General features: G+C 41.7%; 2 protein-coding genes across 2 annotated transcripts; one reads left to right on the top strand and one right to left on the bottom strand.

Moving 5' to 3' along the window:
- The first annotated feature begins 5,989 nt into the window (after positions 1–5,989).
- On the top strand, positions 5,990–11,524 carry LOC115181922 (uncharacterized). Its single transcript, XM_029743614.1, has 10 exons — positions 5,990–5,999; positions 6,121–6,293; positions 7,160–7,611; positions 7,697–8,018; positions 8,121–8,925; positions 9,004–9,216; positions 9,320–9,657; positions 10,249–10,508; positions 10,635–10,883; positions 10,975–11,524. Exons 1-10 carry the CDS (start codon positions 5,990–5,992, stop codon positions 11,522–11,524), a joined length of 3,372 nt encoding a protein of 1,123 aa, XP_029599474.1.
- A 4,759-nt stretch (positions 11,525–16,283) lies between these two features.
- Positions 16,284–24,294, bottom strand: LOC115181903 (zinc finger protein 239-like; the record flags this gene model as incomplete). Its single annotated transcript, XM_029743592.1, has 2 exons — positions 24,036–24,294; positions 16,284–17,194 (listed from the first exon to the last, which is right to left on the bottom strand). Coding segments are annotated over exons 1-2 (1,170 nt in total), but the record flags the coding sequence as incomplete, so codon positions are not given.
- Between the last annotated feature and the right edge of the window lie 36,654 nt (positions 24,295–60,948).

Genomic DNA, 60,948 nt, shown 5'->3' with positions numbered 1-60,948 from the left:
AGATTATGTCAGCAGAGTACCCAGCCAGAAATAATCAGACACCCATTTTTCAAGCTAGCATATAATGTCACAAAAACCAAAACCACAGCTAAATGCAGCACTAACCTTTGATGATCTTCATCAGATGACACTCCTAGGACATTATGTTATACAATACATGCATGTTTTGTTCAATCAAGTACATATTTATATCAAAAAACAGCTTTTTACATTAGCATGTGACGTTCAGAACTAGCATTCCCACCGAACACTTCCGGTGAATTTACTAAATTACTCACGATAAACGTTCACAAAAAACATAATTATTTTAAGAATTATAGATACAGAACTCCTTTATGCAATCGCGGTGTCCGATTTTAAAATAGCTTTTCGGTGAAAGCACATTTTGCAATATTCTGAGTAGATAGCTCGCCATCACGGGCTAGCTAACTTGACACCCACCAAGTTTGGTACTCACCAAACTCAGATTTACTATAAGAAAAATTGGATTACCTTTGCTGTTCTTCGTCAGAATGCACTCCCAGGACTTCTACTTCAACAACAGATGTTGGTTTGGATCCAAATAATCCATAGTTATATCCAAATAGCGGCGTTTTGTTCGTGCGTTCAAGACACTATCCGAAGGGTGACGCGCGGACGCGTATCGTGACAAAAAAATTAAAAATATTCCATTACCGTACTTCGAAACATGTCAAACGCTGTTTAAAATCAATTTTTATGCGATTTTTCTCGTAAAACAGCGATAATATTCCGACCGGGAGTCGTTGTTTTCGTTCAAAGACTGAAAAAGTAAAATGGACTCTTCACGTGCGCACCCGTCTCATTGTTCTCAGATCGACCACTTACCAAATGCACTACTGTTTTTCAGCCAGTAACTGCAGAGTCATCATTCAATGTTCTGGCGCCTTCTGAGAGCCTAATAGTTGCCTTAGAAAGTGTCACGTTACATCAGAGATCCTTTGTTTTGGATAGAGATGACAAAGAAGGCCAAGAAATGGTCAGACAGGGTACTTCCTGTACAGAATCTTCTCAGGTTTTGGCCTGCCATTTGAGTTATGTTATACTCACAGACACCATTCAAACAGTTTTAGAAACATTGGAGTGTTTTCTATCCAAAGCTACTAATATTCTAGTTTCTGGGCAGGAGTAATAACCAGATTAAATCGGGTACGTTTTTTATCTGGCCGTGAAAATACTGCCCCCTATCCATACCAAGTTAAAACAGGTCAACGTTCACAAGGCCGCTGGGCCAGACAGATTACCAGGATGTGTGCTCCGGGCATGTGCTGACCAACTGGCAGGTGTCTTCACTGACATCTTCAACATGCCCCTGATTGAGTCTGTAATACCAACATGCTTCAAGCAGACCACCATAGTCCCTGAGCCCAAGAGCACTAAGGTAACCTGCCTAAATGACTACAGACCCGTAGCACTCACGTCCGTAGCCATGAAGTGATTTGAAAGGCTGGTAATGGCTCACATCAACACCATTATCCCAGAAACCCTGGACCCACTCCAATTTGCATACCACTCAAACAGATCCACAAATGATGCACTCTATTGCACTCCACACTGCCTTTTCCCACCTGGACAAAAGGAACACCTACGTGAGAATTCTATTCACTGACTACAGCTCAGCGTTAAACACCATAGCGCCCTCAAAGCTCATCACTAAGCTAAGGATCCTGGGACTAAACACCTCCCTCTGCAACTTGATCCTGGACTTCCTGACGGGCGCCCCCAGGTGGTGAGGGTAGGTAGCAACACATCTGCCACGTTGATCCTCAACACTGGAGCCCCTCAGGGATGCGTGCTCAGTCCCCTCCTGTACTCCCTATTCACCAACGACTGCATGGCCAGGCACGACTCCAACACAATCATTAAGTTGGTGCCAGAATAACAACCTATCCCTCAAAGTAATCAAGACAAAGGAGATGATTGTGGACTACAGGAAAAGGAGTACCGAGGACGCCCCCATTCTCATCGATGGGGCTGTAGTGGAGCAGGTTGAGAGCTTCAAGTGTCCACATCACCAACAAACTAGAATGGTCCAAGCACAACAAGACAGTCGTGAAGAGGGCACGACAAAACCTATTCCCCCTCAGGAGACTGAAAAGATTTGGCATGGGTCCTCAGATCCTCAAAAGGTTCTACAGGGGCAACATCAAGAGCATCCTGACTGGTTGCATCACTGCCTGGTATGGCAACTGCTCGGCCTCTGACCGCAAGGCACTACAGAGGGTAGTGCGTACGGCCCAGTACATCACTGGGGCTAAGCTGCCTGCCATCCAGGACCTATACACCAGGCGGTGTCAGAGGAAGGCCCTAAAAATGGTCAAAGACCTCAACCACCCCAGTCATAGACTGTTCTCACTGCTACCGCATGGCAAGCGGTACCAGAGCGCCAAGTCTAGGCATCTCAACAGATTTTACCCCCCAAGCCATAAGACTCCTCAACAGGTAACCAAATGGCTAACCGGACTATTTGCATTGGGTCCCGCCACTCCCCCTCTTTTACCCTGCTGCTACTCTCTGTTTATCGTCTATGCATAGTCACTTTAACTATACATTCATGTACATACTACCTCAATTAGCCCGACTAACCAGTGCCCCCGCACATTGACTCTGTACCGGTACCCCCTGTATATAACCTCCACATTGACTCTGTACCGTAATACCCTGTATATAGCCTCCACATTGACTCTGTACCGTAATACCCTGTATATAGCCTCCACATTGACTCTGTACCGTAATACCCTGTATATAACCTTGCTACTGTTATTTTCACTGTCATTTTAGTGTTTTTTTAATTGTCTATTTTTTACTTAAAAATTGCACTGTTGGTTAGGGCCTGTAAGTAAGCATTTCACTGTAAGGTCTATCTATACCTGTTGTATTCGGCGCACGTGACAAATAAAATTTGATTTACCACCATGTTCTCTCTAAAACAATGACGTGATGATGTGATTAGATTGTTAAGGTCTTACTCACATCAGCTACGGAGAGCGTGATCACACAGTCATCCGGAACAGCTGATGCTCTCATGTATATCTCAGCGTTGCTTGCCTCGAAGCGAGCATAGAAGTGATTTAGCTCGTCTGGTAGGTTCATGTCACTGGGCAGCTCGCGGCTGTGCTTCCCTTTGTAGTCTGTAATAGTTTGCAGGATCTGCCACATCCGACGAGCGTCGGAGACGGTGTAGTACGATTCAATCCACAGTCACTGTGGGAACGACGTCCTCGATGAACTTATTGATAAAGCCAGTAACTGATGTGGTGTACTCCTCAATGCCATAGGAAGAATCCCGGAACATATTCCAGTCTGTGCTAGCAAACAATCTTGTAGTTTAGCATATGCTTCATTTATTTTTTGTTATTTCTCCCCAATTTCGTGGTATCCAATTGGTAGTAGTTACAGTCTTGTCTCATCGCTGCAACTCCCGTACAGACTCGGGAGAGGTGAAGGTCGAGAGCCATGCGTCCTCCGAAACACAACCCAACCAAGCCGCACTGCTTCTTGACACAATGCACATCCAACCCGGAAGCCAGCCGCACCAATGTGTCAAAGGAAACACCGTACACCTGGCGACCTGGTCAGCGTGCACTGTGCCCGGCCCGCCACAGGAGTCGCTAGTGCGCGATGAGACAAGGATATCCCTGCCAGCCAAACCCTCCCTAACCCGGACGACGCTGGGCCAATTGTGCGTCGCCCCATGGACCTCCCGGTAGCGGCCGGCTGCGACAGCCTGGGCTCGAACCCAGAATCTCTAGTGGCGCAGTGGTCTAAGGCACTTTATCGCAGTGCTAGCTGGGCCACCAGAGATTCTGGGTTCAAGCCCAGGCTGTCGCAGCCGGCTGCGACCGGGAGGTCCATGGGGCGATGCACAATTGGCCCAGCGTCGTCCGGGTTAGGGAGCTACACTCTAGCTACTTGTGAGACACAGCTAGCACTGCGATGCAGTGTCTTAGACCACTGCGCCACCTGGGAGGCCAGCATATGCTTCATTTCACCTCTTTTTTTTTTTTTGACCAAGTCACTGGTGCTTCCTGCTTTCATTTTTGCTTGTAAGCAGGATAGAATTATGGTCAGATTTGCCAAATGGAGGGCGAGGGAGAGCTTTGTATGCGTCTCTGTGTGGAGTAAAGGTGATCTAGAATTTATTTCCCCTCTGGTTGCACATTTAACAAGCTGATAGAAATGAGGTAAAACTGATTTCAGTTTCCCTGCATTAAAGTCCCCGAACACTAGGAGCGCCGCCTCTCGGTGAGCGGTTTCCTGTTTGCTTATTTCCTTATACAGCTGACTCAGTGCGGTCTTACTGCCAGCGTCTGTCTGTGGTGGTAAATGAAGAGCCACGAACAATGTTTATGAAAACTCTCTTGGCAAATCGTGTGGTCTGCAGCTTATCATGAGATACTCTACTTCAGGCGAGCAAAATCTTGAGACTTCTTTAGATTTCGTGCACCGGCAGTTGTTTACAAATATTCACAGACCGCTCCCCCCTCATTTTACTGGAGTGTGCTGTTCTGTGTAGCCGGTGCAGCGTATATATCCCGCTAGCTGAATGTTTTCCAAGATATTACAGTTTTTGATGTCCCGTTGGTCGGATATTCGTGATCGTAGTCTAATTTATTCTCCAATGTTGGCAAGTAATGTTGATGGTAAGGGCAGATTGGGGGTAAAAGCAGATCTCAAAGTTGTAATTCTATACTATTTAATTGACTATTTACTTTCGTTTTTTGATGGCATGCGTTATGCGTTTGAAGTGTATCTAGTTGAATGCATTCTATGATATGTGACAACCTGATGGTCATTGGGGCAAACGTGTCTTTCTTTGTAAACTGAATTAAACTGCATATGAAGTAAGGATCAATTCGGACGCAGAGCTGGTCAAAGCAGCTGCTGACATGTATGTTTTTACTTCACTATTAATTGACAAAGGACATTTGGTAAGTTTTGATAAGTATTCAGTTAAAGTATTAAAGTGTTTTCAATTTTTTCCTATCATCAGCCCAAGGAAATGTATTGGTAAGAGTCATCTGGGTTTAAAGGAGAATCACTGCATGTATGCACTATTAAATATCTTACCTTGTTGCTGTCATCCTCCATGTAGCTGTCATCCAATATGTTGCTGTCATCCTCCATGTGTCATCCTCCATGTAGCGGTCATCCTCCATGTAGCGGTCATCCTCCATGTAGCTGTCAACCTCCATGTAGCTGTCATCCTCCATGTAGCTGTCATCCAATATGTTGCTGTCATCCTCCATGTGTCTGTCATCCTCCATGTGTCTGTCATCCTCCATGTGTCTGTCATCCTCCATGTGTCTGTCATCCTCCATGTGTCTGTCATCCTCCATGTGTCTGTCATCCTCCATGTGTCTGTCATCCTCCATGTAGCGGTCATCCTGCATGTAGCGGTCATCCTGCATGTAGCGGTCATCCTCCATGTAGCGGTCATCCTCCATGTAGCGGTCATCCTCCATGTAGCGGTCATCCTGTATGTAGCGGTCATCCTCCATGTAGCGGTCATCCTCCATGTAGCGGTCATCCTCCATGTAGCGGTCATCCTCCATGTAGCGGTCATCCTGTATGTAGCGGTCATCCTCCATGTAGCGGTCATCCTGTATGTAGCGGTCATCCTGTATGTAGCGGTCATCCTCCATGTAGCGGTCATCCTCCATGTAGCGGTCATCCTCCATGTAGCGGTCATCCTCCATGTAGCTGTCATCCTCCATGTAGCGGTCATCCTCCATGTAGCGGTCATCCTCCATGTAGCGGTCATCCTCCATGTAGCGGTCATCCTCCATGTAGCGGTCATCCTGTATGTAGCGGTCATCCTGTATGTAGCGGTCATCCTGTATGTCACGTAATCATGAGTTTCTCTTTTCCATTTTAATCACTAATTTCATTTCAGTTTTACTCTCAAACTTGACCAACACTCATTTCATTCTTTTGTTACATCCTGTCAGTGATTGATATTCATGTGGGCATGTTTGAATGTGCTATTAATTTAATCAATGTAATCTAAATTTGTGATATGTCTTCATTCATTCATGCATGCATTTATTTTATTTATTTATTCATTCATTCAACTTATTTATTTCTGTGTCACTTCAAAAGCCGTAGCCCTACAGGTCCCCCAATCGCTCCCTCGGCCTCTGCCTCCAACTGACCAAGTCCCGGCCCCGGTTCCTGCCCCGGCCCCTGCTCCTGCCCTACTGGGGCAGAGCGAAGAGGAGGATTTGCCCCGGCAGTCCTTCCTGCCTCCAAGGCCTGCCTCAGAAAGTGCTGAGGTAAATTCATCAACTGTAATGACACCACACAGTTAAGATATTAAACAGTATGCCATAGTATGCCATTCTACACAGTTGTCTTGTCTCCTGCATACTCTCTCCATACTATCTCCATACTCTCTCCATACTCTCTCCCTGTCTGTTACCATTACCAGCCCTTCCTTTCCCCCTCACTCTCCCCTCACTCTCCCCTCACTCTCCCCTCACTCTCCCCCCACTCTCCCCCCACTCTCTCCTCTCACTCTCCCCCCCACTCTCCCCCCCACTCTCCCCCCTCACTCTCCCCCCTCACTCTCTCCTCTCACTCTCCCCCCTCACTCTCTCCTCTCACTCTCTCCTCTCACTCTCCCCCCTCACTCTCTCCTCTCACTCTCCCCCCTCACTCTGACCTCTCACTCTCCCCCCTCACTCTGACCTCTCACTCTCTCCTCTCACTCTCCTCTCACTCTCGCCCCCCACTCTCTCCTCTCACTCTCTCCTCTCACTCTCTCCCCATCACTCTCTCCTCTCACTCTCTCCTGTCACTCTCTCCCCATCACTCTCCCCCCTCACTCTGACCTCTCACTCTCTCCTCTCACTCTCCTCTCACTCTCGCCCCCCACTCTCTCCTCTCACTCTCTCCTCTCACTCTCTCCCCATCACTCTCTCCTCTCACTCTCTCCTGTCACTCTCTCCCCATCACTCTCTCCTGTCACTCTCCCCCTCACTCTGACCTCTCACTCTCTCCTCTCACTCTCCCCCCTCACTCTCTCCTGTCACTCTCCCCCCTCACTCTCTCCTGTCACTCTCCCCCCTCACTCTCCCCCATCACTCTCCCCCATCACTCTCCCCCATCACTCTCCCTCTCACTCTCTCCCCTCACTCAGCTGCTGCTTCCAGAGAGTTGGCGTTCATCTCTTACCAAGGAGCAGCAGCGGTGGATCGGCCGCACGCTGTTCACCAGGAACAGCTTTGGGAGGTCGACACTCACCACTGACCTGGTCACGTGGTGGACGCCTCCCCAACCGCGGCCGATCTACAATCAGCCACCCGCATCCCCCGACCCCTTCTTCGCATGTCAGCTGTTCCTTTGGATGCCTGTACGTATATGGGCATACAAGCTGGCATGCCCCCAGTCTGGGTGCAGAGGCACACTCTGCAAGGCTGGGCTCTACAAGACCATCCGGAGGGTCTTGGACATCGACCGCTGGTATCTCATGGCCACTGAGTACCTGGAATGCGGTCGGTGTAAGAAGAAGGTCGCGGGGTGGTCACGGGACCTTGTCAGTCAGCTGGACGCTCGGCACCGCTGCCAGTTCCCAGCAATATTGACATACAAGTAAGTTCACAAGATTTTAAGTAATTAAGTAATTAAGTAAAATGAATGCATGTCATTCATATGCTTTATCTCTCTCTCTCTCTAGGCTGTCCTGTGACCTGCGGGTTGTGAGGATGCTGAGGTCGCGCACTTTGGGGAACAGTGCGTCACAGACCTATAGCAAGCTGTGTGAAAGTCACAGCGAGTCCTGGATGCGGAGTTGTATACGGTACCTCGGGGAGTGCGAGCAGTTTCTGGCCTTGGGCTCTGGGCGGCAGTTCACTGATCCACCGGAGATGCCCCCGGTGCCCTCACCCGTCTGGCTGCTGACAGTCTACAGCCATGACGTGCTGTCGCAACTGGACGAGCTGAAGGCCAGGGTCACCTCCATCTTTGGGTCCATCTTAAAGATGGACTCTACCAAGAAGGTGAGTTTTCACTTAAAAATGTAAAGATAAGTCATGTCTGATTTTGTATATCTATATTTAAAAAATGTCTTTACCTTTCTGTCTTTGCGTGTCTGTCTCAAGGTGACTAAAAAGCTTGCGGGTACCGCTGCAGACACGGCCGCCTGGGTTACCAACGTCGGTAACGAGCATGGCCAGGTCCTCGTCAGTGTCCTCACTGCCGGTGAGAGCGAGGGCCTGCTCCCCATGGCGGCTGGTCTCATGGAGCGGTACCGGCTCGCCGGGGTGGCGCCCCCCCAGCTCATGTACGTGGACCGAGACTGCTGCTCCAGCTTCGGCAGATCAAAGACAGCTGCCATGTACAATGAGTGGGACCAGCTGGTGGTTCGGCTAGACATCTGGCACCTGATGCGGCGGTTCGCGTCAGGTGTCACCACTGAGAGCCACCAGCTCTACGGTCCCTTCATGCGGCAGCTGTCAGCTTGCATCTTTGAGTGGGATGCAGGCGATGTCCGCCGACTGCTGGAGGCCAAGAGGTCTGAGCTGGAGGGGAAGCACGGGATGGTCGGCCTCACCGAGGCGGAGGTTTCGAGGCAGATCGGCAGGAAGGAGATGGCACTTCACTGTCGGCGTCGTACGCGTGGAGCTGCGGTGACCGAAGTCCTTCTCCTTGACCTCCTCGAGACCTTCAACAGCGAGAAGCGGGTCGACACCCTGGGCATCCCGTTGCTGGACTCCATCCGCATCCAGGCAATCTGGAAAGAGCAGAGGCGCCACCTCCACTGCATACAGGACCCATCCGGTGTACAGCTGTACACCGAGACCGGCAAAATCACCAAGGGCGGCGTGATTTTGCCGGTTTATCGCTGCGCACGGGGCTCTACATCCTTGGAGTCATTCCACCTCCACCTCAACCGGTTCATCCCAGGTAATTGACATTGTGGAGCTTAAAGTTTAATGTTAACAGCAACAGCTCTCCCACCCTAATCATGCATTGTTCTCTCAGGTACCAGGGCAAATGCCATGCATTTCCAGGCATTCCTGTTGGATGGACTGGTGAGGTGGGACGAGGACCGTGCGCAAGCGGCAGTGGAGGGAAAGAACAGGCAGCCCCTGCTCTCCTACAGTGGCCATCTGCAGCACATCCTTAACCTTAGCAGCCAAAGGGTGCTTGGCAAGGAACAGGTTAAGGACTACACCAAGCCTAGCGAGTACACGGGTAAGTCGAGTAAGAGAATGACCATTTACATCAATTGCATTAATTACATCCCATTAACACTTCCCTACTCTGCTTTTGGCTGATTTTTTTTGTGCTTTAATAGGGGAACTCCTCGGAGTGGAGTACCTGTACTCGCAGACTGGCAGAGTGCTGCAGGATGTCAGCGCGGACCCTGACCTTCCGGAAGAGGCAGCCGCCGTCGAGCAGCTCGACGAGGAGGATGAGGGCTTTCAGGAGGAGGATGTGGACCCAACAGTCCACATCCCTCATGTTACTCCTATGAGCGCCCCGTCCTCCAGCTCAGCGGCACCTCTATCAGGGGAACCCGCTGACGCACCCAGGTCTGGGCCATCCAGTCCCACCACCCCTGAAGACGGAAGCTCTCCTGAGGCCCCTGATCGACACGGTTCTCCTCACCCTGACCACTCCTCTGATCCAGAGGTAATTATAATTTACCTTTTGTGTTGTTGAAAAGAAAAATGCTATTGCAACCTCTTTGACGTAAGGAATTGAGACAAAAAACTCTAGACAATTTTCAGGTCTTTAATAATACCAAGGATGCCATCAGCTGAGTGCATACATTTAGAAAGCTCACAACACATCTTATTCTCTACCCTTGCAGGCGTCAACTCCCCAGCTATACATTTTATGACCCCAATGACTTTCCCCTCCTTTCCCCTGTGGAATGTCCATGGTCCTCTCTTTGTTTAGCTATCCATCTTCTGGGCCTGACCCTGAGCTCTGATCCTAGGCAATTTCCTCTTATCTGATTAGGTCATGGTTTCTAAATTAGCAAACACAAAGTTTCATGACCTGAACTCCATTAATACTCACAGTAATCATTCACTAAACAGGATACAAACTAACTACAGTTTAACTTGAAACATGTTACATTTTAACAGAATCCATCAGTGTGACTTTCAGTTACATAATATAAAACATCTCCTATTTCCTTTGTAGAAGAATCTTATGTGTTACCCCTAAATGTGTGACATTGTCCTCATCGATTTTTCCATGTCTCTTTATCTTCAGGGGGAGACGCAAGGCCCTGATGCAATGCCGGGCTACCAGCATGTCTGCAGGCTTGCCAGGGCCTTGGTGAGGGTGAGGAACCATCAGGGGCTCTCGGACCGCAGGGTAGACGGTCTGGTGGCGCTGTGGCTGGCGTTGCCAGACTTCGAAAAGCAACGTTTGATCAACCCTGCCCGACACCAGGAGAGGATCGTTCAGGGGCGGTTCAAGGCAACGAAGGGGAAGTCGTCCATTATCCTAGGAAAAGACTCTCTCCAACGGTATGTTAGTGTTCATGTCCTCCACCTTACTATTATATTGCCTGCCTCTACATTAAATGCATATGGTCAGGCGATGGCTATCATTATTTTTCAATGTTCTCTAATTATTTATCTCCTCTGTTTCAGTTGCCTTCTCGGACTCAACTTGGGCCCTGCAAGTTGGCCGGGCACCAGCTGTTTGGTGGAGGCAATTTGCAGACAGCTCTGTCAAATCCATCCCAGCGCCACGCAGTCTGCCGGCGTCAAGAAGAGCAGGTGGGCGCTCATTCTGGCAGACTACGTGGCCATCCGGGAGGCAGTGCTGAACAGCCCGAGGTTGATGGCCCAGACCAACCTTCAGCTCTTTGAGCTGAATCAAAAGACCATCAGTCAGTGGTAAGACATTAACTTATGGAAGACTTGTTACATATGTGACTAATGACAATCTGAGTGACAGCTTTGTGTTTGTTTTCTCTCCCTGTTTCAGGTACTCCCGGTGTCAGAGGGAGAGGATGGTGCTGCAGCAGGGATTGGGGCTCGCTCCTGCCCCCAGCGTCACCGCCCAGCCCCTCCCTGCAGCCAAGCCCCTCCACTACCAGCGGGAGGGAATCCAGGCACTCTTCCCTTTCCCTACGCCGCCCCCCCCGGTCCCACGCCAGACCACCCAGCAAGGAGGGCCCGCCCACACGCCCATTCTGCCAGCCCACCTGGAGCAACAACCCCCCGCACTTCCCGGCCCCTCCCAAGCCCTGCAAGCCCAAGGACCACAGACGGGCTCCTCTTTACCTCCTCCGGTGCCAAGGACAACGGCTTGGAGGAGGAAGAGGATGGCGGAGGACAAAGAGGAGGGGACAGCTGGGAAGAGAAAGCAACGCGAGCAGCACGTCTGCTCCAAATGTGGGTTGCCGAAGCGGCGGGAGACGGGGCACAGCCGCTTCGGCGGAGTGGGATTCTGTTCTGTTGCTGCGGGAGGTAAGACCGTGGCCCAGTGGCTGGCGGAAATGAAGGACGCTAAGGGGCGAGGTGAAGGACACTGAGCCGCTGGCTGGGTGGTCGGACGTTTTTATTGTAAATAGTTCCCTGTTCCCCTCTACCTGGACCGAGACCTTGAACGCGGTGTAGAGGCTTGTGTGTGTTGAGGACCCTCAGAGCTATATTGTCTGTAGTCTATAAGACTACTGGTAGGTTAACCCATGGTAAGCAGTCCTGAGGCGAGACACCAGACTAACGTCGGTCCGTTCCCAAGCAAAATGCACGTTATATGAGCACATTAACATTTTATTTACATAGTTCAATAAAAGGACTGTGTAGCAAAGACAGACAGGATCGTGATGAACCTGTAAAAAAAACGGATAGACATTAAAATATACATGTATAAATCAAACATGATTTATCAATGCATCTTCAAGTGAAAACTCAACTTCTTGGTAGATCTAATGTTTTTTTTCTACAGCAGTAGCTATAACACATAGGTAAAACAATATAAGGCATGAATAACTTAGCTTTTGCAAGTATAGAAATTTCTGTCCACAGGTCAGTGGCCCAGATGCACTTCAAACTGCTCTTGATGGTGTAACGCCAATCAATCAATGCTCCAGGCGCCCCATCACTGCGAATGATATACATACACCTGACGGTTAAAATAAATAGCCTGTATGCATGCAAATGTCCCATGTACTAAGGCATACACACATACACAATACATTAGAGCAATTATGGTGTGTTATTTTGTGTATAGAGATTGCTGACATTATTATTTAATGTTTATTGGATTTACATTGCAATAATTATCTTTCATTTGATCCTGTTTCACTATGTATACTCTGGTTCATCATTAAAACTCCTAGACTGGGCTTCTGTGTCTGTCATCACTGTTTTGACCTGGTGCTCAAAGCACATGGCTACTTAACATGCTCCTCTCACCCAGCAACCCCCCCCATTTCCCCTCCTCATTGGACTGAGAAGAATGGGCAATTCTTTCACGCATTCCTCTCTGTTTCCGATTGTCCAAATTGTTCCATTACTCCTCTCCTCCAATCAGATGCTTCAGCTTGTTCCAATTCAGAGAAAGAGAGCAAAAACCCGCCAATGAAGAGCCTAGCTTGTTCCAATTGGTTTTAAGCCAATCATCTACCTCCGAAATGTTCGTAACGTCACTTCATCACAAAATATTTTTGGGGGGCAGCCATTGATGATACCCGGTGAGTATATGAGGGAAATGGGCTTAATTTGCAATGAATGTAACATCGACGACTAAATGTGATGAAATATGACAATAACAGCGTAACAAAAGCCATTGCACGAAACCCCACCAACCGAAACCTACACACTAGAAACATGCTCTGCAGCTGCATTCACAATACGTCCTTAAGCAAAGACTAGCAGGGAATGCTGGGTAGCCTACGTAAAAAAAATACTGTAACGTGATTTAAAAACTCTTGAATCCTATGTGAAAATGTATAATTTGTTTTGTTGGGAAGTAGAACAACTATGAAAAGCAGCTTATTTGTGACATTTAGACTTTATTTCTAGATGTAGAACTGACCTAGAAAATACATTGTATTCCAATATCACCTCTGATTCAATATTCTACCCTATCACCGACCTAGACGGGACATATATCATATCCCATATCACCTCTGATTCAATATTCTACCCTATCACCGACCTAGACGGGACATATATCATATCCCATATCACCTCTGATTCAGATGCTAGAACAGCAAGACACAAAAGGTTCATTCAAAAATACAATACTCTCCCTACCAGCCTTCTGTGGGAATATTCTAGTGGTGGTTTCTGAGGGTCTGAAGGTCAGTTTGAACCCTGTTGGACCCCAACCATGACCAGAACCATCATTAGGGTTAGCAGTGTGGTTAAGGTTAGGGTTATTTAAGGTAAGTTCCGGGACAAGGTAGGCATTAGGGTTAGCAGTGTGGTAAAGGTTAGGGTTATTTAAGGTAAGGGTTAGTTAGGCATTAGGGTTAGCAGTGTGGTTAAGGTTATAGATTTTATGACTGTGGTATTAACTTGAACCTCTTGAGGAGAAAGTAATCTAAAAATAACTGAAAGTAATCAGATTACGTTACTGAGTTTGGGGAATCCAAGTTACTTTACTGATGACACTTTTAGATAGGTTACTAGTAACTTAACGGATTACATTTAGAAAGTAACCTACCCAACCCTGGATACAGTATATAGGTCTCTCCATGGGTGGGAGATGGACATTTAAGATGATGAACACTCTCTTTATATTACTGACTTGTTGACTGATTGATCATTCATCCTTCCATCCCTCCTCAGCCTTCCTCTCCTCTGAAGACCCAGTGAGGGTGGAGCTCAGTTAGAGAGCTGTTGAGGGAGTGGTTAGGAAGAACACTTCTACAGCCAGAGAGGTGAGAGGTCACACATTTCTCCTGTTTATCTGGTGTCCTGTGTGAATTTAAGTATGCTCCCTCTAATTCTTCCATCTCTCACTCTTTCGGAGGACCTGAGCCCTAATCCCGACGTATGGTCCTTTCTGGCCTGATCTCCTGGCTGTCCCCAGTCCACCTGGGCTCCTGATCCATTTTCAACTGTTCTTCCTGCGGCTATGGAACCCTGACCTGTTCACCGGACGTGCTACCTTGTCCCGGACCTGCTTATTTGATCAATTTGTTTGTTTCAGTTTTCAGTAGTTGAATCCTTTGACGTATTGTACTGGAGTGGTTGAAAAGTAATACTAAACTTACATAACATGCACAATTTTGACACAGCGGAAGATATACTGGACTTATACTGTCTTTCATAGTAAGATTCACCAAGATATGTGTTGCTTTTGCAAATATGTGTTCATTGGTTTTGCAAAAGTCTGTTGATTGGTCAATCATTGGGTTCATTGTTTTACAATATGTTCAAATCAAGCTTTATTTATATAGAACATTTCAGACATGGATTCAACGCAATGTGCTTCACAGGAAAAAAATGATAAAGCAATGAAAATAAAAACTGAAATATTTACTACACAACAAACATAAGAGGGGAAAAAAGAAAGAATAACAATAAAACAATGTAAGACTAATGAGCATTCTAAGGAAAGGCCATTGGTTAAAACAGTAACATCAGGATGTAATGACTCCTGGCACAAACTATAAGCTTGATTTACTACATTGTATGTTAGTTGCATAAATAATTATGATTACTAAATGTTACATTACATTTATGGAATATGAAATATCAAAACTGAATGTACACCCCTTTTGGTAATATGTTTTGGCAATAATTAATAAAGACAATTAGCAATTGAATGTTGTAAAGAAATACTGTGTGTGTAAATATTGGGAGTGATGTAAAATTGTTCCTGAACCAATTTTCTACACTGCAAGTACGTTAAAATTAGGTTGATCCAATGGAGTCGTTGAAACGACTTGAAAAATAAGTCTATTCAACGTTCAACCAAAAGCGACTGACGTCGTTAAATAGTCGTCTTTTCAAAGACATGAAAAAATACTTATTTTCCAAGACCTAAAAAAATCTGTCTTTTCAACTTTCAACCTAAACCGAATGTAGATTGGAAGTTGGCATAGTCTCCTTTTCAATGACATGTTGCTAGGTGGGATAGCCCCAATGTCAGAACAGTCTCCTTTTCAATGACATGTTGCTAGGTGGGATAGCCCCAATGTCAGAACAGTCTCCTTTTCAATGACATGTTGCTAGGTGGGATAGCCCCAATGTCAGAACAGTCTCCTTTTCAATGACATGTTGCTAGGTGGGATAGCCCCAATGTCAGAACAGTCTCCTTTTCAATGACATGTTGCTAGGTGGGATAGCCCCAATGTCAGAACAGTCTCCTTTTCAATGACATGTTGCTAGGTGGGATAGCCCCAATGTCAGAACAGTCTCCTTTTCAATGACATGTTGCTAGGTGGGATAGCCCCAATGTCAGAACAGTCTCCTTTTCAATGACATGTTGCTAGGTGGGATAGCCCCAATGTCAGAACAGTTTTAACGTGTCCAAATCAACAACCAATATGCAGAAACCGTTTGTGATATATTGAAAAACTAAACATAACATGTACTATCGACACAATCATATTACTTGTATTTTTTAAAACACCTTATAAACTGCACAAACACCAAACACACTTGTTATACAAGTAGCAATAAATCACGGATATAGATTAGTTGGGAAATCAGGTTGTACTGTTGAAACTAATGCAACTAAAAATGGAAACGGGAGATATCTTTTTCCTCACTGGTTAGAGGACAATCTGCAGAAAACAGTCAGCTACCTTTTGGAGTGATGCATTTACATGTAGGGGTCCCTAAAATGAAGAGAAATGCAACACTTATTTGTCATCACTCATATCGATATCACGTTGAAATCAATTGCGAGAGAGGGGAGAGATGAGGTTGCACATCCCGCTCAAACACCACACAGAATCTGGGAATAATGTGTACATCACTGGTTAGAGCACAACTTGTAGAAAACAGCTAGCTACATTTTGAATTGTTGCATTTTCTTTCAAGTGGGTCGCTAATGCAACTTTTTTGTGTTAGTCACTTTTTGTTAAATCACATAAATAGTACTCTTCCATTTCAGAGCCTGGATTTCCCCCCTGAGGCTAATATCCATATCATGTTGAAATCAATAGAACAGGGGGCAAATGTTTAAGGTTCTACATTGTGACATCATTATAATACTCCTACTACAATGTTAAAACATTCTACATTGTGACATTATTTCATTGATATCATGAAGCAACTCCTTCAGGTATGTATTTTCTGATGTTTAATCAGAGATCTTTTACCAGAGTATCTCTTCCCACAATGATCACAGCTATGAGGTTTCTTTCCTGTGTGTGTTCTCTGGTGTATAGTCAGATGGCTAGACGTAACAAAACTCTTCCCACATTGATCACAGCTGTAAGGTTTCTCACCTGTGTGTATTTTCTGGTGTGATTGTAATGTATATAATTTTGAAAAGGTCTTCCCACAGTCAGAGCAGCTATAAGGTTTCTCTCCAGTGTGAATTCTCTGGTGTGATTGCAATGTAGATGATTTTGAAAAGGTCTTCCCACAGTCAGAGCAGCAATAAGGTTTCTCTCCAGTGTGAATTCTCTGGTGTGTTTTCAGGCTGCTTGTATCATTAAAACTCTTCCCACAGAGATCACAGTTATAAGGTTTTTCTCCAGTGTGAATTCTCTGGTGTGTTTTCAGGCTGCTTGTGTTATTACAACTCTTCCCACATTGATAGCAGCTATAAGGTTTCTCTCCAGTGTGAATTCTCTGGTGCACTTTCAGTGAATCTGATCTTGAGTAACTCTTTCCACAGTCAAAGCAGTGATGAGGTTTCTCTCCTGTGTGTGTTCTCTGGTGTATAGTCAGATGGCTAGATGAAGAAAAACTCTTCCCACATTGATCACAGCTATAGGGTTTCTCTGCGGTGTGTATTCTCTGGTGTGCTTTCAGATTACTTGTACGAGTAAAACTCTTCCCACATTGATCACAGCTATAAGGTTTCTCTCCTGTATGGATTCTAAAATGTTTTTTAAGGTCTGCAGAAGAGGTGAATCTCTTCCCACAGTCAGTACAGCAGTGAGAATTCTCTCCTGTGTGTATTCTCAGGTGAAGTTGTAATGAATCTGATCTTGAGTAACTCTTCCCACAGTCAGAGCAGCAGTGAGATTTCTTCCCTGTGAGTCTCTGCCGGTGTTTTTTGAGGTGTTCTGATGTGGAGAGACTCTTCTCTGTCTCTTCAGCTTCATGATGTTGTTGAGACTCCCCAGAGGATCCACGATAGTCAAGTCTCTCTCCTGTGTGAACACCAAAGTCAGACAGATGGTTTAAGGCCACAACAGCAGAAATCCACTGTATCTTTCAGCTAAAATGTTTACAAGCTTTTTATAAACTTATTTGACAATTGTCTTAATATGACAGTCAGCGATCAACAACAGTTATATTAAGTCATATTCTTTCACTTTTGTAGTAAAATGTATGATTCTAGGCTAGAATATAGGCACCTTTCTGTGTTTGCTAAAATTGCGGAAAGGAGGGCGATGTGCACGCATGGTTGCAGAAACTCGTCCCTGCTAATACAGAAACCATTAGGCAAGGATGTAGTAAATCTGCATGGAGCAATTTATTTTTTGCCATCGTCTCAAATCAACTGCTTTATACTTAAAAAACACTTCAACTGGTAAAATTATCTTTGGCGAGCTTTGCTACTAGTTTGTCAATGAGCATTAGCATTCAAGCTAACAAGTGCTGCATCCAAAATAGGTATTTCGCAACTATCAAAACCAAATATTATCTTAGCGACTGTTCAAGCAATAATCAAAACAACAACTGTAAGCCTGAGAACCCAACAAAGTAATAACCTGGTAAATCTAGAATGTTGAATGGTCCCAGATGGTGAACAGTTTATTTAGTAATAACCTGGTAAATCTAGACTGTTGAATGGTCCCAGATGGTGAACAGTTTATTTAGTAATAACCTGGTAAATCTAGACTGTTGAATGGTCCCAGATGGTGAACAGTTTATTTAGTAATAACCTGGTAAATCTAGACTGTTGAATGGTCCCAGATGGTGAACAGTTTATTTAGTAATAACCTGGTAAATCTAGACTGTTGAATGGTCCCAGATGGTGAACAGTTTATTTAGTAATAACCTGGTAAATCTAGACTGTTGAATGGTCCCAGATGGTGAACAGTTTATTTAGTAATAACCTGGTAAATCTAGACTGTTGAATGGTCCCAGATGGTGAACAGTTTATTTAGTAATAACCTGGTAAATCTAGACTGTTGAACGGTCCCAGATGGTGAACAGTGTATTTAGTAATAACCTGGTAAATCTAGACTGTTGAACGGTCCCAGATGGTGAACAGTTTATTTAGTAATAACCTGGTAAACCTAGACTGTTGAACGGTCCCAGATGGTGAACAGTTTATTTAGTAATAACCTGGTAAATCTAGACTGTTGAATGGTCCCAGATGGTGAACCGCAGTTGTTTTCCATTGCTGTTGTACTTGTTTATGACGTGACTTTAGTTTTAAACTAATACTATACTGTATATGAGTCTTTCTATTAATAAAGAGGACAATGTGGGACATTGGGATCACATTTCTAAATGACTGGAAACTAAAACACATTTCATGCAGTTCCACATGTGAACTTACAGGGACAGAAGACTTTATACACTGAGTGTACAAAACATTATGAACACCTGCTCTTTCCATGACAGACTGACCAGGATAAAGATATGATCCTTATTGATGTTATTTGCTAAATCCAGTCCAATCAGTGTAGATGAAGGGGAAGAGACAGGTTAACCACCTAGAGCTGAAAACGAATTAGCATAATACAAAACCCACCATTTACAAGTAGGCCGTCATTGTAAATAAGAAAAGTTCTTAACTGACTTTTAAATAAATATATATAAAAATGTGTCTGTTTAGGCTGCAGTGAAAGGTGGTAGAGATACATCGGTGTTTGTCAGACCATGAGACATACTGAAAATTAGAGGTCGACCGATTAATTAGGGCCGATTTCAAGTTTTCATGACAATCGGAAATTGGTATTTTTGGACGCCGATTTGGCCGATTTTTATATATATATATATATATATATATATATATATATTTTTTTTTAAAGACCTTTATTTAACTAGGCAAGTCAGTTAAGAACACATTCTTATTTTCAATGACGGCCTAGGAACGGTGGGTTAACTGCCTTGTTCAGGGGCAGAAAGACAGATTTTTACCTTGTCAGCTCTGGGATTCAATCTTGCAACCTTACGGTTAACAAGTCCAATGCTCTAACCACCTGCTTTACATTGCACTCCACGAGGAGCCTGCCTGTTACGCGAATGCAGTAAGAATTCCAAGGTAAGTTGCTAGCTAGCATTAAACTTATCTTATAAAAAACAATCAATCAATCATAATCACTAGTTAACTACACATGGTTGATGATATTACTAGTTTATCTAGCCTGTCCTGCGTTGCATATAATCGCTTAGGTACACGTTGCTCCAACCATAAACATCAATGCCTTTCTTAAAATCGATACACAAGTATATATTTTTAAACCTGCATATTTAGTTAATATTGCCTGCTAACATGAATTTCTTTTAACTATATTATTAAACCTGCATATTTAGCTAAATGAAATCCAGGTTAGCAGACAATATTAACCAGGTGAAATTGTGTCATTTTGCGTTCATTGCACGCAGTCAGGGTATATGCAACACTTTGGGTAATTTGTCAGAATTTTACGTAATTATGACATAACACTGAAGGTTGTGCAATGTAACGTTTTGTTTTCGAGATGATAGTTTCCGGATTCAACCATAATAATGACCTAAGGCTCGTGTTTCTGTGTGTTATTATGTTATAATTAAGTCTATGATTTGATAGAGCAGTCTGACTGAGCGATGGTAGGCAGCAGCAGGCTCGTAAGCATTCATTCAAAATAGCATTTTCGTGCGTTTTGCCAGCAGCCCTTCGAATGCAATGCGCTGTTTATGACTTAAAGCCTATCAACTCCCAAGATTAGGCTGGTGTAACCGATGTGAAATGGCTAGCTAGTTAGCTGGGTGCGCGCTAATAGCGTTTCAAACGTCACTCGCTCTGAGACTTGGAGTAGTTTTTTCCCTTCCTCTACGTGGGTAACGCTGCTTCGAGGGTGGCTGTTGTCGATGTGTTCCTGGTTCGTGCCCAGGTAGGAGCGAGGAGAGGGACAGAAGCTATACTGTTACACTGGCAATACTAAAGTGCCTATAAGAACATCCAATAGTCAAAGGTATATGAAATACAAATCGTATAGAGAGAAATAGTCCTATAATTCCTATAATAACTACAACCTAAAACTTCTTACCTGGGAATATTGAAGACTCATGTTAAAAGGAACCACCAGCTTTCATATGTTCTCATGTTCTGAGCAAGGAACTTCAACATTAGCTTTTTTACATGGCACATATTGCACTTTTACTTTCTTCTCCAACACTTTGTTTTTGCATTATTTAAATCAAATTGAACATGTTTCATTATTTATTTGAGGCTAAATAGATTTTTTTGATGTATTATATTAAGTTAAAATAAGTGTTCATTCAGTATTGTTGTAATTGTCATTATTACAAATAAATAAATACCGGCTGATTAATCGGTATTGGCTTTTTTGGTCCTCCAATAATTGGTATCGGTGTTGAAAAATCATAATCGGTCGACCTCTACTGAAAATCAGTCTTCTCACGAAAACATCTGAACAGTTTGGGCTACACACTAATATGATCCCTCTGTGGAAAGGTAAGTCTCTCACCAACACGTACATGTGGACGCCCAAACCAAGTCTCAGGGCTGACATTTTGTTGCTGTTTAAATCCTAGGTTGCCCCACATCAATCAATCTGCAGTTGAAACAATAACAAAGCTGTCATTCTGCCACTGTTTTGGTAAACATCTAAGGGATGGGGTCTGGAGAAATGTAACTTCTCTCAAATTCATAGAGAAAGCTATTGTATCAACCTTAATCCAAAACCTAGAGACCTCTTCAAGAAGTTCAGACATCTTGGCATAACAGTTATAAGGTGTTGACTTGACAGTCGCTCAAATTCATAGACAGACCTATGGAGGCAAGGACTGACCATCCATGATATCAACATTATAGTTTTAACCATGTTGAGGCTGCAGTGTTGGTTTACATTGTTTATAAACATTGGAGTAAAAAAAGCTTATTTGGGGTTCTTCAAGGATCAATGGCTATAAATAAATAATTTAAAAGTACAAATATGGATGAAGCAATTGCATCCCTTTAACACCACACATCAGTTCAACAACTGCAGAGTTTGTGCCTCTGTTTTTAAGGCAGTACTTACTAGTGTTAATCAGGGAACGGTTTCTCAAAACCATTTCACGGCTAAGTTCATCGTTAGAACCATTGGACGCCTTAAGATGCCTTTGGGAAACCGGGTCCAGATATCCAGTTTCCTCCTCTTCTTCCTCCTCCTCCTCCTTTTTCAATGTGACAGCCATCTCCTCCACTCCAAAAACGGAATCCTCTTTCTCTTCCTCCTCTTCTTTAACTGTAACATCCTCTTCCTCTTTCACTCTGAACGCGTCTTCCTCTTCTTTCACGGTAACAGCCTCACCCTCTACTTGTTGTTGTATTGTAACAGCCTCCTCTTCCTCCTCCTCTTTCACCCTGAACGCGACTTCCTCTTCTTTCACTGAAACGTCTTTCTCTTCTTCTTTCACGGTAACAGCTTCACCTTCTACTTGTTGTTGTATTGTAACAGACTCCTCTTCCTCCTCCTCTTTAACGAGAGTTTCTTTCTCCGTCCAGCAGGCCTGCTCTTCTTTAGCAGGAGGAGAGTAACTTAGTGAGCTCATTGTCGGAGATGTTAGCTAGCTAGGCTAATGCTAACTTAACCAGCCAGCTAGCTGGCTGGTTAAATGGTATTACTTACTAACTAGACGACAGAAGTGGGCTTAAAACACAGTGGCTAATATACACTAAAGCGTCTAAAAAGCTTTATTGGTTCGGTTATTTTGTCTAGCAAGCTACGGAGGTGGCTGACTAACTGTTGTTGCTGTTGAAAGAAGCGTCCCGTCCACTACATTATACGTCACACTAGCAGCGTCGCCTTAAAGTCTCATTCCGCCATCTGCTGGCTGGAGTGGGTAACGCAGCTGTGTAAAATGTATATTTTATTTTCAGACAAAAAGTTAAAGGGAAAGGGCGACACCGAGTCAGTTGTACAACTGAATGCATTCAACTGAAATATGTTTTCCGCATTTAACACAACCCCTCTGAATCAGAGATTGGGGAGCTGCCATAAAGGGTAGGAAGCAAAACTCAATGTAACAACACAGTGTGGTTAAAGATTTAGTAAATTCATTGTAGTCACGATCTGGTTACCTATAAGTACAAAGAGTTATTTTTGCTTTATTACATATTTATTAACTTATTTCCGGATATCGTCCCACAATGCAGTATTTCTCTACTTCACCTGGTTAAATAAAGGTGAAATAAAAATAAAAAAATACACTAAAATATGGATCTAGTCTGTGCTACCGAGTTCATATGCTCGCAGAGACGCTGTTTATATCTGGGAGGGCCAAGATGGCTGCGCACCATAATTAAAATTAAAATAAAAATAGTTTCCAGTCATTCCTATCATTGGTTTTATTTGTTCAGGATATGAAGAACTTCCCTGTGATTGGAATGATAACTGGATAATTTATTTCGGCTTGTCCATGCGAAGTCTAACTAGCCGCTCTGTTGCTAAGCAACAAGAGAGGAACGTGCTTGTTAAAGACAACTGCTTTCGCTATGCTTACCCTATATGGAAAAAACTCACACTTTCGACAGCTGTTGAAAATTATGAGTTCCCCTCTTTACCAGTTACTCCGTGCAAACTTCCAGTTTCCAAGAAAACAACATGCACTTCGTGGCTACCCTCTCTTTTACTCATCAACGCCATTGAGAAAATGGTAGGCGTAAACACCATGGTAATCGAAGGCTGGAAAAAGACTGGAGTTTGCATGTAGTATTATCAAGGATGTGAAAATCAAAGTGCCTAAAGTTGAAAAAAGTGTGGAAAAGGTGGAATCATAGACATCTCACTGATCTGGAACAATACACAAGAAGATGGATCCTAAGACTCTATGGTGTGCACGAGGTGGAGAATGAGGAAGTGAGGCTCGAGGCTATCCGCATCTGCCAATAAGTTATGCCTGCGGAGAAAAACTAAGTTGCTGATACCATTGACATTGTGCATTGCCTCGGCAAGAAGAAACAGCAAAACGCCAGATTCTACAGGGATGCTGTCTGGAAAGCTGCTAGGGAAAGAAACGCATTCCTTCAGAGCCATGGTCCGCGTTTCGCTGAGCATCTCAGCCCAGAGGACATAGAGAAGAGGAACAATTTGTGGCCAACGAACAAGAAAGCACGACATCAGGGAAAGGCTGCCTAATTTGTCGGCTTCTGTTCTGAAATCAATATTCCTCCATAGAACCTCAACAGCAGGACCAGATTTATACTCTCAGCCATGGTATTCAAAACATTTTGTACTGACTACCTAACCATCGTTGGGTGACTATTTTTTGGACTACTCAGGTACCTCAATCATTTAGTAGCTTTTTGGAGCGTCTCTTCAACCTTAGGCAAACTCGAAGTGGGCAGTCACTGAAGACTGGCCACTCTACCATAAAGGCTTGATTAGTGGAGTGCTGCAGAGATGGTTGTCCTTCTGGAAGGTTCTCCCATCTCCATAAACAAACTCTGGAGCTCTGTCAGAGTGACCATCGGGTTCTTGGTCACCTCCCTGACCAAGGCCCTTTCCACCCGATTGCTCAGTTTGGCCAGGCGGCCAGCTCTAGGAAGAGTCTTGGTGGTTCCATACTTCTTGTAGAGTGGAGACAATTATGGGAGTGGCTGGGCTGACTCGGGGAGTAACGGCAACACGATGTAATGCGATGATGAAGGCTCTAGCCGGGAGGTCCTAGAGCAGTGGCGGTCAGGAGAATAGCAGCGGTAACGGTGCTCCCGCGGCGGTGACTCAGGCCGGGTATGACCTCCTGACCTCTTTCCTCTCATAGAGCCTCGTAGTCCCTCTGTAGCTTCCAACTGGAGAGGGTGTGGTCGCTCCATGACCTCTGAGGAGGCCTGGAGCAGGGAGTGTAGTAGTCTCTTAGATGAGATCGGGGTTGTAAGGCCTTGCAGCTCATCTTCCTCAGGTGCATGATGGCTTCGTGGGGCGGTGTGGGCTGAGGTGGTTGGTGACCAGTGGTTCGTGGTGAGATCAACTAACTCCTCTTCAGGGTACCTAAACATCTCAAATGTAGCAGGTCAGAATCCAGCGATACGAAGGACCATAAAAAAAACTGTTGGAGCTGGTCTGAGTGGTTGGCTTCTGAGCCCTCACCCGCAATTAACTTATGCTCACTACAATGTTGTCCGGTTAGAACAACATGTTGAGGCCCATTACTGTAATTTGGTCACCAACACACACACATGCGGACACAGCTGCTTCCATTGAAGGGTTTAATATTGGTGTGTGGTATTCCTAGGGACGCACAACACTTTAGTAAGGAAACAGAATGTTTTAGTAAGGTCCATCAGCATCAAACACTTATTTTCTCTAGATGGCAAAACACCCTCTAACGCAAGGTGTGCAGGCGCAGAGCCCCGGAGTGTGTCCACGAGCCCTGATTGGTTGGAATAAATCAGTAACCTTGATGGAGTTTCCTTCCACTAAGGCTTCAGTTTAGTCCTTCACCTCAGTAACTGTATTGCAATTCACTACACCCAAAAGGTTCCAGAAGAGCTCTCTTGTGACATAAACAGACAGTCATGCAGCGAACCTCAAAAATACAGAGTTGACTCTGCCCACTGGGCACACAGTGGTTGAATCAATGTTATTTACATGTGATTTCATTAAAACTACATTCAATCAAATGTTGTTTTTTTCCTTCACCTTTACACACCAGACAGTATCAATCAAACTCATTTTCAACCTATGTTCTTTGTTAACTAGTCTGAGTCTGGGGCCGCCTCTAGGGGTGGCATGGATTCCCCAGATATAATTTGTATTTGTGCCCCCCCTCCTCCCCTAGTTTTATTTCCCATAAACAATGGAATCAGAATCAGAGAATGGAATCAGAATCAGAGAATGGAATCAGAATCAGAGAATGGAATCAGAATCAGAGAATGGAATCAGAATCAGAGAATGGAATCAGAATCAGAGAATGGAATCAGAATCAGAGAATGGAATCAGACATTTCTCATGTGTGATATTATTAAGGCACTTTTAATTCTAACTAAATAATAATACAGAATCAAAATGTGTACCAATAAGTAAATATGCTTTTAATTTATCTAAATGTTGATAATACGATCTGTATGCTCTATTGATGTCTGATCTGAGTTTTGATTGATTTTACCTAAGAATTCCTATCGGGTCGCTCGGGGCTTCCCAGCTCATTCATTAGTGACTTGAAGCCGTAGCTATATATCCATGTCATTTATTTCCATATATCTTCCTTTTAGGTATGAACGCGATTTCAAATGTATTTGTTCATGTCAGAATGTTACAGATGTTACTGTGTGTTATTTAGTCAGTAGCAAACATGTTTAAAACAATGTCAAATGTGTTATTTGTATGTTTAGACAACTTGGAAATGAGCCATTAGCCGTTTTGCTAGCTACCTTGCTAAAAGGCTGCTCACCGACTTCGTGCCCGACAGAGACCGTATGCTCAGCTCCTGTGTGTGTGGGTGAATGGGAGCAATGGAAAACTGAATGTTGTTGTAATCTAAAAATGAAAACAAGGTTATACATGTTGTCTTTGTTATTAGGATGGTTATACATTTAAAAAGAGGGACAATAAACATGTATTAATTGAGCCATTGTAATGTATAATGAGACAATACTGGTTTATTGAACAATTGTAACAGCTATGTAATTTGAGAGAAAATATTTTGTGCATTTGTGAAACATTCTCTGTGGGATTTATTTGTATATTTCCACCTTTCAGGGGTATAACAGAGGCAAGTCTGGTGGGGTAAGTATGTTGTCAGAGCTATATGTAAGTTGATTATACAGACAATTTGGATATTTCCACACAATATTTCTCACAAAAAGAAGAATTGATGCAGTTATTCTCTCGTCAATCTTCAACCAGGAAAGACTGGCATGCATGTTGTTTGTTCTGTATGTGCAGTTAAGGGCAAGGCGCGCTGCTCTGTTTTGAGCCAGCTGCAGCTTTGTTGGATCTTTCTTTGCTTCATTTGCCCATATTAACATATCACCTGACCATATTACCATATCACCTGACCATATTACCATATCACCTGACCATATCACCATATCACCTGACCATATTACCATATCACCTGACCATATCACCTGACCATATTACCATATCACCTGACCATATTACCATATCACCTGACCATATTACCATATCACCTGACCATATTACCATATCACCTGACCATATTACCATATCACCTGACCATATTACCATATCACCTGACCATATCACCATATCACCTGACCATATCACCTGACCATATTACCATATCACCTGACCATATTACCATATCACCTGACCATATCACCTGACCATATTACCATATCACCTGACCATATCACCTGACCATATCACCTGACCATATCACCTGACCATATTAAATGACCATATTACCATATCACCTGACCATATTACCATATCACCTGACCATATTACCATATCACCTGACCATATCACCATATCACCTGACCATATCACCTGACCATATCACCTGACCATATCACCTGACCATATTAAATGACCATATTACCATATCACCTGACCATATTACCATATCACCTGACCATATTACCATATCACCTGCCCATATTACCATATCACCTGACCATATCACCTGACCATATTACCATATCACCTGACCATATCACCTGACCATATTACCATATCACCTGACCATATCACCTGACCATATTAACATATCACCTGACCATATCACCTGACCATATGACCATATCACCTGACCATATTACCATATCACCTGACCATATTACCATATCACCTGACCATATTACCATATCACCAGACCATATTACCATATCACCTGACCATATTACCATATCACCTGACCATATCACCTGACCATATTACCATATCACCTGACCATATTACCATATCACCTGACCATATCACCTGACCATATCACCTGACCATATCACCTGACCATATCACCTGACCATATTACCATATCTCCTGACCATATTACCATATCACCTGACCATATTACCATATCACCTGACCATATTACCATATCACCTGACCATATTACCATATCACCTGACCATATCACCTGACCATATGACCATATCACCTGACCATATCACCTGACCATATCACCTGACCATATTACCATATCACCTGACCATATCACCTGACCATATCACCTGACCATATTACCATATCACCTGACCATATCACCTGACCATATCACCTGACCATATTAAATGACCATATTACCATATCACCTGACCATATTACCATATCCCCTGACCATATTAGCATATTACCTGACCATATTACCATATCACCTGACCATATCACCTGACCATATGACCATATCACCTGACCATATTAAATGACCATATTACCATATCTCCTGACCATATTACCATATCACCTGACCATATTACAGGACCATATTACCATATCACCTGACCATATTACCTGACCATATTACCATATCACCTGACCATATTACCATATTACCTGACCATATTACCATATCACCTGACCATATTACCGTATCACCTGACCATATTACCTGACCATATTACCATATCACCTCACCATATTACCGTATCACCTGACCATATTACCTGACCATATTACCATATCACCTCACCATATTACCATATCACCTGACCATATTACCAGAGAGTAATCAAGACAGGACAAGACCAGAGCCCGAACAACTGGTACAGTTCATTTGTGTCAAAAATGCAGAACATCTTTTTTATAACAGATATACCCCTCCCCATCTTCACAACAACTCTGTCAATATGACTTGACCATGGTAATTGAGTGTCCAATGTTATACCCAGGAGTTTAGCTTCCTCAACTTGCTCAATGCTCACAACCTTTATACACAACTCCAGTTGAGGTTTAGGTCTTAAGAATATGTTTTGAACCAAATACATCAGCTTTTACAGTAGTTTTAGATGCATTTAAGACCAGTTTATTACCCATTCTGATACTGACTGTAACTCCTTATTTAGAATGTCAGTGAGGTCACAGGCTTTGGGTGCTGCCATATAGAGCATGGAATCATACATAGTCATTCTAGCTTTGTGGTGTCATCATTTATTTAAAAAAATAGAGAAGAGTAACGGCCCAAGGGTACTGCCCTGAGGGATACCGCACTGTACATATCTGATGTTAAAGACGTTTCCATTGAAGAACATTCTCTGGGTTCTATTGGATAAATAACTCTGCAACCATGTGGTGGCATGTGATGTATCGCCATAGCAAGTGAGTTTCTTCAATAGCAATTCATGATCAATAACATCAAAGGGCTGCACATAAACTATCATTTTATTATCCATTTCCTTTAACCAGTCATCAGCCATCTGAGGCAGTGCAGTACAAGTTGAGGGCCCTTCTCTATATGCATGCTGAAAGTCAGTAGATAACTTGTTCTCTGAAAAATAGCATTGTATTTGGTCAAACAAAAATTCTCTCAATCAGTTTACTAAGAACAGGCAGCAAACTGATTGAAGAACTGTTAGGGCCTATTTTTAGGAAGTGGAATGACTTTAGCTTTCTTCCACGCCCTGTGTGGACACACTCCTTTAGGCTTTGGTTAAAGATGTAGCAAATAGGGGTGACAATACAGTCTGCTACCATTCTCCATAGTTTCCCATCCAGGTTGTCTATACCTGGTGGTAATACAGTCTGCTACCATTCTCCATAGTTTCCCATCCAGGTTGTCTATACCTGGTGGTAATACAGTCTGCTACCATTCTCCATAGTTTCCCATCCAGGTTGTCTATACCTGGTGGTAATACAGTCTGCTACCATTCTCCATAGTTTCCCATCCAGGTTGTCTATACCTGGTGGCTCATCATTATTGGTGGTTAACAATAGTTTTCCACGTCTCCCACACGAACTTGACCAAATTTAAAACAGCAATCCTTCTCTTTCATTATTTGATCTTTTATACAAAACAATATTATGGTTCACTGTTGTCATTTCACTTGTGAGTTTTTCCACTTTCAAAGTGAAATAGCCTTTGAAATGATTGGCAAAATCACAAAGTTTTGTTATAAATGACACATCAACTTCAATGAACGATGGAGAATAATTGTGTTTTCTGCCCATGATACCATTTAAGTTACTCCAAAGTATTTTTATTGTTTGGAATTTATCTTGGTTTGGTAATATAATTTATTGTTCTTTTTGTTAAGTTCACTCACAGCATTTCTAAATTGACAGTATGTTAACCAATCAGCTGAGCAGCACTGACTTGTTTGCCACCTCTTTTGTGTATTTATGTATTTATATAACAAGGCGTCTGGGGGGGGCGTAGCAAATTGATGAGGAAGTGTGTGGGTGTTACGCATGCAAATAGCGTGCATATCAGAACCAATCAAAAAGTAGCTCAAAGTCAATAAGAATTGTGTGTGTGTGATGTGGGGCTGAAGCTATTGACCTGGAAGTTGATGGAAAATACATTTAATTTCCAGACAAAGGTTTTTAAATTTAATCTAACTAAATAGCTAACAATAATGTATTGAGACGTACAAAGAGAAGCAAGTGTTGATTGATTAGTGAAGGTTTTTAATGAGTGAGAATAAAATAAAAAAAATTAACATCTACCACAGATCTGCAATTAAGGCAATTTCTTATTCAGTCATTCAAACAAACAGATAGCATCAAAATAAGCAACTAGCTCTATACTGCTCCTACATGGTGTAACAATACATAAATGTATATAATGAACAGACTAGCTCTATACTGCTCCTACATGGTGTAACAATACATAGATGTATATAATGAACAGACTAGCTCTATACTGCTCCTACATGGTGTAACAATACATCATGTAGATGTATATAATGAACAGACTAGGTCTATACTGCTCCTACATGGTGTAACAATACATAGATGTATATAATGAACAGACTAGGTCTATACTGCTCCTACATGGTGTAACAATACATTGATGTATATAATAAACAGACTAGGTCTATACTGCTCCTACATGTAACAATACATTGATGTATGTATATAATGAATGTTCACTAATGGCGTTCCACATTTTATTTATATTCAGAATTTTTTTTTGCATTAATCAAATGTGTTTTACAATCAGCACATGTGTTTTCTCTGACATGGTGGAATAATACTGATGGGAACATTGATGAGGTACACCACATGGTCAACAGTATGTGGACACCACTTCAAATTAGTGGATTTTGCTATTTCAGCTACACCCTTTGCATTTACATTACATTTACGTCATTTAGCAGACGCTCTTATCCAGAGCGACTTAGAAATTGGTGCATTCACCTTATGATATCCAGTGGAACAACCACTTTACAATAGTAGATCTTTGCTCACAGGTGTATAAAATACAAGTAGACATTATTTGGGTATGACTTTAACTGAATATGAACTTTGAAAAGTTAGATTTCCACTAGGCAATTACTTTAAAATAACATTAACCAGTTCCCAAGCTTTCAAAATAACGGTTCTGTTCTGGAACAGTGGAGATCACTTTCGTTATCGGTTCTGTTTCTGTTCCTCAAATGTTTTGCTCTTTTCCGGTTTTAGGTTCTGTTCCTTGAACCGGTTCCAACTCCTGTTCCTCACTGGGCGCATTGGAAAGAGTGTGTGTATTCTCTCATGCCTTTTCAGGTTCCCTAGCCGTGTAAAATCCTTTCCACACAGAGAGCAATGGTAAGACGTCTCCCCTGTATGTGTCTTTTCATGCTCCTTCAGGTTCCCTAACTGTGTAAAGCTCTTTCCACACTGGGAGCACTGGAAAGGCTTTTCTCCTGTGTGTGTTTTCTCATGCATATTCAGGTTCCCTAACAGGGTAAAACCTTTTCCACACTGGGAGCATTGGAAAGGTCTCTCTCCTGTGTGTATTCTTTTATGTTCCTTCAGATGCCCTAACCGTGTGAAACCTTTTCCACACTGGGAACATTGGAAAGGTTTCTCTCCTGTGTGTATTCTTTTATGCACTTTTAGGCTCCCTAACTTGGTGAAATCCTTTCCACACAGAGAGCAATGGTAAGAGTTCTCCCCTGTGTGTGTCCTTTCATGCTCCTTCAGGTTCCTTAACTTGGTAAAACCTTTTCCACACTGGGAGCATTGGAAAGGCTTCTCTCCTGTGTGTGTTCTCTCATGCTTTTTCAGGTTCCCTAATCGTGTAAAACCCTTTCCACACTGGGAGCATTGGAAAGGCTTCTCTCCTGTGTGTATTCTCTCATGCCTTTTCAGGGTCCCTAACTGGGTAAAACTCTTTCCACACTGGGAGCATTGGAAAGGCTTCTCTCCTGTGTGTATTTTCTCATGCCTTTTCAGCTTATATAACCACTTAAAATTCTTATTACACTGGGAGCAGTGGTGTGGTCTTGCTGGTTTGGGCGTCTCTGGGTCTTGTTTCCCTGAAGGACCCTTTCCACTGTCAGAGTGAGAGTCTGGTCTCTCGCCTGCCAAAGACAACCATAATATTTGGTTAAAAACAGAGAGACTTAAATTAAATCTCCACATGATAAAACAGTCTTCCTATGAGGTAACTGCAAAATACACAGGCAATGAAAATATTGATCGGGGAACTAGTTGCTGAGGAAAGTGGCTGTTGTAAAAAATAGTTTTTAACAGTAAAACAACAGTATGTGCAGGAGGGGATAAAAGATGGGCTTGTCGAGTAACCCCGCCCCCCTCTAATGGTGATACATCACACAGATTCAGCAGTGTGGACAAACAAAAACTACATGCAGAACAGATAAAGGAATAGAACATCTAAACAGAGTCAAGCTACTGAGGGTGTAGAACATTATCAAATAGAACTAATAACCGGTGGTCAGAGTTTATAGAACATTAACTAATAGAACTAATAACCGGTGGTCAGAGTTTATAGAACATTAACTAATAGAACTAATAACCGGTGGCCAGAGTTTATAGAACATTAACTAATAGAACTAATAACCGGTGGCCAGAGTTTATAGAACATTAACTAATAGAACTAATAACCGGTGGCCAGAGTTTATAGAACAGTAACTAATTGAACTAATAACCGGTGGTCAGAGTTTATAGAACATTAACTAATAGAACTAATAACCGGTGGCCAGAGTTTATAGAACAGTAACTAATTGAACTAATAACCGGTGGTCAGAGTTTATAGATGTTATGTATATATTTTTTTTATTTCACCTTTATTTAACCAGGTAGGCCAGTTGAGAACAAGTTCTCATTTACAACTGCGACCTGGCCAAGATAAATCAAAGCAGTGCGACAAAAAACAACACAGAGTTACACATGGAGTAAACAAAAGTACAGTCGATAGCACAATAGAAAAATCTATATACAGTATCATATACACAATCATATCAGTCCGTCTTACATTAAAACTATATAATATATATATGTATCATACACATTCATATCAGTCCATCTTACATTTTATATATATATATATATATATATATATATATAGTTTTTAGGTAAGATGCACTGATATGATTGTTTATATACACATATATATATATATATATATATACACATATATATACACACACACATATATATATTTACACACATACATATATATATATATATATATATATATATACACATACATACATACATACATACATACATACATACATACATACATACATACATACATACATACATACATACATACATACATACATACATACATACATACATACATACATAGTTTTTAGGTATCATATAAATAATCATATCAGTCCATCTTACCTAAAAATCATATAACATAATACACACTACCAGTCAAACGTTTTAGAACACCTACTCATTCAAGGGTTTCTCTTTATTTTTACTATTTTCTACATTGTAGAATAATAGTGAAGACATCAAAACTATGAAATAACATGTATGAAATCATGTAGTAACCAAAAAAGTGTTAAACAAATCAAAATATATTTTATTTGAGTTTCTTCAAATAGCCACCCTTTGCCTTGATGACAGCTTTGCACACTCTTGGCATTCTCTCAACCAGCTTGACCTGGAATGCTTTTCCAACAGTCTTGAAGGAGTTCCCACATACGCTGAGCACTTGTTGGCTGCTTTTCCTTCAACTCTTTCAGTCCAACTCATCCCAAACCATCTCGGTTTGGTTGAGGTCAGGGGATTGTGGAGGCCAGGTCATCTAATGCAGCACTCCATCACTCTCCTTCTTGGTAAAATAGCCCTTACACAGCCTGGAGGTGTGTTGGGTCATTATCCTGTTGAAAAACAAATGATAGTACCACTAAGCCCAAACCAGATGGGATGGCGTATCGCTGCAGAATGCTGTGGTAGCCATGTTGGTTAGGTGTGCCTTGAATTCGAAATAAATCACAGACAGTGTCACCAGCAAAGCACCCCAACACCATACCACTTTATGCTTTACTGTGGGAAATACACATGCGGAGATCATGCATTCACCCACACCGCATCTCACAAATACACAGCGGTTGGAACCAAAAATGTCAAATTTGGAATCCAGACCAAAGGACACATTTCCACCAGTCTAATGTCCATTTCTCGTGTTTCTTGGCCCAAGTAAGTCTCTTCTTCTTATTGGTGTCCTTTAGTAGTGGTGTCTTTGCAGGAATTCGACCATGAAGGCCTGATTCACACAGTCTCCTCTGAACAGTTGATGTTGAGATGAGTCTGTTACTTGAACTCTGTGAAGCATTTATTTGGGCTGCAATTTCTGAGGCTGGTAACTCTAATGAACTTATCCTTTGCAGCAGAGGTAACTCTGGGTCTTCCATTCCTGTGACGGTCCTCATGAGAGCCAGTTTCATCATAGCGTTTGATGGTTTTTGCGACTGCACTTGAAAAAACTTTCAAAGTTCTTGAAATTTTCCGTATTGACTGACCTTCATGTCTAAAAGTAATGATGGACAGTCGTTTCTCTTTGCTTATTTGAGCTGTTCTTGACATAATATGGACTTTGTCTTTTACCAAATAGGGCTATATTCTGTATACCACCCCTACCTTGTCACAACACAACTGATTGGCTCAAACGCATTGAGGAAAGGAATTACACAAATGAACTTTTAAGACGGCACACCTGTTAATTGAAATGTATTCCAGGTGACTACCTCATGAAGCTGGTTGAGAGAATGCCAAGAGTGTCATCAAGGCAAAGGCTGGCTGTTTGAAGAATCTCAAATATAAATATATTTAGATTTGTTTTAACACTTTTTTGGTTACAACATGATTCCATGTGTTATTTCATAGTTTTGATTTCTTCACTATTATTCTACAATGTAGAAAATTGTAAAAATAAAGAAAAACGCTGGAATGAGTAGGTGTTCTAAAACTTTAGACCGGTAGTGTATATGTATCATATCAGTCTGTCTTACCTAAAAACCATATATATATACACACACACACACAAAATCATGGACACTCTTACTGACAGTTGTGGCTGCTAAGCGTGATGTATTGTTGTCTCTACCTTCTTGCCCTTTGTGCTGTTGTCTGTGCCCAATAATGTTTGTACCATGTTTTGTGCTGCTACCATGTTGTTGTCATGTTGTGTTGCTACCATGCTGTCATGCTACCATGTCATCTTAGGTCTCTCTTTATGTAGTGTTGTGTTGTCTCTCTTGTCGTGATGTGTTTACTCCTATATTTTTTATTTCATTTATGTTTAATCACAGCCCCCATCCCCACAGGAGGCCTTTTGCCTTCTGGTAGGCTGTTATTGTAAATAAGAATTTGTTCTTAACTGACTTGTCTAGAAACATTCAGATTGAAATATAATTATATATTTTTTATTTAATCATGTCAGTCTGTCTTACCTTAACTAAAAACCATATAACAATTTTATATGTAAAGCTTCAAATCATGTTTAAAAAATTATAATTTTGCTTTCATGGGATGTCGAAGTGTAGAGACTGATCAAAGCACTACAGAAAATATATATGTTTAAGGGAGATTATGTTATGTCTAGTCTGTGAGACCAGGCTGTAAACCGAGGTAGTTGTGATCAATATGATGAATCCCGTTTTCACAACATTTAAGAACCTGGTGGTAGAAAACAGTGTGAATGTAATAATGACAAGGGACTTACTCAGGAGTAATTTAGCTAACTGGTAGTGTTTTCATTTGACTTAGAAAGAGTAGGACCACAACGATTTCAATTGATTGTAGCAATATACCTGAGAACACAGCGTTTAAGTCAGTCAGTTGTCTCAAGTCAGACTGAGACATTCACTTGATGTCCTGGAAATCAACCTTCTTCCCATCAATAAATGCAAAAGGACAGCTGAAAGATGCTCTCTTCCCTAGCCTTTCTTTATTGTTTTGAGAGACGGGGTTCCAGGTAGATGGCCTGGTGTAGGATCCTTTAGGGCCAAAGTAGTGGGATGGCCTGGTGTAGGATCCTTTAGGGCCAAAGTAGTGGGATGGCCTGGTGTAGGATCCTTTAGGGCCAAAGTAGTGGGATGGCCTGGTGTAGGATCCTTTAGGGCCAAAGTAGTGGGATGGCCTGGTGTAGGATCCTTTAGGGCCAAAGTAGTGGGATGGCCTGGTGTAGGATCCTTTAGGGCCAAAGTAGTGGGATGGCCTGGTGTAGGACCCTTTAGGGGGGAGTGACCAAGATGTGCAAAACCACACTCTGACCTGTGAAAGGCATCAATACAGCTTCTTCATGTGCTTGACATAGCAAGACTTGGCTCTGATTATAAAAAGAAGATATGGGTGTTTTTATAATTCCAAAGCCTAGGACCAAGAGGCATGGAGAGGCAGCCTTTAGTTACTGTACCCCCAGCTTCTGGAATAGCCAGTCAGAGAACCTGAGGGGGACCAAGAGGCATGGAGAGGCAGCCTTTAGTTACTATGCCCCCAGCCTCTGGAATAGCCTGTCAGAGAACCTGAGGGGAGCCAAAACTGTGAACATATTTAAAAGAGATCTTAAAACACCTTTTTAGCTTTGCTTTTCCTTTAAAGTAGCGTTTTTATTGTAACTCTTTTGTTTTTTAATCCTCTGTTTGCTGTGTAGTAAATATATATATATATATTTATTTATTTTTCATTCGTTTTTATTTCCTGTAATGCACACTCTGTTGCATTCCATGTGCTGTATAATAAATATTGATTTGATGGTGGGAGTGTGACTGTTACTGTGTGACTTTGCCCTTTAGTTCAACAGCTGCATTTTGCTTCTGTTTTAAGACAGTAAGTAACTTACTGGGCTTAATCAGATGTCCAATATCCTCCTCTTCCTCTTCATCCAATATGACAGTTATCTCTCCCTCCTCTTTCTCTTCCTTCACTGCAACATCCTCATCCTCTACTTTTGTTACTGTGACATCCTCCTCTTCCTTCTCCTCTTTCACGACAACGTTCAGCCACAGACCCTCTTTCTCCGTCCAGCAGACCTCCTCTTCTTTAACAGGAGAGTAGCTTAGTGAACTCATGGTCGGGGATGTTAGCTAACAGTTAGCTAGCTAGGCTAGTGAATTTAACCAGCCAGCTACGTTAGCTGACTAATAACAACAACGTAAATATGAAATTAAATGGGATAACTAGCTAGACGACAGAAGTGAGTTTAAAACACAGTGGATAATATACATGAACGCGTCTAAAGAGCTGCAATGTTTCAGCTAGCAAGCTACCGAAGTGGCTGACCACTGTCGTTTAACTATAACATAACATGGCTGTCTAGCTGGGTTGTCACTAGTTACCACAGCCACAAAGTCAACATTGGCTGTCGTAAACATGTATGAAAACAAACATTTTATTTTTTTCTTCATTTAAGGTTAGGGTTAGCAATGTGGTTAAGGGTAGGTTTAAAAATCACATTTTAAGAATATAAGTTGTAGAAATGGGCGAGGTTTAGCCATAATTATAACTTTGTGACTGTGGTAACTAGTGACGACCGACTAGCTGTTGTTGTTTAAAGAAGAGTCCAAATCGCCACCACGTCACATTCTGGCAGACTTGCCTGAAAGACCTACAGCGCCCTCTGCTGATTGGAGTGGGAAACGCAGTTGAGGGAATGTTTTATATTATAACTAAAAGTTCAAACAATTTTAATGATTGGTTTTATTTTATTTCCAAGAATAATATTATATCACATTATATGAAAGGAACCTCCAAGTTCAAATTGTATCTGCTAAATATCATCCTATATTCCTCTCTCTGTCTCTCTCTCCATCTGTCTTTGACCTTTTCTCTCCCTCTCTATTTTGACCCTCTCTCTCTCAGGGTCAGAGAGAGAGGGAGAGAGAGGGTCAAAGAGAGAGGGAGAGAGAGGGTCAAAGAGAGAGGGAGAGAGAGGGTCAAAGGGAGAGGAAGGTAGAGGGAGAGAGAGGGTGAAAGAGAGAGGGGAGAGAGGGTCAGATAGAGAGGGATAGAGTGGGTAAGAGAGGGATAGAGATGGTCAAAGAGAGTGAGAGAGAGGGTCAGATAGGGAGAGAGGGTCAGAGAGAGATGGATAGAGTGGGTCAGAGAGAGAGAGAGGGGGTCAAAGAGAGAAGGAGAGAGATGGTCAAAGAGAGAGGGTCAAAGTATGAGGGTCATATAATATTATTCCTGAAAATTATTAACTTTTTGTCTGAAAATTAAAAACATTCCCTCAACTGCGTTAAACACTCCAGTCAGCAGATGGCGACGTGGGTCTTTCAGGCAAGTCTACCACAGACTGACGTATTAGCAAAGATTGTTATAACTAAACCAAGATAGACCACAGCCCATCGTTTCAAACCGGAACAAATGAGTCATAGTGGGCAGAACAAGCAAGGAGGTGGACAGAGCCAAACACGAGCAACCAATGAAGGGAGCGTGTGCAATAACCCAATTCGCCATTGCCCTCCTTCTAAACATCGCCATTTTTTAAAACGTTGGCAAAGGGTAACGTTTACAAAACTTAGTCCACGCTTTTCGTAACATAAAACTGTTTTGAGATCAAATGTTTAATCGATGAGAATATTAGCATAATGTCGGCCACAATCCATCTCGTTCCATATTTTCCCACTGCCGGCCACTGGGCTTTCAATTCAAGGGGCTTTACTGGCATGGGAAACATATGTTAACATTGCCAAAGCAAGTGAAGTAGATAATATACACAAGTGAAATAAACAAAAATGAACAGTAAACATTACACTCACAGAAGTTCCAAAATAATAAAGACATGACATTATTTTGTAGTGAGTGTAAACGCCAAGCGGATGCTTCATATTTATACATCCGGTGAATTATCTGTCTCATTGTTCGGTGGTGATTCTTTCAACATCAGCTAGTCGGTCGTCACCAGTTACCACAGTCATAAAGTCATAATTATGGCAAAACCCCATCCATTTCTACAACTTCTCTTCTTAAAATCTGATTTTTAAACCTAACCTTAACCACACTGCTAAGATTATGCCTAATCCTAACCTTAATTATGACCAACAAGTAAAATTCTGTTTTCATACATGTTTTGCCAATGTTGACTTTGTGGCTGTGGTAACTAGTGACAAGCCAACTAGTCAGCCGTTCCCAGGCCGTTGTTTCTCTCCCTAACTTAAGGAGGCTTCTTCTCCTGTTCCTTTCCCAAGGTCGTCTTATCAACTCTGCCCTGCTCATTTTAACAGTGTCTTATTCACACAGTATTGGAATAGAGTTTTTAACCCATTATTATAGCCTTATTTCGAATACATTTCAACAGGTTATAAGGTTTCTGAGTGAAATCATTTAGTCAAACCTTTCATTACATCCACCCGATTGGCTAAATATTTCACATACATTATAACAAATCTATTTTTGTTGGATTCAGAAATTTCACACAAAATCAAACTAATTCAGGAAACTCTAAAGATGGTCTCATCTAACATGGGCTCCTCATAATTGAATGAATCCTCCACCAGGCTCGGCGGTAGGTATTTGTCGTCCCACTGATCTGAACTTGGACTCGGTCCGTATCTCATCATCTGCTCCGTTATCGATCTCTCCAGAACCCTGGAAATGAGACCTCTCGCACAAGGGACCAAACAACAACCACACAACCCAAACACACTCATACAGGTGAAAGCAGCCCACACCACAATGATTACAACATTTTTTCCATTTTCCAAAGGTACTATCGAACCACCCCGTGAGTGCAGTGTCCACCCGGAGTTTTCTGCTAACTCTTGAGCTAAATTGTTTAGACCGGCCAGGGCCTTGGTCACTGATCCATCTGGAGCTGTGTTATCAGGAATGTACGTGTAGCGCTGAACCTAATCATTCTACCTACACCGCCCTCTTCTGCCAATAACATATCGAGAGTCAGTCTATTTTACCAGGTCATGAGGGAGGTGGCGAATAATTGGTCAGAGAACCTCTTTACTGCATCCCCGGTTTCATTCATGAATCTGTTGATTATAAAATATGTCATTAATCCAATCCACATTTTTATTTATTGTCAACTACCAAAATAATGTAGTGTTAAAGCCTTCACATTTTTGATTCATAGCTTTGTGTTCATCTGGAACTTCCCTGAGGATGCCAATAGCATCCATCTAGACAAAGCTACTCCCATCCTGGTCAAAACTCCTCCTGTGCCTACTTTAGCCTCCTATAACTGGTCTCTGATGACTAACTCGAACTGGTTGGACCAATAACCCCAGGGCGCAAGCTCCTAACCCCCTTTGTGGTATTTTCTGTCGTATGCGTCCTTTGCTGGTACTAGCCCACCCTTCATCAGTTATAGGTGCTGTGAGGTTAAGAATTTTCTATTCATCTTTCAAACCTAATTCAGTCACATTAACGATTACTTTCAGCCATTAAAATCATCTAAGTTCTCGGTGCCATTCTTGTATCTATAACACTGGTACTCATCAGGAGTTAAGGTGAACCGAGGTGGGTTGGCTAAGCACTTCTATCTGGCCAACCCCAATTCCTGTACAGTAGTCTGCTTTCCCAGGAAATTGTTTAATGTTTACCTTAAATTCTTCATCTTGATTTTCTTTAATGCCTTATTCTGTATGTCACTCATCAGTGTATTATATAGTTTATCTTTTCATTCTTATAAATGACAACGGTGTCGTATGATTGGTGTCGTATGATTAGTACCGGAAGGTGGTGGATCTGAATGTATCAGAAAGATTAGACTATGATGCAGCTCTACTCTTCCCAAAAACCGCCAACCCTCACCTGCCCTTAGTCTCTCTGCTAGGTACCACCCCATACTCACACCTCTAGGAGCACACACAGTGATGAACGGTCGGGATAGGAAATCTTCGTTAAGGAGGTAACTCCCGGACCTTATTGGTTCTCGGTTCTTCTCCTAACTCTGTGTGTGATCAGCAGTGCTCATATGTGTACATACCACCTTGCAGTGGATAACGTGGACCCAAGTGACTCTCTCAGCTTTTCTAATGGCAAAGGCAATGGTTTAACAGAACCTGGTATGGGCCTTCCCAACGGGACTGCTTCCAGTCTTTTCTCCTCAGGGACTGGATCCACACCCAGTCTCCTGGTTGGATTGAGTGAATCACCTTCTCCTGTAATTCACCTGTTGGACACAAAATCTTGGACATACGGGTTTGGTTAACAAACAGTCTTCTCATGTGTTCTGTTAGTATTTCTTCAACTTCTATGTCTACCTGTTCTGGTATCTCTAACTCTGGCATTCTGTAGGCTCTACCTGATTAGCTAAACTGTCATCCATCATTTAAAGAGATGGCTCCTAGTAAACCAACTCTAGGGATAATATCTTGACTTAATATTCTAGCTACCATAATCATGTCCACCAAGTAAGTTGGGAACACTTCTACCCATTTGCTATGCTTATCTGTTATTGTTAAACACCCCTTCTTCCCCTCAATTCGGAATAGTTCACTAAGTCCATTTCCAAATGTTGGAATGGATATTCTACAAACAATGTTTTTGTTTAAGTAATTATCCTAACCTGTTCTATCGCCTGCCCTACCATACTCCCCCTATTTATACATGGCTCAAGCCATGTATCAATATTGCTGCATATCTAAACAAATTATCCTTATGTCAGCCCTTCTCTTGTAGGATTGCCCCCTTTCATTTTCCACATGTCCAATTCTCCCTGGGGCATTCATCCTTAGCTACTCTGTAACAATTCTCTGTCAAGTGTCTTATTTAAGATTTGTCTGTGCTGCTTTGTATGGTTTTAAATGACCATGTGCTTGTCTGTGTAAATAGTCATATCTCTTCTTAGCGAATTTACCAAACATAAACTTCAAATCAAAAGTAAAAAACATGCCAAATGAAGCCGATAGGATATTAATTCATGGAGAGACTAACTAAGCGAACCAAACTAAATTCTCTTCCTATCTTCTATTCTTATTATGTCTTTTCTGTCTCTCCCAGTGTTATTTCTGTCCTCACCTGTTTATAATTTAACTATGCTGGTCTCCACTCACTAACCGTTATCTAATTCTTCTGTGTCCCTTTTATCTTCTCTTCCTTGCTTATGCTCTCCTCCTGCTACCAACCCATCAAGGTCTCAGCAGTGCAGGGGAGTACTAGAGGTCTCATTGTCTTATTCCATAGCTACTTAAATGTATCTCGATACCCTCAATGATCCTGGATCACCTACAGATGTCATATATTCCTGTCCCGTTGGCTTAGAATATATCCTGATACTTGACACAAGTCTACCATTATTAAACTTATTCAACAACAAAATATAATAATACTATTATATTAATTCCACAGCCTTGTTGTGTTAAATCTCTTCCACTGCTTTCAACCTCAGCTGACTTCCTAAGGGAAAATAAACGTATCTAGATCATGTAAAAAATACCCCTGCTATTGGTCAAAATATTTTCAAATAACATAATCAGATCAAAATGACTAATCTGATTTACTCCACCAAGAAACATTATTGTACCCTTATTGTTCTAGGAAAATACACTTAAAGAAGCCTACCCTTAGTCTAAGGCTTTGCCCTTTTAGTCTTCTCATTGGTTCAAATTTTCAAGAACTTTAACTCCATCATAATTATCAGTTCTACAAATTCCCTTAAAATCAATATCACCAATGACCTTAAATTCACCATCCAAATGGCTTTTCAATGTGGCTGATCAGACCACACAGGGAAGTCACCAGAGGGGTCAAAAGTCATACCACACTTTCAGAACCGTGTTTCTTACTACATTAGACAAATGAAGGCTAAGAACTTTATCCACATTTTGTATCCCAGGTTCCCAGAACATTCCCTATCAAAAGAATTTCACGTGTTTAATTAAAACTCAGAAAACCAAACTTCCAAAATGCCATGTGTGTATACCCCTTTAAGATATCCTGTCCCTAGGAATTTTTCCCATAGAGAGCTAAGCGCTCCTTTTTCCATAAAATAACCACAAACATTTGGTCATCATTCCTTATACTACACCGATTCAGAAACCCAAACGTTAACTACAAAAAAAAACTAAAAATACTTATAATTCCATTATACTCCCTTCAATCATTAGTTTTAATCTTCATCAATGTATGTGTATGCTTAACTGCACATGCGCTACCATTAGATATAATTATCCTGGTATCAATACTAGACCGATGTCCAACAAATATGTGATAGCTTTTTCACCTTTGGATTGTTCCTGCTACCCCACTAAATGAAACTAAATTCTGTCACAAATCTAGTAAATTTCTCCACATAAGGAATCAGCAATATTTAATCCCAGGCATTTAACAAAAATGTTGTTTGAGACGTGTTCTCCCATGTCTCCTTTACATACATATTTCAGTTGACTTCCATCCGTCCTGGAGGAAAGAATCCTACTCAAACACATCAGACAATACAATGTTTAATTAAGTGAAATCAACACCAAAATAAACACTAAACACTAAACAAACCCATAACCCCTTAACAGCAATCAAATCACTTCAACTTGTTGCATAAATTTAGTAAAAACAATTAATGATCTTCCTTCTGTCTGTACAGGGTCTGAAGTTCCAATGTATGCAGATATCTTGATCAATGCATGCTAATCACAAACAAGCTATACAAGAACTCACTACTGTAATTGTTCAGATGACAAAGTTGCTTAGAGACTCAAGTTTGCATCTCAATAATAAAAAAATATAAAAAAAACACAAAACACAGTCTGCATGTTTCTCACAAAGAAAACAACTGATGCCCCTGAGACAGATGTCTATGTATCAGGGGAAAAGTTCCATGTGATATCTGATTTTAAGTTCCACGGCCTCATACTTGATTCCAACCTCTCTTTTAAAAAGCAAATGAAAAAGGTACTTCAAATAACCAAATGCAACCTAGCTAATTTCCAAAGCATATGTAATTGTTTTACTACAAAGGTACCAAAACTATACTTCAAGGGCTCAGAGCGAGTGACGTCACCGATTGAAACGCTATTAGCGCGCACCACCGCGGTTACACTCACCCCCCTTACAAAGAGCGCGTCCTCACGTTAGCTTGCGACTCTACGTCCTACAGGAACGCGCACGCCGGCCAGGCACACGCACAACTGTGATTCATGTGCACTGTTCCTGCGAAATAAAATAAACTCACCCTGCAATCCACCTTTCTGACCTGACATCGTTTCATGCAATGGAAACATTATAATGTTAGCATACATTCACTTCCCATTCAATTCACTGGTGTTACTAAACAATCAAACCACGGATCAATAACCAGAATTTATCACAAAACTTTTACGATTCCATTATTCAGACCAGAATCGCTTCCAGCCACATATAGTCCAGTGCTCACAACCAACTCTCCTCGTTTTACCCGTAGGAAAAAATATTACCTATTTTCAAACAGCGTTCTGCCTTTCCTCTATCGTAAGATTAAAACCAATGTTACAACTGTATCTCTCTTTCGGCTTCACACTTATGAAATGTCTATGACCTTATATGTACCATGTAAATCGCCAAATTTATATAATACTTAATACAACTTAATACAACTCCCTTCAAACCTATCCGCTCATTATAATTCATTCGATTTCGGTAACTGTCTCTTCAATTTAAACTAAACAAACCATCAAAACGTTCAGTTTATATCTTAAACAACCACTAACAACCGTATCTTTCCAGGCAAAACATACCAACAGCTGAATAACAATCAGCACCTAAAATTTGTATCCACTGATGCATAGGCTGAGAATCGAACCCGAGCCTCCCCAATGGCAGGCGAGACTTCTACCACAGAACCACCAACGCGCTATTGACCTGACGGACACTCCTCACTCCTCAATGTCTGTAGTCGTACAATTAGGCACGTACTATCGATACAATTTCCAGAACATAGCCCTAATGTAAATGTCGAAGCCTTTCTCCTGCGACCGTTGACTCTGCCTCTCTCTCTTTCTACACTTTCCTTCTTCTGCGGGCTTCAGACAGCCACACCCTGGCTATGTCTAACCCTCGACATGCTGTTTCCCTGTCTTGTCCCCACATACCTTATGCATCTTCCTTACCATTAATCCCAACTTTTCCACATCCAAATCTCCATCAAATTCCTATTTCCTTCTCCACATTGGACCGAAATAAATATTTATTTTATAACATTTAACTCCATGTATCGCTCATCTCCCGTTAATTCCTGCACCTCCTTTGAGGATTTACTACCCATGTTTGTTAAATTACTATCGTAGTTATTCTGCTCATTCTCCCACTCTAGAATTTTTAGAAGGAGTATTTGTATGAATCTTAAATTATCTTTCATTCTATGTGTTTTTTAAAACTCTGATTCAATTACAATCTGTGTGTACTTGCTATTGATCTCTATGTGTGTGCTGTATTTTCCTTTGTCCATGTCCTACTGGTAATTTCCTCTAGGATCCCAGAACAATTACTTTCATGACTTTTGATAGATCCATTAGGTCTCACATGTATATGGCTTTTGACCCTCTTATCCATCTCACACGCAATTATCCTCTTACCCCTGTGGAAATTTCCCAATGTGTCTATGTGTTGTACAATCTGTGTATCTCTTTCTTGAAACTTTATCTTTTGAGGTGACTTTTGATCGGACATTAGGTCGCATACGTATGCAACTATAAGCTATTTTCCAGGGGTCGTAAAGCCCTAGTTAACAGCCTATTTATCTGTTGCTCCTTGTAACTTTTGACAATAATATCTGTATCTCACTCCGCCATATTAGGTTTCCCTTCTTCAATGGATAATCAGACCTAGATTTGCTCCTCCGGAAGATCTGACCATCCCCTCCTTTTCCACTCTTTCCCCCCATTTATATCGAGGGTGGATTTCAATGCTTTTAACACCCTCTCCCCATCAGTTTTCGTAGCCATTTCTGTTTTCTTATACTACTCCAACCCTCTTATGGCTCTATTAACACACTGTATATAAGTTTAATATTCCCACGTTGTTTTGTTATACACTTTCAATTTCTATATTCGCCAATTTTGTACACTCACATTCACTGGGATCATTCACACTCTCATACATACAACCACCTATACTTTAAAGTGCTCCTCCGCTCTGGGGTGTACCCCCAAGTACACCTCTCTGTCGGAGCGCAACACTATCGTGTACTTTATAGTGCACCTGCGATCCTAGCCGTACCTTGTCGTCAGCGCTACACTTTCTATAATTTAAGTGTTCCTATGATCGTGGCCGCACCCTCGTAGTTACGGTCCTTGTCAATACCGCAACACCATCTAATCAATTATTTCTCTACACCCTCAGTTACCACCCTGTGGTCCTAGCCTGAGGATTTCAACATGGCCATGTCTGCATAACTCTCACATTTACCAGGCTTAAGTTTTGCTCAATTTAATATTCGTTACGGTTACAATAATTCGTAATTTAGTTCACTTACATCGAACAGGTGCTTAAAGCCAATATGCAGATCTTCAGTTATTATAACAATAGGTGTCTGCTTACCTGTTTGTAGTTGTCCGGACTCTTTGTGAAACACGACAGCGATGTCCAATCGGCTGATCAATACTCAGCGAAGTTCCTCTACCAGATCACGTCGGGGTCACCAATTGTTGGGGCTGCGTCTATTCGAATCTGCTATCAGAACAAAATAGTCAGCACAGAGTAACTTTCGATTTCTTTGTACTTTAATTAATGCAAACACTTGAATGGTAAATATGATGTTCGTATATACGGGCTCACTGAAACACCACGCAGGGCAGACAGAGAACTGGAATGACATCACAAGTTTTTCTTTAAATACTTCTTGACAGACTTAGTTCCCTCTCCCTGAGGGCCTGTCATAGTAGAGGCTTGGGTGTGGTTTAGACTTACTCCAGCCTATCGTTGGCGTGCAGGCTGGTCCCAGCCTCTAGACCCATCTTTGTTGCCAAGCATAGTTGTCTTCTAGCTTATCTTCGTGTGTGTACCCGAGAGTCAGACACCCAAGGACAGTGCCTGTTCTTGTGCCACAGCCATTCTCCCCTCTATCAGTTCCTCACATACACCTGTTCTTGAGCGGCCCCACAACCAGGCATTGTGTGTGTGTGTCACGAGTCTACTCAGCCTACACTACTAGCCAATAACCCTCCAGTTAGTCATGTCTATTATATGTTGCTCAATCTATGTTAATACAATATAAACCTCTTATGTTTAGCATTAGTATTCATAAACTATGCACCACAACTAGGTTAAGAAAATATAACCGAACAGGAGGGAGAGATAACTGTCATATTGGAAGAAGAGGAAGAGGAGGATATTGGACATCTGATTAAGCCCAGTAAGTTACTTACTGCCTTAAAACAGAAGCACAATGCAGCTGTTGAACTAAATGGCAAGGTCACGCTCTCACTATCAAAACAGCCATATCTTTGAACCCTTATTCACATTGATGAGACTTTTCGTCAGACTAGATGTATATTGCTGCCTGTCGCAGGTCGGAGTGCAGTTGTGTGTATTTTGGTCACCCCCAAAAAATGTGAATGACAAAATTTGAAATTACACCACTATCTAACCCTGTACCTATACACACACACTATCTACCATCTAACCCTGTACCTATACACACACTATCTACCATCTAACCCTGTACCTATACACTATCTACCATCTAACCCTGTACCTATACACTATCTACCATCTAACCCTGTACCTATACACTATCTACCATCTAACCCTGTACCTATACACACACTATCTACCATCTAACCCTGTACCTATACACACACTATCTACCATCTAACCCTGTACCTATACACACACTATCTACCATCTAACCCTGTACCTATACACACACTATCTACCATCTAACCCTGTACCTATACACTATCTACCATCTAACCCTGTACCTATACACACACTATCTACCATCTAACCCTGCATCTACATCTAACCCTGTACCTATACACACACTATCTACCATCTAACCCTGTACCTAATACCACTATCTACCATCTAACCCTGTAGCCTATACACACACTATCTACCATCTAACCCTGTACCTATACACTATCTACCATCTAACCCTGTACCTATACACCACTATCTACCATCTAACCCTGTACCTATACCCTATCTACCATCTAACCTGTACCTATACACACACTATCTACATCTAACCCTGTACCTATACACTATCTACCATCTAACCCTGTACCTATCACGATCTACCATCTAACCCTGTACCTATACACTATCTACCATCTAACCCTGTACCTATACACACACTATCTACCATCTAACCCTGTACCTATACACACACTATCTACCATCTAACCCTGTACCTATACACTATCTACCATCTAACCCTGTACCTATACACACACTATCTACCATCTAACCCTGTACCTATACACTATCTACCATCTAACCCTGCACCTATACACTATCTAACCATCTAACCCTGTACCTATACACTATCTACCATCTAACCCTGTACCTATACACTATCTACCATCTAACCCTGTACCTATACACACACTATCTACCATCTAACCCTGTACCTATACACACACTATCTACCATCTAACCCTGTACCTATACACTATCTACCATCTAACCCTGTACCTATACACACACTATCTACCATCTAACCCTGTACCTATACACACACTATCTACCATCTAACCCTGTACCTATACACTATCTACCATCTAACCCTGTACCTATACACTATCTACCATCTAACCCTGTACCTATACACTATCTACCATCTAACCCTGTACCTATACACACACTATCTACCATCTAACCCTGTACCTATACACACACTATCTACCATCTAACCCTGTACCTATACACACACTATCTACCATCTAACCCTGTACCTATACACACACTATCTACCATCTAACCCTGTACCTATACACTATCTACCATCTAACCCTGTACCTATACACACACTATCTACCATCTAACCCTGCACCTATACACACACTATCTACCATCTAACCCTGTACCTATACACACACTATCTACCATCTAACCCTGTACCTATACACACACTATCTACCATCTAACCCTGTACCTATACACTATCTACCATCTAACCCTGTACCTATACACACACTATCTACCATCTAACCCTGTACCTATACACTATCTACCATCTAACCCTGTACCTATACACACACTATCTACCATCTAACCCTGTACCTATACACTATCTACCATCTAACCCTGTACCTATACACTATCTACCATCTAACCCTGTACCTATACACTATCTACCATCTAACCCTGTACCTATACACACACTATCTACCATCTAACCCTGTACCTATACACACACTATCTACCATCTAACCCTGTACCTATACACTATCTACCATCTAACCCTGTACCTATACACACACTATCTACCATCTAACCCTGTACCTATACACTATCTACCATCTAACCCTGCACCTATACACTATCTACCATCTAACCCTGTACCTATACACACACTATCTACCATCTAACCCTGTACCTATACACTATCTACCATCTAACCCTGTACCTATACACACACTATCTACCATCTAACCCTGTACCTATACACTATCTACCATCTAACCCTGTACCTATACACTATCTACCATCTAACCCTGTACCTATACACACACTATCTACCATCTAACCCTGTACCTATACACACACTATCTACCATCTAACCCTGTACCTATACACTATCTACCATCTAACCCTGTACCTATACACACACTATCTACCATCTAACCCTGTACCTATACACACACTATCTACCATCTAACCCTGTACCTATACACTATCTACCATCTAACCCTGTACCTATACACACACTATCTACCATCTAACCCTGCACCTATACACTATCTACCATCTAACCCTGCACCTATACACTATCTACCATCTAACCCTGCACCTATACCCTATCTACCATCTAACCCTGTACCTATACACACACTATCTACCATCTAACCCTGCACCTATACACTATCTACCATCTAACCCTGTACCTATACACTATCTACCATCTAACCCTGCACCTATACACACACTATCTACCATCTAACCCTGTACCTATACACTATCTACCATCTAACCCTGTACCTATACACACACTATCTACCATCTAACCCTGTGCCTATACACTATCTACCATCTAACCCTGTACCTATACACTATCTACCATCTAACCCTATACACTATCTACCATCTAACCCTGTACCTATACACACACTATCTACCATCTAACCCTGTACCTATACACACACTATCTACCATCTAACCCTGTACCTATACACTATCTACCATCTAACCCTGTACCTATACACTATCTACCATCTAACCCTGTACCTATACACTATCTACCATCTAACCCTGTACCTATACACACACTATGTACCATCTAACCCTGTACCTATACACACACTATCTACCATCTAACCCTGTACCTATACACACACTATCTACCATCTAACCCTGTACCTATACACACACTATCTACCATCTAACCCTGTACCTATACACACACTATCTACCATCTAAAACTGTACCTATACACACACTATCAACCATCTAAAACTGTACCTATACACACACTATCTACCATCTAACCCTGTACTAGAGGTCGACCGATTCTGATTTTTTTTTCAACGACGATACCGATTATTGGAGGGCCAAAAAAAAACGATGACGATTAATCGGCCAATTTTTGGGACGATTTTATTTATTTATTTATTTGTAATAATGACAATTACAACAATACTGAATGAACACTTATTTTAACTTAATATAATACATCAATAAAATCAATTTAGCCTCAAATAAATAATGAAACATGTTCAATTTGGTTTAAATAATGCAAAACAAAGTGTTGGAGAAGAAAGTAAAAGTGCAATATGTGCCATGTAAGAAAGCTAATGTTTAAGTTCCTTGCTCAGAACATGGGAACATATGAAAGCTGGTGGTTCCTTTTAACATGAGTCTTCAATATTCCCAGGTAAGAAGTTTTAGGTTGTAGTTATTATAGGAATTATAGGACTATTTCTCTCTATACGATTTGTATTTCATATACCTTTGACTATTAGATGTTCTTATAGGCACTTTAGTATTGCCAGTGTAACAGTATAGCTTCCGTCCCTCTCCTCGCTCCTACCTGGGCTCGAACCAGGAACACATCGACAACAGCCACCCTCGAAGCAGCTTTACCCATGCAGAGGAAGGGGAACAACTACTCCAAGTCTCAGAGCGAGTGATGTTTGAAACGCTATTAGCGCGCACCCCGCTAACTAGCTAGCCATTTCACATCGGTTACACCAGCCTCATCTTGGGAGTTGATAGGCTTGAAGGGGTGGGTATAATTTGTGGAACGTTCCAACAGGAATCTGTTCCAAAAAACGTAAAGTAGAAGGTTGCCAACCAACAACCAACATACAAAGTAGCAACGCATTCAAACCCAGCTAACTAGCTGCCGAATAGGCATCAACTCACCACATAGCTTATCCTTAATGTTTGTCCAAAGGCAAACAGACATGTGAGGACAGACATTTTTCGGAATAAACATGATGAGTGAAAAACGCAATGAAATAGACCACTCCCTACCCGGTATCTTATTCTGCCGCTATACAACTTTGTATGCGTTGTTTTTTGGCAACCTTGTTATTTACGAAGTTTTTGGAATAGATTCCTGTTGGAACGTTCCACAAGTTATACCCACCCGGGTTGAATAAGAATGTGTTCTTAATATGACTTGCCTAGTTAAATAAAAGTGTAAAAAAAAAAATAATAATAATAAATAAATAAATAGGCAAATCGGTGGCCAAAAATACCAATTACCGATTGTTATGAAAACTTTAAATCGGCCCCAATTAATCGGCCATTCCGATTAATCGGTCGACCTCTACCCTGTACCCATACACACACTATCTACCATCTAACCCTGCACCTATACACTATCTAACCCTGCACCTATACACTATCTACCATCTAACCCTGCACCTATACACTATCCCCCAAAACCCACCAGCCCATCCCACTACTTTGGCCCTAAACGATCGTACACCAGGCCATTGACCTGGCAGACGTAACATAGTAAATGTAAATCCAGAACATGAATTATACTGAACAAAAAATATAAACTCAAAATTTTACAATGACCTTTGATATTTGCCCATATTACCATATCACCTGACCATATTACCATATCACCTGACCATATCACCTGACCATATTACCATATCACCTGACCATATTACCGTATCACCAGACCATATTACCTGACCATATTACCATATCACCTGACCATATTACCATATCACCTGACCATATTACCATATCACCTGACCATATTACCTGACCATATTACTGTATCACCTGACCATATTACCATATCACCTGACCATGTTTCCATATCACCTGACCATATTACCATATCACCTGACCATATTACCATATCACCTGACCATATTACCAAATAACATGACCATATCACCTGACCATATTACCATATCACCTGACCATATTACCATATCACCTGACCATATTACCATATCACCTGGCCATATTACCATATCACATGACCATTTTACCATATCACATGACCATATTACCATATCACCTGACCATATTACCATATCACCTGACCATATTACCATATCACCTGACCATATTACCATATCACCTGGACATATTACCATATAACCTGACCATATTACCATATCACCTGACCATATTACCAGAGAGTAATCAAGACAGGACAAGGCCAGAGCCTGAACAACTGGTACAGTTCATTTGTGTAAAAAAGGGCAAGGCGCGCTGCTCTGTTTTGAGTCAGCTGCAGCTTTGCTGGATTTTTCTTTGCTTCATTTGCCCATATTACCATATCACCTGACCATATTACCATATGACCTGACCATATCACCTGACCATATTAGCATATCACCTGACCATATTACCGTATCACCAGACCATATTACCTGACCATATTACCATATCACCTGACCATATTACCATATCACCTGACCATATTACCATATCACCTGACCATATTACCGTATCACCAGACCACATTACCTGATTATATTACCATATTACCTGACCATATTACCATATCACGTGACCGTATTACCGTATCACCTGACCATATTACCTGACCATATTACTGTATCACCTGACCATATTACCATATCACCTGACCATATTACCATATCACCTGACCATATTACCATATCACCTGACCATATTACCAAATCACATGACCATATCACCTGACCATATTACCATATCACCTGACCATATTACCATATCACCATATCACATGACCATATTACCATATCACATGACCATATTACCATATAACCTGACCATATTACCATATCACCAGACCATATTACCAGAGAGTAATCAAGACAGGACAAGACCAGAGCCTGAACAACTGGTACAGTTCATTTGTGTAAAAAAATGCAGAACATCTTTTTTATAACAGATATACCCCTCCCCATCTTCACAACAACTCTGTCAATATGACTTGACCATGGTAATTGAGTGTCCAATGTTATACCTAGGAGTTTAGCTTCCTCAACTTGCTCAATGCTCACAACCTTCATACACAACTCCAGTTGAGGTTTAGGTCTTAAGAATATGTTTTGAACCAAATACAACAGCTTTTACAGTAGTTTTAGATGCATTTAAGACCAGTTTATTACCCATTCTGATACTGACTGTAACTCCTTATTTAGAATGTCAGTGAGGTCACAGACTTTGGGTGCTGCCATATAGAGCATGGAATCATACATAGTCATTCTAGCTTTGTGGTGTCATCATTTATTTAAAAAAATAGAGAAGAGTAACGGCCCAAAGGTACTGCCCTGAGGGATACCGCACTGTACATATCTGATGTTAAAGACGTTTCCATTGAAGAACATTCTCTGGGTTCTATTGGACAAATAACTCTCTGCAACCATGTGGTGGCATGTGATGTATCGCCATAGCAAGTGAGTTTCTTCAATAGCAATTCATGATCAATAACATCAAAGGGCTGCACATAAACTATCATTTTATTATCCATTTCCTTTAACCAGTCATCAGCCATCTGAGGCAGTGCAGTACAAGTTGAGGGCCCTTCTCTATATGCATGCTGAAAGTCAGTAGATAACTTGTTCTCTGAAAAATAGCATTGTATTTGGTCAAACAAAAATTCTCTCAATCAGTTTACTAAGAACAGGCAGCAAACTGATTGAAGAACTGTTAGGGCCTATTTTTAGGAAGTGGAATGACTTTAGCTTTCTTCCACGCCCTGTGTGGACACACTCCTTTAGGCTTTGGTTAAAGATATAGCAAATAGGGGTGACAATACAGTCTGCTACCATTCTCCATAGTTTCCCATCCAGGTTGTCTATACCTGGTGGTAATACAGTCTGCTACCATTCTCCATAGTTTCCCATCCAGGTTGTCTATACCTGGTGGTAATACAGTCTGCTACCATTCTCCATAGTTTCCCATCCAGGTTGTCTATACCTGGTGGTAATACAGTCTGCTACCATTCTCCATAGTTTCCCATCCAGGTTGTCTATACCTGGTGGCTCATCATTATTGGTGGTTAACAATAGTTTTCCACGTCTCCCACACGAACTTGACCAAATTTAAAACAGCAATCCTTCTCATTCATTATTTGATCTTTTATACAAAAAAATATTATGGTTCACTGTTGTCATTTCACTTGTGAGTTTTTCCACTTTCGAAGTGAAATAGCCATTGAAATGATTATCAATATCACAAAGTTTTGTTATAAATGACCCATCAACTTCAATGAACGATGGAGAATAATTGTGTTTTCTGCCCATGATACCATTTAAGTTACTCCAAAGTTTTTTTTTATTGTTTGGAATTTATCTTGGTTTGGTAATATAATTTATTGTTCTTTTTGTTAAGTTCACTCCCAGCATTTCTAAATTGACAGTATGTTAACCAATCAGCTAAGCAGCACTGACTTGTTTGCCACCTCTTTTGTGTATTTATGTATTTATCCAACAAGGCAATTAAAGACAAATTCCTATTTACAATGACGGCCTACATCGACTCATACCATTTGTTCAATTATTCATCAAACCAGGGGGCTCTAGCAGTTCTTACCGTTCATTTCTTAACAGGAGAATGCTTGTCAACAATTGATTAGAATAATTGGACAACTTCAACTTCCAGTGCTGCTTCTGGATTCACTTCCTGATACACATCAGACCAACATCCACGTTTTACATCTTCAACAGAAAACGTCATCAGAAAACATTTTGTAACATCTCTTATAAATTACTTTATTACCACAATGTTATAGTCACTACAGCTAATAGGAACTGATATTGCTGTGGAGCTAAGCTAAAACTAGCTAGCTGGTAAATGAGTCTTTTCCCCAGAAAGCCCATTGGCAAGACCGCTAATACATCCTCCCCTCACACAAAGGCTCAAAATTCTTCTAGTTGCTCCTATTTTAATCCCTAAACTGGTCGTTACTATGTTGCAGTTTCCATTCTCCATCTCCTTTTCAGAAAGCTCCATCACAGAGTTTTTCTCCCCACAGTTTTAGCCAGCTAGTCTATCTTTAGTTTGGTTTATTTACCTCTAGTGGGGGCGTAGCAAATTGACGAGGAAGTGTGTGGGTGTTACGCATGCAAATAGCGTGCATATGAGAACCAATCAAAAAGTAGCTCAAAGTCAATAAGAATTGTGTGTGTGTGATGTGGGGCTGAAGCTATTGACCTGGAAGTTGATGGAAAATACTTTTAATTTCCAGACAAAGGTTTTTAAATTTAATTTAACTAAATAGCTAACAATATTGTATTGAGACGTACAAAGAGAAGCAAGTGTTGATTGATTAGTGAAGGTTTTTAATGAGTGAGAATAAAATAAAAACAATTAACATCTACCACAGATCTGCATTTAAGGCAATTTCTTAGTCAGTCAATCAAACAAACAGATAGCATCAAAATAAGCAACTAGCTCTATACTGCTCCTACATGGTGTAACAATACATAGATGTATATAATGAACAGACTAGGTCTATACTGCTCCTACATGGTGTAACAATACATCATGTAGATGTATATAATGAACAGACTAGGTCTATACTGCTCCTACATGTGACAATACATTGATGTATGTATATAATGAATGTTCACTAATGGCGTTCCACATTTTATTTATATTCAGAAAAAAATGTTTGCATTAATCAAATGTGTTTTACAATCAGCACATGTGTTTTCGCTGACATGGTGGAATAATACTGATGGGAACATTGATGAGGTACACCACATGGTCAACAGTATGTGGACACCACTTCAAATGAGTGGATTTTGCTATTAGAACACTAATAACCGGTGGCCAGAGTTTATAGAACAGTAACTAATAGAACTAATAACCGTTGGACACAGTTTACAGAACATTAACTAAGCTTTGCTCACAGGTGTATAAAATACAAGTAGACATTATTTGGGTATGACTTTAACTGAATATGAACTTTGAAAAGTTAGATTTCCACTAGGCAATTACTTTAAAATAACATTAACCGGTTCCCAAGCTTTCAAAATAACGGTTCTGTTCTTGAACAGTGGAGATCACTTTTATTATCGGTTCTGTTACTGTTCCTCAAATGTTTTGCTCTTTTCCGGTTTTAGGTTCTGTTCCTTGAACCGGTTCCAACTCCTGTTCCTCACTGGGCGCATTGGAAAGAGTGTGTGTATTCTCTCATGCCTTTTCAGGTTCCCTAGCCGTGTAAAATCCTTTCCACACAGAGAGCAATGGTAAGATGTCTCCCCTGTATGTGTCTTTTCATGCTCCTTCAGGTTCCCTAACTGTGTAAAGCTCTTTCCACACTGGGAGCATTGGAAAGGCTTTTCTCCTGTGTGTGTTTTTTCATGCACATTCAGGTTCCCTAACAGGGTAAAACCTTTTCCACATTGGGAGCATTGAAAAGGTCTCTCTCCTGTGTGTATTCTTTTATGTTCCTTCAGATGCCCTAACCGTGTAAAACCTTTTCCACACTGGGAACATTGGAAAGATTTCTCTCCTGTGTGTATTCTTTTATGTACTTTTAGGCTCCCGAATTTGGTGAAATCCTTTCCACACAGAGAGCAATGGTAAGAGTTCTCACCTGTGTGTGTCCTTTCATGCACCTTCAGGTTCCGTAACTTGGTAAAACCTTTTCCACACTGGGAGCATTGGAAAGGCTTCTCTCCTGGGTGTGTTCTCTCGTGCTTTTTCAGGGTCCCTAATCGTGTAAAACCCTTTCCACACTGGGAGCATTGGAAAGGCTTCTCTCCTGTGTGTACTCTCTCATGCCTTTTCAGGGTCCCTAACTGGGTAAAACTCTTTCCACACTGGGAGCATTGGAAAGACTTCTCTCCTGTGTGTATTTTCTCATGCCTTTTCAGCTTATATAACCACTTAAAACTCTTATTACACTGGGAGCAGTGGTGTGGTCTCGCTGGTTTGGGCGTCTCTGGGTCTCGTTCCCCTGAAGGACCCTTTCCACTGTCAGAGTGAGAGTCTGGTCTCTCGCCTGCCAAAGACAACCATAATATTTGGTTAAAAACAGAGACTTAAATTAAATCTCCACATGATAAAACAGTCTTCCTATGAGGTAACTGCAAAATACACAGGCAATTAAAATATTGATCGGGGAACTAGTTGCTGAGGAAAGTGGCTGTTGTAAAAAATAGTTTTTAACAGTAAAACAACAGTATGTGCAGGAGGGGATAAAAGATGGGCTTGTCGAGTAACCTCGCCCCCCTCTAATGGTGATACATCACACAGATTCAGCAGTGTGGACAAACAAAAACTACATGCAGAACAGATAAACGAATAGAACATCTAAACAGAGTCAAGCTACTGAGGGTGTAGAACATTATCAAATAGAACTAATAACCGGTGGCCAGAGTTTATAGAACAGTAACTAATAACCGGTGGTCAGAGTTTATAGAACATTAACTAATAGAACTAATAACCGGTGGTCAGAGTTTATAGAACATTAACTAATAACCGGTGGCCAGAGTTTATAGAACATTAACTAATAACCGGTGGTCAGAGTTTATAGAACAGTAACTAATAGAACTAATAACCGGTGGTCAGAGTTTATAGAACATTAACTAATAGAACTAATAACCGGTGGCCAGAGTTTATAGAACAGTAACTAATAACCGGTGGCCAGAGTTTATAGAACATTAACTAATAGAACTAATAACCGGTGGTCAGAGTTTATAGAACATTAACTAATTGAACTAATAACCGGTGGCCAGAGTTTATAGAACATTAACTAATAACCGGTGGCCAGAGTTTATAGAACATTAACTAATAACCGGTGGTCAGAGTTTATAGAACATTAACTAATAGAACTAATAACCGGTGGCCAGAGTTTATAGAACAGTAACTAATAACCGGTGGTCAGAGTTTATAGAACATTAACTAATAGAACTAATAACCGGTGGTCAGAGTTTATAGAACATTAACTAATTGAACTAATAACCGGTGGTCAGAGTTTATAGAACATTAACTAATTGAACTAATAACCGGTGGTCAGAGTTTATAGAACATTAACTAATAACCGGTGGTCAGAGTTTATAGAACATTAACTAATAACCGGTGGTCAGAGTTTATAGAACATTAACTAATAACCGGTGGTCAGAGTTTATAGAACATTAACTAATAACCGGTGGTCAGAGTTTATAGAACATTAACTAATAACCGGTGGTCAGAGTTTATAGAACATTAACTAATAACCGGTGGTCAGAGTTTATAGAACATTAACTAATAGAACTAATAACCGGTGGCCAGAGTTTATAGATGTTATATTTATTTTTCTAAATTTCACCTTTATTTAACCAGGTAGGCCAGTTGAGAACAAGTTCTCATTTACAACTGTGACCTGGCCAAGACAAAGCAAAGCAGTGCGACAAAAAACAACACAGAACAGAGTGTGCAACGCTGTCATCAAGGCAAAGGCTGGCTGTTTGAAGAATCTCAAATATAAAATATATTTTGATTTGTTTAACACTCTTTTGGTTACTACATGATTCCATGTGTTATTTCATAGTTTTGATTTCTTCACTATTATTCTACAATGTAGAAAATTGTAAAAATAAAGAAAAACCCTGGAATGAGTAGGTGTTCTAAAACTTTTGACCGGTAGTGTGTATGTATCATTGTTACGGCTTGGTAGTCGTGGAGGAGGAATGAGGCGCAGGAAGCAGCGAACACAGGGTAGTGGTGTTTTTAATATACACTCACACAAAAAACAAATGTTCCCACACACAGGGGAGAAAGTACATACGGCGTCAAACAACGTCGACACGAACATAAGCCGTCTGTCAAAGAAACAATCATTAATCCCGCACGAACAGGAGCGGGCCAGCTAAACTAAATAGCCCCTCTAATGGCTAATTGACCACAGGTGTCACAAAATAAAAAAAGGGAAAAGCAAAAGGGAATCGGTGGCAGCTAATAGGCCGGTGACGACGACCGCCGAGCGCCACCCGAGCAGGAGGGGGCGCCACCGTCGGTGGGAATCGTGACAGTACCCCCCTCCTGACGCGCGGCTCCCGCAGCGCGCCGACACCGGCCTCGAGGTCGACCCGGAGGGTGAGGCGCAGGGCGATCCGGACGGAGGTGGTGGAACTCCCTCAACATAGATGGGTCCAGGACGTCCGCCGCCGGCACCCAGCACCTCTCCTCCGGGCCGTACCCCTCCCAGTCAACGAGGTACTGTAGGCAGTGAGAGACAGAATAACAACAAAAACATCCAGAAAAACGCATGTCAGATAGGTTCTAAATTGATTTGCATTTTAATGAGGGAAATAAGTATTTGACCCCCTCTCAATCAGAAAGATTTCTGGCTCCCAGGTGTCTATTATACAGGTAACGAGCTGAGATTAGGAGCACACTCTTAAAGGGAGTGCTCCTAATCAGTTTGTTACCTATATAAAAGACACCTGTCCACAGAAGCAATCAATCAATCAGATTCCAAACTCTCCACCATGGCCAAGACCAAAGAGCTCTCCAAGGATGTCAGGGACAAGATTGTAGACCTACACAAGGCTGGAATGGCCTACAAGACCATCGCCAAGCAGCTTGGTGAGAAGGTGACAACAGTTGGTGCGATTATTCGCAAATGGAAGAAACACAAAAGAACTGTCAATCAACCTCGGCCTGGAGCTCCATGCAAGATCTCACCTTGTGGAGTTGCAATGATCATGAGAACGGTGAGGAATCAGCCCAGAACTACACGGGAGGATCTTGTCAATGATCTCAAGGCAGCTGGGACCATAGTCACCAAGAAAACAATTGGTAACACACTACGTCGTGAAGGACTGAAATCCTGCAGCGCCCGCAAGGTCCCCCTGCTCAAGAATACATATACATGCCTGTCTGAAGTTTGCCAATGAACATCTGAATGACTCAGAGGACAACTGGTGAAAGTGTTGTGGTCAGATGAGACCAAAATTGAGCTCTTTGACATCAACTCAACTCGCCGTGTTTGGAGGAGGAGGAACGCTGCCTATGACCCCAAGAACACCATCAAACATGGAGGTGGAAACATTATGCTTTGGGGGTGTTTTTCTGCTAAGGGGACAGGACAACTTCACCGCATCAAAGGGACGATGGACGGGGCCATGTACCGTCAAATCTTGGGTGAGAACCTCCTTCCCTCAGCCAGGGCATTGAAAATGGGTCGTGGATGGGTATTCCAGCATGACAATGACCCAAAACACACGGCCAAGGCAACAAAGGAGTGGCTCAAGAAGAAGCACATTAAGGTCCTGGAGTGGCCTAGCCAGTCTCCAGACCTTAATCTCATAGAAAATCTGTGGAGGGAGCTGAAGGTTCGAGTTGCCAAACGTCAGCCTCGAAACCTTAATGACTTGGAGAAGATCTGCAAAGAGGAGTGGGACAAAATCCCTCCTGAGATGTGTGCAAACCTGGTGGCCAATGACAAGAAACGTCTGACCTCTGTGATTGCCAACAAGGGTTTTGCCACCAAGTACTAAGTCATGTTTTGCAGAGGGGTCAAATACTTATTTCCCTCATTAAAATGCAAATCAATTTATAACATTTTTGACATGCTTTTTTCTTGATTTTTTGGTTGTTATTCTGTCTCTCACTGTTCAAATAAACCTACTATTAAAATTATAGACTGATAATTTCTTTGTCAGTGGGCAAACGTACAAAATCAGCAGGGGATCAAATTCCTTTTTTCCCCCACCACACACACACACACACACACACAAAATCATGGGCACCCTTACTGACAGTTGTGGCTGCTAAGCGTGATGTATTGTTGTCTCTACCTTCTTGCCCTTTGTGCTGTTCTCTGTGCCCAATAATGTTTG

The sequence above is a fragment of the Salmo trutta genome, unplaced genomic scaffold (assembly GCF_901001165.1).
Source record: "Salmo trutta unplaced genomic scaffold, fSalTru1.1, whole genome shotgun sequence".
NCBI lineage: Eukaryota > Metazoa > Chordata > Actinopteri > Salmoniformes > Salmonidae > Salmo > Salmo trutta.
The sequence above is the reverse complement of the archived record's forward strand: the minus strand, read 5'-3'. Positions and strand labels throughout refer to the sequence as shown.

What these genes read in the sequence shown, in the direction of transcription:
- LOC115181922 (XM_029743614.1), top strand. An exon ending in CTGCCTCAGAAAGTGCTGAG is followed by an intron (nt 6,294 to 7,159) that starts GTAAATTCATCA and finishes CCCCTCACTCAG; the next exon opens with CTGCTGCTTCCAGAGAGTTG. An exon ending in CAAAAGACCATCAGTCAGTG is followed by an intron (nt 10,884 to 10,974) that starts GTAAGACATTAA and finishes TCCCTGTTTCAG; the next exon opens with GTACTCCCGGTGTCAGAGGG.